The sequence below is a fragment of the Neoarius graeffei genome, chromosome 8 (assembly GCF_027579695.1).
Source record: "Neoarius graeffei isolate fNeoGra1 chromosome 8, fNeoGra1.pri, whole genome shotgun sequence".
Taxonomy (NCBI): Eukaryota; Metazoa; Chordata; class Actinopteri; order Siluriformes; family Ariidae; genus Neoarius; species Neoarius graeffei.
Window position 1 is genome coordinate 7,516,188 of NC_083576.1, and position 71,569 is coordinate 7,587,756.

Here is a 71,569-nt window from a genome sequence, read left to right on the forward strand (position 1 = left end):
GCCGGCCTTCCTGATGAACTTATTGAGTCTGTTAGTGTCCTTCACCTTCAAGCTGCTGCCCCAGCAGACGACAGCGTACAGGATGGCACTGGCCACCACAGACTCATAGAACATCCGCAGCATCGTTCAGCAGATGTTGAAGGACCTCAGCCATCTCAGAAAATAGAGACAGCTCTGGCCCTTTTTGTATACAGTGTCCACATTTTTGGACCAGTCCAGTTTATTATCCAAGTACACCCCCAGGTACTTATATTCCTCCACCACGTCCATACTGACCCCTTGGATGTTAACAGGGTTCACCGGAGCCCTGATTCTCTTCAGTTCGACCACCAGTTCTTTCGTCTTCATCATGTTGAGCTGTAGGTGGTTCTTCCTGCTCCACGTGACAAAGTTGTCCACCACCATCCTGTACTCGCTCTCATCACCATAGGTAATACATCCAACCACTGCAGAGTCATCAGAAAATTTCTGGAGGTGGCAGGTCTCCGTGCAGTAGTTGAAATCAGTGGTGTAGAGAGTGAAAAGGAAAGGAGAAAGGACAGTCCCTTGCGGAGCCCCGGTATTCCTGATCACTCTGTCCAACACACAGCACTGCAAGCACGTGTACTGTGGTATGCCAGTCAAATAATCTACAATCCAGGACACCAGTGGGGCATCCACCTGCATCGCTGTCATTTTCTCACCCAGCAGAGCCATTCGGATGGTATCAAAAGCACTGGAGAAATCAAAAAACATGATCCTCACAGTGCTGGCTGGCTTGTCCAGGTGGCTGTAGACTTTGTTGTGGAAGTATATGATTGCATTCTCTACTCCAAGATGGGGTTGGTAGGCGAACTGAAGGGGGGGAAGAAGTGGTTGGACCATAGGCCAGATCTGCTCCAGGATGAGTCTCTCAAGGGTCTTCATAATGTGTGACATCAATGACACGAGGCTGTAGTCTTTGAGGTCACTGGGAGGCGGCTTCTTCGGTAGAGGGATGAGGCATGATGTCTTCCAAAGCACAGGGACCCTCTGACTACGTTATATTTAATGGTTATTCCATGAAATCGAGTCATACATGAGCTGATAGTCAACGAGACACATAGGACTGAGTTAGCTATAATCCATGTATGATGCAATTGAGTAGAATACCTGTTTTATTCTATCCACATTCACTGGATTTTGATAAACAGAGCATTTTTGTTTAATTTTTTTGCAAATTCGAGGAATAAAATCTTTATACAAAAGGTGTGACAAAATCATTTCTCCTTTGAATGTAAACAAACTGGTGAAATGACAGGAGCAATTTGTGAAAAATGTGATAATTCTTGAAAAATAAAAAAGATACATTCTGACCATCAAAATACTTTCATTACATCAGTGTAAAGTTACAGCCCTTTGAAAATGCATGACCTTGAGTTTGACCTTTCAAGGTCAAAGATCATGGTGCCAAATGCCAGCCCATATGGCACTTCCAATATGTTGATAATGGTAAATATCTGTCTACCATCAACCGCTTTAAAGTTACAGCCCTCTGAAAATCCATCACCTTGAGTTTGACCTTTCAGGGTCACTCAAGGTCAAAGATCATGGTACCAAATGAAAGGTCATATGGGAGTTCCTATACACTCATAATAGTAAACATATGTCTATCAGCAACCATTTTTGAGTTATAATGGAAAATATGTTATTTTGACCAAAAGGTTGACCTTCCTGGTGACCTTGACCTTCACCTTGACCTGATTACACCCAAAGTTTAATCAGATAACCTATGGCCCTTTGCCCACCTACCCTGAAAATTTGAAGTCAATTGGTGCAACTGTCTAGATGCTAGATTGTTCTCTCTCTCTCTTTCTCTCTCTCGCTCTCTCTCTCTCTCTCTCTCTTTCGTGTATCGTCATCATATGTCCAGCTTTGTGTCGTGTAGCCATGCCCTCGTCTCAGGTCCCCCTCGGAAGAGGCCCTCCTCTGAAGGTAGTCTATGCAGGGGACAAGTGGTGATGATGTGGTTGGCAGTCTGCTCAGGCTCCCCGCACTCACATGCTGCACTGTCTGTGAGGCCCCACTTCTTCATAGAGGCTTTGAAGAAGCCAACCCAGGTGCGTACACAGCAAAATCCCCAGTGTTGAATTAACACCCAGAGTGTTTATATAGGTCCAACTGGACCCAAATTAACTCTGAAAGTGATAATTCGACACTGAGGAATTTGCTGTGTAGGCAATTCAGGAGAGTCCACTGGCGGCGAGGTAGGTCTTCTCCTTCAGCGCCATCTCCAAGATCCTGGATGTAGTGGTGTATACATGTCTGACCTGCTGACTCCCATTCCTGCTTCCATGCCACCGCCAGCCAGGCTTTAGTTGACAGGTCCTCCGGAAAGAAGTGAGCATCTCTTGGGCCACCAAGTTGTATGGGTGGTGGGACTTGAGTCTGCTTGGAGGTGTTGCCATGGTTGTGGTGTTATGGAGGAGGTGCCAATCATATTCCTGGGCTTTCCTTGCCAGGGCGAGGGTGGCAGCCTCTTGCCGTAGGCTGGCTGGCGCAATTCCTGCTAGGACTGGCAGGTAGGACACGGGGGTGGGTTTCAAGCAGCCAGTTATGATCCTCAGGGCATTGTTAATGGCCGCATCCACCATCTTGGTGTGTGGGCTTCTGCTCCAGGTTGCGGCACAGTACTCGGCAGCAGAAAAGAGATTGTATGATTAATTTCATTATAAAATGTCATTACTTCTGACTGTTACAATGCACTGACACTGAAGACTCCTTCATTTAATATTAAATAAAATCTAGAAAGTCTTGAGTATTCTCTTTAATTTTTGATAAATAAAATCTAATAAATCCCAGAAGAAAACAGTAAAGTCATGTCCTGCTCTGTGACCTGAAACAGATCAGTTATTAAAGGGACTGAAGGCTGAACAGTAAATCAAATAAACAAGACACTGAATAATAATAATAATAATAAGAAGAAGAAGAAGAAGAAGGAGAAGAAGAAGAAGAAAAGGAAGAATTCAATTGTATTACAACTATTTTTTACACATAGATTTGACTATCAGAGCTGGACACTGCCATCTAGTGGTTGAAATTGGTGTAGATTTGTGTAAACAGTTGTTTGGTCGCTGCTGGAGAAAGCTGTGAGTTTAAATGTAATTGAACTGAATCCAAATTTCAGATCTCTGGTCTGGTGAAGTGCATTATGGGATTGTCTTGTCTGAGAAGGAGATACGCCATGCTGCCTTCAAATCCCACCTTTTCTCAGGAGAGGACAAACACCACTCAGAAATTATGTTTATAAAAGACTCTGCCTTCTGATTGCAATACAGTGCTGGACTATTTATTTATTCATTTGTTTTTGTTTGACACATTTGTCTGTACATTAATATGTGCTCCTCAATTATTCATCAGAATTTGTATTTGTTGTTGACTGTTGTGTTGTTTATGTTGCTCTGGTCAGCGAACTTCATTGGTTTTGTTACAGGAGTTTCAACACCATGGACAGCGACACACTGCACTTCTCTCTGATCTCAAACTCTGGGGGAAAAAAAAAACTTAAAATCGTCATTAATTACCCTCATCAGTCTGGAATTTATTTATTTATTTATTAATCAATCCCATCCTGAATATTAAGCAACATTTATTCAGCCAGAAGAGTGCATTATCTGTTTATATTATATTAAAATATTTAATGTACACTCAAAAAAACCAACATGGGTGTTTGTTACATGAACCTAAGTCTAACATGTCACGGTTGACATTTAGGTCACTCAACAAAATTGTTTCTGGCTAAGTTAACGCATTTTAGTTGGGTGGAAATACTTTCCATAATTTTATTATGTTTACTGAGCAAGTTATTTGCAAGTTATTTTTTTGAGTGTATTTTATGTTCCACTGTCGTCACTGCCGACCCTGATCCAGGCTTGAGGTAAACTGTGTTTGGTTGTGTGGCCCGTTCCTTTTTGCACACTCACACATTCACACCTACAGGCAATTTAGAGGAGCCAGTTAACCTAACCTGCATGTCTTTGGACTGTGGAGGAAACCGGAGCACCCGGTGGAAACCCACACAGACACGGGGAAAACATGCAAACTCCACACAGAAAGGCCCTCATCAGCCACCGGGCTCAAACCCAGAACCTTCTAGCTGTGACAGCGCTAATCACGACACCACTGTTTTGTGATCCAGGTATTCTTTATCAGCCTTGCAGCGTAGGCTGACTGATGAAAAGCTGTGTGAGAGCTGTAGCCTGGGACAAGGTGGATACAATATGTGATGGATTATTCAGGAACGATGACTGATTGTGAAATTGGTTCCATATCTGTGGCAAAGTGTATGGAACTGTTACATCTCCTGAGCCTGTTAACTGTTGAATTGATTCAGGACATTTAAAACAATTATTTTCTGTAGAATTAGTCTCCAGTTTAATAATCATGTACTGTGTGATGTAATATGAATAACGATGTCGTTAAAATTTCAGTGTAAAAATCAAATTGAAATGTCCCCCATCTGTTTTTAACACTCTTCTGGTTCGACACAGAAAACTACAAAAAAAACCACAAAAGTAAGTGCTGAGGATGAAGGATGTTGGGAGAAACCTTTCCATCAGGTCCGTCATGTTGTGAGAGTGAGAGCAGTGATGAAGATTTTGAGGAAGAGATGAAGACCAGAGCAATAAAAGAGACAAAGGCAGTGAAAGTGAGTTGAGCAGTGAGGTGAACTGAAGTAGTGATGAAGATCATCTACAGCAGGAGATGAACAGTTTAGAAAAAATGTAGCAGTTGGAAAATATCACCAAGACAGAGACAAGAACTGTTTTAACTTTATAGAAAAGTGAAATGAGAAAATGAATTCATAGATTAAATTGAGCGGAAAAGTAAATGACATCATTATCACTGTTTAATGTATTTTATCAGCCTGATCACTCAAAGAAACCACTTTAGAAATGATCTTTAACTCTGAGGCTAAAAATTGAACGGCAAATAAATTTTAAATTAATAATTTACAACTTATTGAAAGAAACCCAGTGAGTGAAAGTCAGTATTAAAGAGCTGGAAGAGCTGAACACACTTCACCGTTGGTCAAAGCTGCTGTTGGATGACAGTTGAGGTCAATTGTGAGCTATTGTTAGTCTTCCTGTTTAAGCGCAGTGACGTGCCAACAGAGACTTGTGCAAAATGCTGTAACCACAATGAACAGGATGTAATAATGCACATGAAAGTGAACCTGAGTGCTGAACATTCAATCGCTCAACTGTCTCTGACACTGCTGTCTGGGTGACGCTGAAGTCTCCAGTGTGTCACTTCACTCAGAGTCGAGATCTAATGTTGAACAATCTGGATGATCTGGATTTTCTATTCAGTGATCAAAATCATTTATGAAGCTCAGAGTAAAAGTACGACATTTATTTTTATAAACAAGTGTTGGAGATGGATGTCGTGTAGAACACAGAGCAATGAGAACACTGAGAGATACAATATACACTCAGATGTGTGACATTTATTTTACAAATATTCATTTATACAACAACAACAGCAACAATTAAGTGTTCTGGGTCTTTTATGATAAATATTACAGTTCCACATACATCACATGAGAGTACACCAAATCATCCCGTCCTCCAGGTTTAACTTTCCTCTTCAGCATCTGTGAAGCTTCATAAGTCAAACTGTCACCAACAGATTCCTGAGAAAAAAAAAAGAAAGATTTAATTAACTTGGCTACTCTACTACTAGGATATCAGCTCATATACTGTGAGTAGAGAAAAACAAAATGGAGGAGCGTGTTGCTGAACCAACCGAGGATGAAATAAAATCTCTACTCGAAAACAAATCCCAAAAAAATATTTAAAAAATATATGGAATGAAAGTATTTCATGGTAAAAATATATCTTTTTTTAAGAATTATTATCACATTTTTCAAAAATTGCTCCTGTCATTTCACTGGCTTGTTTACATTCGTCATCTTTACACAATAAACTTGTTGATTTTTTTTTTAGACTTGTTCAAAAGCTCAAAGAAGTTTGAAAATTAAACAACTGAAATGTCCAAGGAAGAATTAAATAAATGTATGAAGCTGTTCTATACCTCGGCACGACAGCAAGACGGCACTTTCTACACAAAAACAACACTAAAGTCAATTCGTGCAGCCAGCGATAGGTTTTTAAGAAGTCAGACTAACCGGAAATGATTTTGTCGGACGTTATGTGTAAAGGTTGTTTTTTTAATCAAATTTATCAAATTTGGAAAAAATAAAAATAAAAATGCTCTGTTTCTCAAAATCCAGTGAATGTGGAGTTAATAAAACAGTTATTCCACTCAATCTCGTCATACATGGCTTATAGTCGACTCGGAGCAAGTAAAACTTCTGATTTGTGAAATGCTCTGATTTGTGATCGTTCATCTTCACTGATATTTGTGCTACTTGGAAGGCGATGATGTAATTGATTATATAATGTACATGTATTTTGGGTTACGACAGGACGAGCACTGAGCAGATTTTTTGTTTTCTGAGTGGAGAAATACTCCATCAATCAAAATGTAATTCCTGTCAACTAAATACAACCTAAAGCAAAAAGTCTTTACTTACCTGCACATGTACCTGTCCTGTTCCTGGAGAAACTTCTACAGAGGAACCAAATATAAAAAAAAAAAATAAAAAAATAAAAAAAAAGTCACTCATTAGGTTTTTATAAATTAGTGATTGAAATTTCATCTTGCACCAAATATTGACTTTCTTTCATTTATATTGGCTTACAAATTACTGTTGAGATATATATATATATATATATATATATATATATATATATATATATATATATATATATATATATATATAATATATTTATTATGTTGAAACATTTAAATTTCATTATTTTAAGCCATTTTTGGTCAAAAACATTTCTTTACATGCACCTAAGACTAACCCTAACCATGGATATATTACTGTATATGGCTAGATGACTGGGTCTGAGTATCTCTAAAACGGCAGATATTGTGGGGTGTTCCTCATATGCAATGATTTTTACCCACCAAAAGTGGTCCAAGGATCCAAAGGGCAACCAGTGAACCAGCGACAGGATCGTGTGTGTCAAAGGCAGATTGATTCACATGGGGCACAAAAGTTAGCTCATGTGGTCTAATGTCACAGGAGAACTACTGAAGCACAAACTGCTGAAAAAGTTCATACTGACACCTGTCTGTTTGAGCCAGCATGAACTTTTTCAGCAGTTTGTGCTCCAGTTGCTCTGCTGTGGAATTGGACCGCATGGGCTAACCTTCATGCCTCATGTGAATCAATGAGCCTTCGACACCCATGACCCAGTTGCCGATTCACCGGTTGTCCTTTGGATCCTTGGACCACTTTTGGTAGGTACTAGCCACTGCATACCAGGAACACCCCACAAGATGTGCAGTTTTGGAGATGCTCAGACCCAGTCATCTATCCATCACAATTTGTCAAAGTCGCTCAGATCCTTACGCTTGCCCATTTTCCCTGCTTCCAACACATCGACTTCAAGAACTGACTATTCTCATGCTGCCGAATATATCCCACCCACATTGTAATGAGATAATCAATGTTTATTTATATATAAAACATTGATTTTATGTTTATATCATATATGATTTCTAGAACGTAAGAGATATTTGTGGGAATGTTAGAAATCTACACAAAACATTCTGTAATATTGAAGTCGACAGAAAAATTTATTTGCAAAATTCTATGCACTTCTGTATGATTCAGGCTCACCTCTGGTTTGTTCACAGTTCCTCATTTTACAGATTATAAAAGCTTGAGCGAAGATCACAACCACACACACTGCCACCACCACTGCGAGGTAGATCACTTCAGGACAGAAAGAACACCGATCATATTAACAATTTCATAGATAGATAGATAGATAGATAGATAGATAGACAGATAGATAGATAGATAGATAGATAGATAGATAGATAGATAGATAGATAGATAGATAGATAGATAGATAGATAGATAGATAGATAGATGACAGAACTTTTATTACCAACCAAATTTTGGAGAGTTCTCCAACTGTACTTGAGTCCCGTTCCCAAAAATGATCTTCCCACACACGGCCACAGCGCAGTAGTAAGTTCCAGTATCATTGATGCTGAGGATGTTCTTGGAGAAGTCGTACACACAGGTGTGTGCAGAAGAGCCGCTCTCACACTGACGGCTGCTGTTGTGATGAGTGTAAATGATTTGAGGATGGGATTGTGGTGAAGCAGCTCTGAACCAGAGAACTTGGTGTTCTGCTGCTCTGCTCTCAGAGAGAACCGAGCACTGCAGAGTCACTGATGCTCCTGCAGGAACCGAGTCCAACACGCCGCTCTGGATCACTGACACTTTTACATCTCCATCACCTGTTCAGAGTGATAGAGACGGGGTGAGATCTCAGGTGTTTTTATCTACATTTACCAGTAAACTGTTTTTCAAACAAGTTCTCAAACTGAAAGGAAAAAAGTAGAAGAAGAATCATGGCACCAGAATCACTCGACTAAAAAACAAATCTCGATGTGATAAAGTCAGTCATAAGGAAGAAAAGTTTGCTTGTATTGTGCTTTTCACAGAGAAATGTCACAAAGTGCTTAACAAGAGCCATTTCACAGCATAAAAATGGAAAAGGAAAAACAGAGATGATGAAGTTACCACCAGAGCCATGTATTTAAAAGACTTACAAAACTTAAAATACACAATTAATCCATAAACCACATCCCCAGTGCATTCATATTCCCCAAACACCTGTCTAAAGTGATGTCTTTAGCGATCAGCCCTGTTGTTCCACTGTCTGTCCAACCAACATTTTTAAAACTTCATTCTCCGTCATGTTCATCCTGATCCATCTAATATTAATGTTGTGATCATTAAATCAAAGCAATAACATGCTGAAAAAACGTCTCTTTACCACAATCCTCCATCGTGCACATACTGTATCTGTGGCCACCAATGAAAGCCTTCACCTGGTGGATATGAGCTTCATGAGTTCTTTTTATCATTGTACTTTTGAGTCTTTAGTCCAAAATGGTTGTTTTTTTTGGACATAAAACAGAAATATAATTCACAAACTCACTGTTTTGGACCAAATTACTTCTGGTTCTCACACAGAGTCGTCAATTACAGTGAAGTTTTCAATGTTGTCCAGACTGTAAAAAATGATCTGTTGTTTTAACTTAAAGTTCGTACCCGGGCTGCCTTAAAATTTTGAGTTCATTGAAATTCATATCGTAAATTAACACAATGAGGCGAACAATTTAACTTCCGATATGAATTTCAATAAACTCAAAATTTTAAGGCAGCCCGGGTACTAACTTTTTTTTTTTAAGTTAAAACAGCAAATCATGTTTTACAGTGCAGTGTGGACCTCTTAAAACCTCTACACTGAAGAATGTTTATGTTTTTAGGGATAGAACTCAATCGATCGTGATATTTGGAGATCTGTAAAGCTGCCAATTGTTAAAAGTGTGATATGAATAAAATAATATCTTGTAATTGATTTTTTTTTTAAATCTGGCAATACATTTGGTTCAATTCACTGTGACAGGGATTTTTATTTATTAATTATTTTTTTAAACAAGCTGTTTTTTTAAAGTATTTATTTATTTATTTACAGTTTAATCACCAATAAATAATTTTAAAAATAAAGAAAAAAAAATCCCAGAATCTTTTAATTTCAATTCTCACTGCCAGAAATGTATTTATTAATGTCTATTTATTTGGGTTTTTTAAATTTATTTTAAACAAGGTAGTATTTATTTATTTATTTACAGTTTAATCACCAAATAATAATAATATTAATAATAATAATAATAATAATAATAATAATAATAATAATAATAATAATAATAATAATAATAAAATACCGTTTCCAGAATGTATTAATTTCAATTTACACTGCCGAGGATTTTTTTTAATTATAATTTTTTTTTTTTACAACTTGAGGGATATATATATATATTTTTTAACAGTTAAATCACCATGATTACCAGAGACGACCCCCCCCCCCCCCCCGCCCCCCACTGTAACCCTAGCTGTATAGGTGAGAGGCCGAGGGCTATCGAAATGGAGACCGGCACCGCACCCATACGCCTGAAAGAGCTGGTTAGTACTGGGACAGGAGACTGACTGGGAAAACCAGATTCTGGCGTCAGAGGGACTTTGACTTGATGACCACAGACCAAAACAAAAACACCACAAAATAGTAATTAAAATAAAGAATTAAAAAAAACCCTAACCCTTTCCAGAATGTATTAACTTGTTATTTATGATGGTAATTAAATATACAGTGTTCAGAAATTGAGTGTGTATTGTACAAACAGTTTTAATTTAGTTAATTACCTCTTACAGCCAAGACAGTTCCTGTGATGAACGAAGCTTTGTCCAAGTAAACTTTCCCGCAGTAGTAAAATCCTCCGTCTTCTTTTTTTACATGTGAGATTGTCAGAGAAACGCCGTTCTCAGTCTGCTCCATTTTAAATCCTGACGTCTTGAACATGGAGGAAATGTTGATATCTTCATAAGCTAATTTTCCTCCCACATTCTGAGGCATTTCTCCAAATATTTGTTTGTACCAGAACAAACTTTCACCCTTATTAGTGTCTGTAAATGAGCAGTTAAGAGTCACACGTTCTCCAGACTTCACTGAGAGAAATGATGGTTTGGAAAAATCCACAGATTGGGCTGGAGCTAGAAAATAATAAATAAATTAATAATAATAATAATAATAATAATAATAATAATAATAATAATAATAATAATAATAATAATTTTTTAAAACCTCTTTAAAACTTACTGATGATGTTCAGAGATAAGAGAAGAATCCACAGTGATGTCATCTTCAGAGGTGAAGTCACACTCAGCTCGAGCTGCTGAAAAGCTGCTGTGTTTTTGTTCTTGAGACTTTCATCTGATTGGCTGCTTCAAGTCACGAGTTAAATTTCCTTTTCAGGTACGTTTCTATTTTTGAACCACACTAGTTCATCAGAAGTCTGTGGTTTTTGTGTGAAGTTTCCTCTGCATGTCCAGTGAGATGGAACGAAACCAGGACAAAAACATCAATAAGAAGAACCAAACCAACCCCCATGCTGCAGTGTAAGAAAGTCACACTTCACTGTGAGATCACAGTTTTTCCTGTTCTGATGTTTGAACATTGTGAACATTAACTGAAACTCTTGATTTGGATCTGGATGATTTGATGCATCGTGCTGCTGTCGAGTGATCGGCTGATGAGAGAACTGCAGAAAACAGCAGGTGGATGTCTGGGTGTTCCTAATAAAGTGGCCAAGTGTATACATGAGTGTATTAACAAAGTGAGTGATAGATAATCCCTGTCTACAATGTCTGACAAAATCCAATTTTAAATATAATTTTAAATAATTTTTGTATCATGTAATCTATAGTTACTTCGCCTAAACCACAATCCAGCACATGACCTTTACATTAGATTAGATTAGATTAGATTAGATTAGATTAGATTAGATTAGATTAGATTAGATTAGATTAGATAAAACTTTATTGATCTCTTTGGGCGGGTTCCCTCAGGGAAATTAACATTCCAGCAGCATCATTACAGGATAAACAGAGAATAGAAAATAGAGAAAAAACTTCAAGATAAATTAAATTAATTATTTATATATAGAAATAGAAAAAGATTAAGATATGGGGAAGAGAGGAAGGGGAGGGGAAAAGGGGGGGCAGGAGAGATATGGCACTTTATGTTGCACATTATATTGCGGATTGTCCAGTATTGCTTATTGTTAGGCTAGGCTACTGCTCCTTCCCATCCTCTGTCCTCCTGTTACCCCTCCTCCCCCCCAGAGAGGAGTTGTACAGTCTGATGGCGTGAGGGACAAAGGAGTTTTTAAGTCTGTTAGTCCTGCACTTGGGAAGGAGCATTCTGTCACTGAACAGGCTCCTCTGGTTGCTGATGACGGTGTGCAGAGGGTGACTGGCATCGTCCATGATGTTCAATAGTTTGTCCATAGTCCTCTTCTCCGCCACCGTCACCAGAGAGTCCAGCTTTATGCCGACCACAGAGCCGGCCCGCCTGATCAGTTTGTCCAGTCTGGATGTGTCTTTCTTGGATGTGCTGCCCCCCCAGCACACCATGGTGTAAAACAGGACACTGGAAACCACACACTGATAGAACATCCACAGGAGTTTCCTGCAGATGTTAAAGGACCGCAGCCTCCTAAGGAAGTATAGCCTGCTCTGGTCCTTCCTGTATAAGTGATTGGTGTTGCAAGTCCAGTCCAGCTTGCTGTCCAGCCACAGCCCGAGGTACTTGTAGGAATCCACAGCCTTCACCTCGACTCCTTCAATCAGAACTGGTCGTGACCTTGGTCTGGACCTCCCAAAGTCAATGACCAGCTCCTTTGTCTTTGAGGTGTTGAGCTGTAGATGGTTCCTGTTGCACCACACAGCAAAGTCCCTCACCAGGCTCCTATACTCCTCCTCTCTGTCGTCATTGATGCACCCAGTGGCTGTGTCATCGGCGAACTTCTGAATGTGACATAGCTCTGAGTTGTAGCAGAAGTCCACGGTGTACAGAGTGAAGAGAAGAGGGGCCAGCACCGTGCCCTGGGGTGCTCCAGTGCTGCTAATCACAGTGTCAGATGTGATGTCCTTCAGCCTGACGTACTGCAGCCTATTGTTGAGGTAGCTGGAGATCCAGATGACCAGGCAGGGGTCCACTCGCATCCTGTTCAGTTTGTCCTGAAGCAAAAGGGGGTGGATGGTGTTGAAGGCACTCGAGAAGTCCAAGAAGAGGATCCTCACTGTGCCATTTCCCTTATCCAGATGCGAGTCGGCTCGGTGTAGCAGGTAGAGGATGGCGTCTTCCACACCAACACCTGCCCGGTACGCAAACTGGAGACAGTCCTGGGCATGTCGTACCTGGGGTCTGAGGAGGATGAGGAAGAGCCGCTCCAACGTCTTCATCAGATGTGAAGTGATTGCCACCGGTCGGAAGTCATACAGCTCACTGGGCCGATTCTTTTTGGGAACTGGAATGGTACATGATCTCTTCCAGAGGGTGGGCACTCTCCCCAGCTGCAGGCTAAGGCTGAAGATGTGTTGGAGTGGTTCACCCAGTTCAGCAGCACAGGTCTTCAGTAGTCGGGGACACGCCTTGTCCGGGCCTGCTGCTTTCCTGGGGTGAAGCTTCCTCAGTTGACCTCTGACCTGGTCTGCAGTAATGCATGGAGGAGTCTGTGTTGAGGTGGGGGAGGAAGGGGCTGCTGTGTTGACTGGGGGGAGGTGTGTTGAGGGAAGAAGGAGAGATGGCTGCAGTGAGGGGGAAGGTGGGGGGGACATGGGCTGGTTGAACCGGTTGAAGAAGTCATTCAAATTTTTCGCCCTCTCCACTGTCCCCTCAATGACTCGGGTCTTTGTATTGTGGCCTGTGATGGTTTTCACACCTTCCCAGACCTCCCTCATGCTGTTCTCCTTCAGCTTCTGCTCCACCTTTCTCCTGTAGCTGTCCTTAGCTTCTCTCACACAGCGCTCACATGTTCAAATCCCTGTTAAATAAAGCTGTACTTTAACATTTTCAGAGCTCGTCAGGACAGCAGTGTTTATGTGATGTAGTTTCTCAGTCACATGACAAGCTGCGTGATACAAATCTGGTGAAATAACTCCAGTTTACACTGCGAAGTGATAACAGGAACTTACTCATTTCATGGACATCCCATAACATTACACATAACTATAAAAGGATAAAAACATCACATAACACTGAGCCAATTCAGAATCTCATACTTTATTTCTCATCATATGAACATATTACTGATTTAAAAGACGTTCAGTGGTCTGAAAGGCTAAAATGCTCAAACGTAATGCTGTGCAGATTCACTGGATTTTGTTTATTGCATTTGTAGCTTGTAACTTGTTTCTTTAACATCTTGATTTGTAAATCTGGAAGTTGCTCTCGATAAAAGCACAGGGACGAAATAAATATAAATTAATTAGATTTCTTCTGACGTTATCAACAATGCTGATTGAACGACTCACACAAGATTTTCTTTCAAGCTGGTTATGATTCGGGCCTGAAAATAAACTTCAGTGAAGTTTCCATTCCACGTGTGAGTGCACAGAAACCACTGGAGCTGAATGGGGTGAGATGTGGTTGGGTCAAAACACTGCGTGGCTTATTGTGTCTGCTTTTTTTTTCTTCTTTATTAGAAAAAAAAATCACATAGTGTATTTGGGGCGTGCTCAGTCCAGACCAGTCATAGTATAAATAAAATCCTTGCTTCATGCACATTCATAATCTGATTATAAATGAGATCGAAAGGAAATTTAAAATGACTGGATTCTGGATTTCAGTTTTGGTCTTTAGCACCATGTGTGAGTATTTTATTTTTTCTCATTCTGTTTATTGTTTCTTTAGGATTACTTTTAAGGAGCAGACTATATCTCAAAAAAAAAATAAATAAATAAATAAATAAATAAATAAAAATCCTGGAGCTGATCAGTCGTCGGCAAATGATGTTAAATTTATTTGTTGCATTTTTCACAAATGTAATGGGTGTGTTTTTTCTAGATCCAGTCCAGTCTGGTAGACACCGGGTTACTGCACAATCCTCAGAGTCAGATGTTTATCAGCCTGATAAGAAACTCATCGTGGATATCGGAGACTCGGCGACTCTGCAGTGTTATATTTTTGAAGTCGAAGTTGAAGAAATGATCTTTTTTAAGCAACAAAACAGAAAACAGCCTCGAATAATCGTCAGATTCTTTAACGCTGCTCGAGAAACATTTTACAATGAATTCCAAAATCCTCGTTTCCAGATTAAAAAACATACAAACTGCTTCAATCTGACCATTTTAAACACCACGCTGTCTGATGAAGCCGTGTACTACTGTGCACTGACGAGACCCGACCCTGTGTTTGGAGAAGGAACTGATTTAAAATTTAAAGGTAGGATTTCTACTGAAATGAATAATGTGCTGGTTAAATGTAGAAACGTTTCGTTCTTCATTACTGTTAGTGTGTGAAGGAGTGAAATGTTCACTGTGTTTGGTAACTTTAACAACACGGCATTCAGGGTTTATTTTTAGTCCGTGGTTCATGATAAATGTTTACAGGTCAGAGTTTTACCACTGAATCAGAAACATCGAAACCAGCTCTGTGTGATCACAACACGAACATGAACACACAAGAGAAAACAGGTCAGATGTCTTATAATTTTATAATTCACAATAAACTGCGTTCATGGTTCATAACATTCTCAGAAGTGACCAGATCTCTCCACTCCTCAGTGCTCGGTTTGGGAACGGCTTTGGGTTTGTGTGCACTTCTGATTTTCTGTCTCATTTATTTCATCCTGAGGAGAAGAAAATGGGATAAAAGTAAGTGATTCTGTGATCAGATAATGATGACTTCAGTTCACTTCTGTCACTAATCGGCTTTTGTTCCATATTAATAGTGAAGGCTTCAACAGAAGGTTCAGCAGGAACGAGGGAGGTGAGTCTGTAGATTACAGGTGATATAGTATTTATATACTCTTTTGTAATTCTGGTTAAATGTCGATGTGTCCTTTAGTTCTGGAGAAATCTCACCTCCAATCACATTTCCTGACTCATTCATCCTCTTTATATGCTGCTACATTCATTCAGTGCTAATTATAATGGTTTAGATTTAAGATTCACTCACATTATACAAACCACTGACACGCTGTATCCCATCTGTTACTCTGGACTATTTATTTATTTATTTATTTATTTATCTTTCCCAGGACTCTCATGTCGACTCCTGGACTTACGCAGCTTTACAGTTTCCCAAGAAGGGAAGTGGAGTTTGTTTCTCAGACAAGTTGGTGTACTCTGAAGTGATGTATATGAAACTGTAAAATATTATACAACTGTGTCCTATTCTTCTTCTTCTTATTCCATCAAAATGATTATTAACAATCTATTACATAAAAAACACAAATCTGTACATGACTGTAATCACTTGAAAAATTTCAATAATAAATGTTATACTCTCCTGTTGTGTTTTGTACAGATGTTTTCTGTTGTCTGGTTTATTTTATTCTGTATTTGGGAGAAAGCACACAAGTCTGGAGATAGATAAATAAATAAATAAATGCATGGTGGTGTAGTGGTTAGCATCGTCACCTCACAGCAAGAAGGTCCGGGTTCGAGCCCCGTGGCTGGCGAGGGCCTTTCTGTGTGGAGTTTGCATGTTCTCCCCGTGTCCGCGTGGGTTTCCTCCGGGTGCTCCGGTTTCCCCCACAGTCCAAAGACATGCAGGTTAGGTTAACTGGTGACTCTAAATTGAGCGTAGGTGTGAATGTGAGTGTGAATGGTTGTCTGTGTCTATGTGTCAGCCCTGTGATGATCTGGCGACTTGTCCAGGGTGTACCCCGCCTTTCGCCTGTAGTCAGCTGGGATAGGCTACAGCTTGCCTGCGACCCTGTAGAACAGGATAAAGCAGCTACAGATAATGGATGGATGGATGGATGGATGGATGGATGGATGGAATAAATAAATAAATGAATAAATAAATAAAGCAGGTGGTCAGTGTTGTTGATCAGACCTTGAGGTTACATTTTTGCTTCATATCTCAGTAAAACACAACACTGACACGCCCATGTTCCAGGATGGTCACTATAGTGTGAATCGAGTCAAATCTGTCATGAGTTCATTCACTTTTACAGCATTTACATTTACTGATTTGGAATTTTGTTCAAACAAGTTAAATTAAGAAGGCGACTAAAATAAACAATAAGGCATTAGTGTAGGCGCACGAGAGTGTACGAGTAAACCACATTTTCCATTCTGTCAGAACATCTTTGTCAAGACCTCACTGTGCAACACCAAAACACAAATATGGAACAATGTGGGGTCGATGTAGGCAGATCAGAATATCATGTGCTCACTGATCATGTCTTTTTTTTTTTATTACACCCAATCACGTCATATTCTGGGGCGTGTTCAGTACAGAGCGCCTGGAGTATAAATATAAATCCAAACCCTGCTTCAAGTGCATTCATATTCTGTTCATAAATGAGATACAAACACTGTAGAAGTACGAAGAAATGAAAAATGACTTGTTTGTGGATTTTAATTTTGATCTTCAGCACCATGTGTAAGTAATATGAGTCAATTATTCACATCTAGTTTCATAGATTAAAAAAATTAAAAAATAAAGTTTACTGAGCTTATTACTCTCAACCAGTTTGTGAAGTTGTATGTTGAAGCTTTTATGTTGACTTTTTTCAAATCCATTCACTCCTGAATTTATGTGTTTTTTTGGTTTCTTCTTTTCTAGATCCAGTCCAACCTAGTAGACGCTGGGTTGCTGCAAAATCTCTCACAGAGTCAGGAGTTTATCAGCCTGATAAAGAGCTCAGTGTGGATATCGGAGACTCGGCGACTCTGCAGTGTTGCATTTCTGAAAATGTAGTTGGGATAATCGACTGGTTTAAGCAACCGAACAGAAAAAAACCTCAGATTATAGTCAGGGTGTATAAAAGTGCTGGAGAAAGATTTTACAATGAATCCCAAAAGTCACGTTTCCAAATAGAAAGATCTTCAAACTGCTTCTATCTGACCATTTTAAACACCATTCAGTCTGATGAAGCCATGTACTACTGTGCACTGACGGACTCCGACCTTGTGTTTGCAGATGGAACTTATTTAAAAATTAAAGGTAGGATTTCCACTAAACTTTCTTAAACTCCTGCTTTAATGTCGTGATATTTTTCCTTATTATCATTAACATGTTCAGCCTGGAAGACAAATAATCCTGAAGTAGTGAAATGTTCACTGTGTTTTCTTCTTCAACTACACTGAGTTACAGACTTTTAGTCAGTGAATGATGATAAATGTTTCCAGGTGAACATGTTACTATAGAATCAGAAACATCTAAACCAGCTCTGGGTGATAATTCAGTGGGCTGTGAACCAACACTGCATGGAAACAGCACTAACATGAACACACAAGAGAAAACAGGTCAGATGCCTGATAATTCACTCTTAATTAATCATCCTTAATTCATAATATAGTAAAATAACATTTTCAGAAGTGACCAGATCTCTCCACTCCTCAGTGCTCGGTTTGGGAACGGCTTTGGGTTTGTGTGCACTTCTGATTTTCTGTCTCATTTATTTCATCCTGAGGAGAAGAAAATGGGATAAAAGTAAGTGATTCTGTGATCAGATAAAAATTCCAGTGACTTTTATTCCTATCAAAGACACTAATGTGTGTTTCTGTATTAATAGTAAACGCTTCTGTCGAAAATTCTCCAAGAATGAATCAGGTACGTGTGCAATAAAAATAGCACTTGATTTTATTCTATTATATACTCTACACTTTAATCATGTTGTTTTTTAATGTAGATATCACGATGTCTCCTTTATTTACTCATTAGTCTACATGTGAAATGTTGCTCCATTCAGATATTTTTCCTGATAATGTTCTCGATGTCATTTATACAGTCAGTTTGATCAGATTTCACAACAATCCCCAGCTTTTATGTTTAATGTTGATGAACATTAACTGTGTAGTGAGTGTGTATCGTGCAGTTCCACAGATTGTCTGGTTTTTACTGTGAGCTGAAATTCTTATTTTGTTTTTGCTTTATTATTAATATTTTTAAAGGAATCTGAAGCTGAAACACTGAATTATGCAGCTGTGCATTTCTCTAAGAGGAACCCAAAGCTGAAACAAAGAAATCTGGTTCATCAGATGAGTGTGTGTACGCTGATGTGAATAAAACTGCACGCTGTAACTTAAATGATTCATAATAAATGGAGAAACACACGGCAGAAGCAGTGAAAATGTTTTAGCAGGTTAAATATCTCGATTGTGTGTCACTTTATTCCATATTTTTCATTGCAAGCTTTTAATCACTCAAAGATTATTAAACTATTGTTAAATATTTTTGCTCATTTCAGCTGGACAGATAATTGATCTGCAGAATGATGAACGGATTTCTAGAAGCAAAATGACTGTATTTGCTGAAAGTACAAAAAAAAGTTGATAATATTTTTATATTTGTTCACAATAGTTGCATAATAATACATATTAAATAAATTTGCCCATAATCATATTTTTATTCACTGTCGCTAAACGCTCTTTATCCCCTTCAGACCTGATTTTTTTTTTCTACTGAGCAAGAAAATGTTTCCACAGCTGATTTTTACTTTTGTTCAATGTAGAAATGAAGTATGAATATTTGTTTTTTGCCAAGTCATATTTTTATTTCTTTTTTTTAATGTCCATTACAATGCACACCAGGACTAAATCAACATAAAATCTCAAGAAACCTTCAGAACAAATTTGTATATTATTTATGTAACATTTTATATTATTTGTATTTATTTATTATTATTTTAGATTATTATTACATTATTTTGTATTATATTTTATATGAGGAATGCGTTGAAACAATTTCAGTTTGGTACAAAGCACAGATGAATGTTGCATTTGTCACAAAAGACTTATATATACATATACCGTAGATCCTCTTGTATCTGGTAGCTTCTTTCTTGTCATCATAATTCGGCATGTGGTCCACCATGTCGAACTGTACTTCAGGTCGGGGCCTTATATCCTGATCGTGTTTGGGTTGATGGACGTGAACTGGCTCAGGAGACGTGCTGGACCTTCCACGTTTCACCCCCACTGGTTTTTCCACTCTCACAAGACATTCATTTAGAAATGAAGTAGATCCAGGATGGTAGTGAAAGGCCTACAACGCTATTTAATCTCTTCCTTCCTGGTAACTGTTAGATCCTCATGCTCCTCTGACCCTACACTGTCTTCTACCTCAACCTCAGCTGCTACCTCAAATTCTTCTGGCATTCAATGACAGTGAAACCTCTCCATTGTCATTGTCCCTCTCTGAAACCAATAAAACATCATCTTTTACTCACTTTACTCCCTTACTCCTGGTCTCATCTGCCTCATTTCCTGAATCCAAGCAGTCAAGATCAGACAGTTCTCCATTTATCAGAAGTTCAAGAAAGTCTGTGACTTTATACTCTAAAGGTACATCATTATTAAAAAAAAATACTTTGATGATGATTAATATATTGTCAAACTACATTTTAGCTCTGAAATGCTTCCAGAAATTCACAGCCTGGTATACGAACACTAAATCATCAAGCTCCTGCTGTTGTCTTTCAGCACCTGAAGTCCATTGTGATGGACATTAAACTTAAATCCTGTGCTTTAGAGCTTTGAAATATATTCAAGTTAATTTTAAATACAATCACTTGATAAGATTAAGATTATATTTAGGGCAAATATATTACACTACCATAGACATAAATTAATACTGAAAGGTGAGAAAGGTGCTTGGCTCCTCCTCCTGTCCACATGGTGAGCCATGCTTGTCTTGTGTGATGGCTGAAACTTTCTGAGAGCAAGTTACAGGTCATAACCTCATTGTGATTGGATAATCAGCAACCAATCAGTGACCAAGCATAATTACCCCGCCCACGACAGAGTAAGTGTGGTGAGGTAATCAGAGCTGCTTGTTTGTGTGTCTGTCTTTTAACTATCTAGTGTCTAGACGGTTGCACCGATTCACTTCAAATTTTCAGGGTTGGCGGGCAATGGTCTGTAGATTACCTGATTACATTTTGGGGGTGATTGGATCAAGGTGAAGGTCAAGGTCACTGGAAAGGTCAACCTTTCTGTCAGAATAATATATTTTCCATGAGAACTCAAAAACTGTTGCCGATAGACAGAAGTTTACTATTATGAGCATATAGGAACTCACATATGGCCTTTCATTTGGCACTATGATCTTTGACCTTGAAAAGTCAAACTCAAGGTCTTGGGTTTTCAAAGGGCTTTAACTTGAAAATGGTTGATGGTTGAAAGATATTTACCATTATCAACTTCTAGGAAGTGCCATATGGGATTTCATTTGGCACCATGAGCTTTGACCTTGAGTGACATTGAAAGGTCAAACTCAAGGTCATGGGTTTTCATAGGACTATAACCTGACAGCTGATGATTGAGGAATATTGCTATTATCAACATACCGGTATAGGTATAAAATAAGTGCTGCCGGACGAGGTTTGCCTGGCAACGCTTGTTCAATTTGAAAAAAAAAATGCATTTTTATTGGTTTTAAACAAAGAATACGGTATGTCATGTCCATTCCAGTGGACGCAGGGTCTGAAGGGGTGTCATCTGTCTGTCTCTGAGTTTGGCTCAGGATAAAATAAATGTATTCACAATTTACTTAAAGACGTAACAAAAATCTTCAACATTATCAGAAAATTTCTGAGTTGAAACAAAAGTTATGTTCTATGACTGGCGTGTTTATAAAAATGATGTGTGTTTGCCTTCAACTGAAGTCAAGGACTGTGACTGAGTCCATTCCCTGGGGGCGGGGCTTGTTTATTCATGAACCTCTGTGCTGCTTGTGTTTCCGGGTTCGAGTGAAATTACACTGAAAATCAGGTGCTGTGAATGTGGTGCCCAGAAATACCAACGTAGTTTTTTTCTTGATCACTGAGTGTTGAGTAAAACCTCTTCAAACACATTTTACATGAAGAAAAGTGAAGTGAAGCATCAAACAAGCAAGATGGATCCTTCCAGAAAGTGATTCATAATCATTTATTGTCGCACCCAGGATTTTAATTTGTTTTGTTCTTGTTGCTTTCTTACAAAATGTCTAAAGGTATAAAATGAGCATTGTAAATGGTGCTGGTTTTCCAACACATCATGTAAAGAGGCCGAGTGGTGAATCTGCTTTTGAGTCCTGAGAGCTGAACATTTATGACGTTTCCATCCTGAGGAAAGAAGCTGTTCGAGAGTCTGTTGCTGTGGCTCAAACGCTGCAGTATCTCTTACCACAAGCTCGTAGGCAGAAGAGTCTGTGGTTGGGATGGATAGAAACTCTGATTATTCTCCATCCTCTTGCTTTCCAATACTGGAGAATATTACAATTCCTGATAAAGGGGTAAACGCTGATTACAGCTCTGACTTTTTCAGCTTTCTGAGACGGTGCAGGTGGAGCTGGGCTTTCTTGACCAGGGAGTGTGTGTTGTGTTGGTGGTTGATGGAAGATGGTGTTGAGTTTTTATTTTACACATCATCATCAGTCACAGCAGTTAGCCACAAGTGCAGGAAATGAAATTTGTCACAAACACGTGTTCACTTGTGACCTAAAAAAGCACTTGTAGTGAGTTTTATAACAGTGTGCGTAATTCTGGCATTAACACTACAGGACACGCTCTTTGAAAATGTCCCAGTGTAGATATAAAATACACTTCAAGGACAAGTCTGTAGACTTTTTGTCACTGAACATCATCATACACAAAGTGAACTCCAAGTACAGATTGATTTTTGACTGTGCGGAATTTCACGCAGAAAGAATCACACACCTGGATTTTTATTTCATAGACATTGTTTTAGTCCTCAGATCGAATCTCACAGTCCGAATCAGTGCACAAGAGAAAACTCACCACACCTGGAATAAATTTCTCTTCTGAAAATTAAACCTTAAAACAGAACTCTTTAATACATTAAATAAAATAAATTAGAAATATAATCTAGGTACCAGAAGACACTTCAGAATAAATACAATCAGGTTTTTCTCTCTTTCTTGTCACTCTTTTCGTTTTGTTCTTTTTGAAATGTAAAGCCGCGTAATTCAGCTCCACTGCATCACGACCCTGTGAGAACGAACAGACAAACAGAGATCTCAATCATCACAGTGACACCGAGAAATCGAGGAGTTTGTTCCTGAGAGAATGGAGACATTATTTAACCCTCATCCTACCAACTGGGGTCCGATTGGACCCCAGAGGGTATTTTTCATATGCCACACAATTATTATTCACAATTAAAAAATATATATATATATATTTTATGACTTTGTCAGACTCTGTCAGGTTGTTCCAAAACAACATTTTATTTCAGGTCTCTAATTGTTATGCAGCAATAATAAACAATATTTCTTTGGGGTCCGATCGAACCCCAGTCAGAAATGTGAATTTGTCAACATTTTTGATGCATATATCATACTGATTTTGTTTTTTGTTTTTTACAGTGAATAATGGCAAACAATAGAAGACTGGCAAGATACACTGCTGCTCAAGCCCTAAGAGCTATCCTAGAGGTAGATGATGGGTCTGATTTAGAGGTTTCAGACCTATCAGATGCAGAAGAGGATTATATTTCAGAACAGTCAGAATATAGTGACGCTGAATCCGTAGACCCAGGGAATGGAGAACAAGTTAATGCTAACCAGCTTCCTCAACCCAACCCAAACGACTCCAGTCAGTAAACCTTGTACAGAACATAGATTCTGTGTTCAGAAATGTTTATTTTCATATAACATTCTTGCATATGCTTATATTTTTTCACATTTAGACTCTGTCTGACACAAATACAACTCCATTTGAATTTCAGGTAATTCAGTTACAAAAAATCGGCAAAATATCTCAAACTGTGCCTATTTTTTAGGGTAGTATGTGCCGATTATAGCTTAGTTAGAGTAGATAAACTGTTAATAATGAGCATTTTTTAAATTGAAATCCTGTTTGTTTTTAATAAATAAAATAAGTTCTAACTAAAAATGTTGTTTGTCATCAATACTTATTGAAAAAAATTCACATATTGTAATTGGGGTCCAAACGGACCCAGTCGGTAAGATTTGTATGTAAAATATGTCGGTAGGATGAGGGTTAAGATTATTTACCTGATTGGGTGTTTCCTCGACCACACAATCTCGTTGAGATCTCACTGTTGAAAGAAAGGAAAAAAAAAATATATATATATATATATATATATATATATATATATATATATATATATATATATATTGTACACAGTGCTGTACAAAAGTCTTGGCACCCTATTGTTTCTTTCATACTACCTTTGCTATAGATTTCTATTTTATGACTTCTACATTATTGATTCAAAACATTACAAAAACATTTTAGAGTTCCAAAAGTTCACTTTTTTAAATAATGAATAAACTTTTGTCTCTGAGCAGCATATTCCATAAGAGAGCACTTTCTTTTCAGATTAAAAAAAAAAAAAACATAATGAAGACTTCTGGGTTTTGTGGCAAAATTAAGAATCGAGTGTGACAAAGCGTCCAGAAGAACTGTGTCTGGTTCTGTAAAATGCTCAGTAAAACCTACAGCTCATTTCCGCATAAAACTGCACTCATTTGACCTGAGACTACTATTTATTTATTTTAAAGCAAAGGAAATTTCATCTTGCTCCAAATATTGACTTTGTGTCATTTATTCTGGCTTACTAATTACTGTATATATTATTGTTTTTTTTTGAATGTTGAAACATTTCATTTCATTATTTTTAAGCCATTTTTGGTTGACAGCATCTCTTTACATCATGTCCCTAAGACTAACCCTAACCATGGATATATTATATGGCTCGATGACTGGGTCTGAGCATCTCCAAAACGGCACATTTTGTGGGGTGTTCCTCATATGCAATGATTTTTACCCACCAAAAGTGGTTCAAGGATCCAAACGACAACCAGTGAACCAGCGACAGGATCGTGTGTGTCAAAGGCAGATTGATTCACATGGGGCACAAAAGTTAGCTCATATGGTCTAATCCCACAGGAGAACTACTGAAGCACAAACTGCTGAAAACGTTCATCCTGACACCTGTCTGTTTGAGCCAGCATGAACTTTTTCAGCAGTTTGTGCTCCAGTTGCTCTGCTGTGGAATTGGATCACATGCGCTAACCTTCATGCCTCATGTGAATCAATGAGCCTTCGACACCCATAACCCTGTTGCCGGTTCACCGGTTGTCCTTTGGATCCTTGGAACACTTTTGGTAGGTACTAACCACTGCATACCAGGAACGCCCCACAAGATGTGCAGTTTTGGAGATGCTCAGACCCAGTCATCTATCCATCACAATTTGTCAAAGTCGCTCAGATCCTTACGCTTGCCCATTTTTCCTGCTTCCAACACATCGACTTCAAGAACTGACGATTCTCATGCTGCCGAATATATCCCACCCCTTAACAAGTGCCATTGTAATGAGATAATCAATGTTTATTTATAAATATAAAAAACATTGATCATATGTTTATATAATATATGATTTCTAGGATGTAAAATATATTTGTTGGAATGTTAGAAATCTACACAAAACATTATGTAATATTGAAGTCGAGAGAAAAATTAATTAGCAAAATTCTCTGCACTTCTGTATGATTCAGGCTCACCTCTGGTTTGTTGACAGTTCTTCATTTTACAGATTATAAAAGCTTGAGCGAAGATCACAACCACACACACTGCCACCACCACTGCGAGGTAGATCACTTCAGGACAGAAAGAACACTGATCATATTAACAATTTCACAGATAGATAGATAGATAGATGGATGGATGGATGACAGAACTTTTATTACTAACCACATTTTGGAGAGTTCTCCAACTGTACTCGAGTCCCGTTCCCAAAAATGATCTTCCCACACATGGCCACAGCGCAGTAGTAAGTTCCAGTATCATTGATGCTGAGGATGTTCTTGGAGAAGTCGTACACACAGGTGTGTGTAGAAGAGCCGCTCTCACACTGACGGCTGCTGCTGTGATGAGTGTAAATGATTTGAGGATGGGATTGTGGTGAAGCAGCTCTGAACCAGAGCACTTGGTGTTCTGCTGCTCTGCTCTCAGAAAGAACCGAGCACTGCAGAGTCACTGACGCTCCTGCAGGAACCGAGTCCAACACGCCGCTCTGGATCACTGACACTTTTACATCTCCATCACCTGTTCAGAGTGATAGAGACGGGGTGAGATCTCAGGTGTTTTCATCTACATTTACCTGGAAACTGTTTTTCAAACAAGTTCTCAAACTGAAAGGACAAAAGTAGAAGAAGAATCATGGCACCAGAATCGTTCGACTAAAAAACAATCTCGATGTGATAAAGTCAGTGAGTCAGGAAGAAAAGTTTGCTTGTATTGTGCTTTTCACAGAGAAAAATCACAAAGTGCTTAACAAGAGCCATTTCACAGCATAAAAATGGAAAAAGAAAAACAGAGATGATGAAGTTACCACCAGAGCCATGTATTTAAAAGACTTACAAAACTAAAAATACACAATTAATCCATAAACCACATCCCCAGTGCATTCATATTCCCCAAACACCTGTCTAAAGTGATGTCTTTAGCGATCAGCCCTGTTGTTCCACTGTCTGTCCAACCAACATTTTTAAAACTTCATTCTCCGTCATGTTCATCCTGATCCATCTTATATTAGTCAAAGTTGTGATCGTTAAATCAAAGCAACGACATGCTGACAAAACGGCTCTTTACCAAAATCCTCCATCGTGCACATACTGTATCTGTGGCCACCAATGAAACCCTTCACCTGGTGGATATGAGCTTCATGAGTTCTTTTCTCATTGTACTTTTGAGTCTTTAGTCCAAAATGGTTGGGTTTTTTTGGACATAAAACAGATATATAATTCACAAACTCACTGTTTTGGACCAAATTATTTCTGGTTCTCACACAGAGTCGTCAATTACAGTGAAGTTTTCAATGTTGTCCAGACTGTAAAAAATGATCTGTTGTTTTAACTTAAAGTTCGTACCCGGGCTGCCTTAAAATTTTGAGTTCATTGAAATTCATATCGTAAATTAACACAATGAGGCGAACAATTTAACTTCCGATATGAATTTCACTGAACTCAAAATTTTAAGGCAGCCCGGGTACTAACTTTTTTTTTTTAAGTTAAAACAGCAAATCATTTTTACAGTGCAGTGTGGACCTCTTAAAACCTCTACAGTGAAGAATGTTTATGTTTTTAGGGATAGAACTCAATCAATCATGATATTTGGAGATCTGTAAAGCTGCCAATTGTTAAAAGTGTGATATGAATAAAATTATATCTTGTAAATGATTTTGTTTTTTAATCTGGCAATACATTTGGTTCAATTCACTGTGACAGAGAGTTTTATTTATTTATTTTTTAAACAAGCTGTTTTTTTTTAAAGTATTGATTTATTTATTTACACTTCAATCACCAATAAATAATTTTAAAAATAAAGAAAAAAATCCCAGAATCTATTAATTTCAATTCTCACTGCCAGAAATTTATTTATTTATGTCTATTTATTTGGGTTTTTTAAATTTATTTTAAACAAGGTAGTATTTATTTATTTATTTATTTACAGTTCAATCACCAAATAATAATAATAATAATAATAATAATAATAATAATAATAATAATAAAATACCATTTCCAGAATGTATTAATTTCAATTTACACTGCCGAGGATTTTTTTTTTAATTATTTTTTTTTTTTACAAATTGAGGGATATATATATATATTTTTACAGTTAAATCACCATGATTACCAGAGACGACCAGCCCCCACACTGTATCCCTAGCTCTTTAGGTGAGAGGCCGAGGGCTATCAAAAGAGAGTTCAGCGCCGCACCCATACGCCTAAAGAGCTGGTTAGTACTGGGACAGGAGACTGACTGGGAAAACCAGATTCTGGCGTCAGAGGGACTTTGACTTGATGACCACAGACCAAAACAAAAACACCACAAAATAGTAATTAAAATAAAGAATTTTAAAAAACCCTAACCCTTTCCAGAATGTATTAACTTGTTATTTATGATGGTAATTAAATATACAGTGTTCAGAAATTGAGTGTGTATTGTACAAACAGTTTTAATTTAGTTAATTACCTCTTACAGCCAAGACAGTTCCTGTGATGAACGTAGCTTCGTGAAAGGAAAATTTCCCGCAGTAGTAAAATCCTTCGTCTTCTTTTTTTACATGTGAGATTGTCAGAGAAACGCCGTTCTCAGTCTGCTCCATTTTAAATCCTGACGTATTGAACATGGGGGAAATGTTGATATCTTGATAAGTTATTTTTCCTCCCACTTTTTGAGGCATTTCTCCAAATATTTGTTTGTACCAGAACAAACTTTCACTCAGATCAATGTCTCTAAATGAGCAGTTAAGAGTCACACATTCTCCAGACTTCACTGAGAGAAATGATGGTTTGGAAAAATCCACAGATTGGGCTGGAACTAGAAAATAATAAATTAATAATAATAATAATAATAATAATAATAATTTTATTAAAACCTCTTTAAAACTTACTGATGATGTTCAGAGATAAGAGAAGAATCCACAGTGATGTCATCTTCAGAGGTGAAGTCACACTCAGCTCGAGCTGCTGAAAAGCTGCCGTGTTTTTGTTCTTGAGACTTTCATCTGATTGGCTGCTTCAAGTCACGAGTTAAATTTCCTTTTCAGGTACGTTTCTATTTTTGAACCACACTGTAGTTCATCAGAAGTCTGTGGTTTTTGTGTGAAGTTTCCTCTGCATGTCCAGTGAGATGGAACTAAACCAGGACAAAAACATCAATAAGAAGAACCAAACCAACCCCCATGCTGCAGTGTAAGAAAGTCACACTTCACTGTGAGATCACAATTTTTCCTGTTCTGATGTTTGAACATTGTGAACATTAACTGAAGCTCTTGATTTGGATCTGGATGATTTGATGCATCGTGCTGCTGTCGAGTGATCGGCTGATGAGAGAACTGCAGAAAACAGCAGGTGGATGTCTGGGTGTTCCTAATAAAGTGACCAAGTGTATACATGAGTGTATTAACGAAGTGAGTGATAGATAATCCCTGTCTACAATGTCTGACAAAATCCAATTTTAAATATAATTTTAAATAATTTTTGTATTATGTAATCTATAGTTACTTCACCTCAACCACAATCCAGCACATGACCTTCACATTAGATTAGATTAGATTAGATTAGATTAGATTAGATTAGATTAGATTAGATTAGATTAGATTAGATTAGATAAAACTTTATTGATCCCTTTGGGCGGGTTCCCTCAGGGAAATTAAAATTCCAGCAGCATCATTACAGATAAACAGAGAAAAGAAAATAGAGAAAAAAAACTTCAAGATAAATTAAATTAAGGATTTACATATAGAAATAGAAAAAGAATAAGATATGGGGAAGAGAGGAAGGGGGAGGGGAAAAAAGGGGGCAGGGCAGCAGGAGAGATATTGCACTTTATGTTGCACATTATATTGCAGATTGTCCAGTATTGCTTATTGTCAGGCTAGGCTACTGCTCCTTCCCGTCCTCTGTCCTCCTGTTACCCCTCCTCCCCCCCAGAGAGGAGTTGTACAGTCTGATGGCGTGAGGGACAAAGGAGTTTTTAAGTCTGTTCGTCCTGCACTTGGGAAGGAGCATTCTGTCACTGAACAGGCTCCTCTGGTTGCTGATGACGGTGTGCAGAGGGTGACTGACATCGTCGATGATGTTCAATAGTTTGTCCATAGTCCTCTTCTCCACCACCGTCACCAGAGAGTCCAGCTTCATGCCAACCACAGAGCCAGCCCGCCTGATCAGTTTGTCCAGTCTGGATGTGTCCTTCTTGGATGTGCTGCCCCCCCAGCACACCACGGAGTAAAACAGGCACTGGAGACCACACACTGATAGAACATCCACAGGAGTTTCCTGCAGATGTTAAAGGACCTCAGCCTCCTAAGTATGGCCTGCTCTGTTCCTTCCTGTATAAGTGATTGGTGTTGCAAGTCTAGTCCAGCTTGCTGTCCAGCCACAGCCCGAGGTACTTGTAGGAATCCACAGCCTTCACCTCGACTCCTTCAATCAGAACTGTTTGTGACCTTGGTCTGGACCTCCCAACGTCAATGACCAGCTCCTTGGTCTTTGTGGTGTTGAGCTGCAGATGGTTCCTGTTGCACCACACAGCAAAGTCCCTCACCAGGCTCCTATACTCCTCCTCTCTGTCGTCATTGATGCACCCAACAATGGCTGTGTCATTAGCGAACTTCTGAATGTGACACAGCTCTGAGTTGTAGCAGAAGTCCGTGGTGTACAGAGTGAAGAGAAGAGGGGCCAGCACCATGCCCTGGGGTGCTCCAGTGCTGCTAATCACAGTGTCAGACGTGATGTCCTTCAGCCTGACGTACTGCGGCCTGTTGGTGAGGTAGCTGGAGATCCAGGTGACCAGGCAGGGGTCCACTTGCATCCTGTTCAGTCTGTCCTGAAGCAAAAGGGGGTGGATGGTGCTGAAGGCACTCGAGAAGTCCAAGAAGAGGATCCTCACTGTGTCATTTCCCTTATCCAGATGCGAGTCGGCTCGGTGTAGCAGGTAGAGGATGGCGTCTGGTACACCTGCCCGGTACGCAAACTGCAGACAGTCCTGGGCATTTCGTACCTGGGATCTGAGGAGGCTGAGGAAGAGCCGCTCCAATGTCTTCATCAGATGTTAAGTGAGTGCCACCGGTCAGAAGTCATTCAGCTCGCTGGGCCGATTCTTTTTGGGAACTGGAACAATACATAATGTCTTCCAGAGGGTGGGCACTCTCCCCAGCTGCAGACTAAGGTTGAAGATGTATGGGAGTGATTCACCCAGTTCAGGAGCGCCGGTCTTCAGTAGTCGGGGACACGCCTTGTCCGGGCCTGCTTTTCTGCTTTCCTGGGGTGAAGCTTCCTCAGTTGACCTCTGACCTGGTCTGCAGTAATGCATGGAGGAGTCTGTGTTGAGGTGGGGGAGGAGGGGGCTGCTGTATTGACTTGGGGGAGGTGTGAGGGAAGAAGGAGAGATGGCTGCACTGAGGGGGAGGGTGGGGGTGACGTGGGCTGGTTGAACCGGTTGAAGAAGTCATTCAACCCGTTCTCCCTCTCCACTGTCCCCTCAATGACTCGGGTCTTTGTATTGTGGCCTGTGATGGTTTTCACACCTTCCCAGACCTCCCTCATGCTGTTCTCCTTCAGCTTCTGCTCCACCTTTCTCCTGTAGCTGTCCTTAGCTTCCCTCACGCGGCGCTCACATGTTCAAGTCCCTGTTAAATAAAGCTGTACTTTAACATTTTCAGAGCTCGTCAGGACAGCAGTGTTTATGTGATGTCATTTCTCAGTCACATGACAAGCTGCGTGATACAAAGCTGGTGAAATAACTCCAGTTTACGCTGCAAAGTGATAACAGGAACTTACTCATTTCATGGACATCCCATAACATTACACATAACTATAAAAGGATAAAAAAAATCACATAACACTGAGCCAATTCAGAATCTCATACTTTATTTCTAATAATATGGACATGTTACTGATTTAAAAGACGTTCAGTGGTCTGAAAGGCTAAAATCCTCAATCGTAATGCTGTGTAGATTCACTGGATTTTGTTTATTGCATTTGTAGCTTGTAACTTGTTTCTTTAACATCTTGATTTGTAAATCTGGAAGTTGCTCTCGATAAAAGCACATGGAAGAAATAAATATAAATTAATTAGATTTTCTTCTGACGTTATCAACAATGCTGATTGAACGACTCACGCAAGATTTCAAGCTGGTTATGATTCGAGCCTGAAAATAAACTTCAGTGAAGTTTCCATTCCACGTGTGAGTGCACAGAAACCACTGGAGCTGAATGGGGTGAGATGTGGTTGGGTCAAAACACTGCGTGGCTTATTGTGTCTGGTTTTTTTTTTCCCTTTTATTCGAACAAATCAAAAGGTGTATTTGGGGCGTGCTCAGTCCAGACCAGTGATAGTATCAATAAAATCCTTGCTTCATGCACATTCATAATCTGATTATAAATGAGATCGAAAGGAAATTTAAAATGACTGGATTCTGGATTTTAGTTTTGGTCTTTAGCACCATGTGTGAGTATTTTATTTTTTCTCATTCTGTTTATTGGTTCTTTAGGATTACTTTTAAGGAGCAGACTATATCTCAAAAAAAATAAAAATAAAATAAAAATCCTGGAGCTGATTAGTCTTTGGCAAATGATGTTAAATTTATTTGTTGCATTTTTCACAAAATTAATGAATGTGTTTTTTCTAGATCCAGTCCAGTCTGGTAGACGCCGTGTTCCTGCACAATCCCCAAAGCCAGATGTTTATCAGCCTGATAAGAAACTCATCGTGGATATCAGAGCGTCTGCGACTCTGCAGTGTTATATTTTTGAAGTCGAAGTTGAAGAAATTTTTTTTAAACAAGAAAACAGAAAACAGCCTCGAATAATCGTCAGATTCTTTAACACTGCTCAAGAAACGTTTTACAATGAATTCCAAAATCCTCATTTCCAGATTAAAAAAACATACAAACTGCTTCAATCTGACCATTTTAAACACCGCGCTGTCTGATGAAGCCGTGTACTACTGTGCACCAGGGCTTTACATTAACTTTTCTGCTCACCGGCCCATGTGGCTAGTGGTTTTCCCGAGTCACTAGCCATTCAGCATTTTCACTAGCCACAATTTTGTTGCCAGGAAATCACATTTTTTTCTTCACCATGATACGTTAAAGTTCAGAAGATCTAGATTTAATTATGAATGGCAGTGTATAATGTATCTCTACAGTAGCACTCAAGTATTCAGTGCTGTTAAGGTCGCTCCCTATATGAAAACATGCAACCAATTCAGAGAAAAATATAAACAGAGTATTCTGTTTATTCAAACCAAATTCAAGCCCCTTACAATATGAAATATCGTATAATATGAAAAATAACATTCAGTACAACTGAACGGATTCTAATATTAAAAGTCCAATTCAAAACATTTATCACTGAAAAACATTTGATGTTTTGATATGCAAGTATTATGTGTATTATCAAGTATTATTATGTATATTATGTATTATCTATTAATTGTGTGTGTGTGTGTGTGTGTGTGTGTGTGTGTGTGTGTGTGTGTGTGTGTGAGAACATGTGTAGAGAGAGACATTAATGTCCTCATTACATTCATCATCAGATGAGCCTGAATGGTCCATGAAAAATGGTCTTCGTGACCTGAGGCTTCCAGCAGGCCATAAGTTGATAGCTGGGGCGAGATCAACTTCTTTCCAATCGCATGAACGTGTCTAAACAGCAGCTCCATCCTCTCCAGCTCAGCCGACTTCATGACAGCCAGGGACTGAAAGCAATGCTGTCCTATAGTGAACCAGCCGTCTTCGCCTGGTTTGATGTTATAGTACCGATGTGTGCATTTGACTTTTCGTGGTCCTTTATTGTTTCGAGTTTAAAATTACTGGTGCCTGTCTTTGCCATACTTTCTACAGTCTTTGCAGTACATGGTATTTTTGGTTTTGCTATGAACTAGCCAATCTCGCCCAAACTTCCATTTGTCATTGAACTGTCTTATCTTCCTATTAGCGTCTTGTTCATCTCCATGGCCGCAGCCAGCTATGAGGCCCCCATGGTCCGGACCTCGGTAATTTTTAAGAGCTGAAAATACATTTGTACGCTAAATATTCATCTCATCTCATTATCTGTAGCCGCTTATCCTGTTCTACAGGGTCGCAGGCAAGCTGGAGCCTATCCCAGCTGACTATGGGCGAAAGGCAGGGTACACCCTGGACAAGTCGCCAGGTCATCACAGGGCTGACACATAGACACCGACAACCATTCACACTCACATTCACACCTACGCTCAATTTAGAGTCACCAGTTAACCTAACCTGCATGTCTTTGGACTGTGGGGGAAACCGGAGCACCCGGAGGAAACCCACGCGGACACAGAGAGAACATGCAAACTCTGCACAGAAAGGCCCTCGCCGGTCACGGGGCTTGAACCCGGACCTTCTTGCTGTGAGGCGACAGCACTAACCAGTACACCACCGTGCCACCCACAGCCTGGTAGACGAACACTAAATCATCAAGCTCCTGCTGTTGTCTTTCAGCACCTGAAGTCCATTGTGATGGACATTAAACTTAAATCCTGTGCTTTAGAGCTTTGAAATATATTCAAGTTAACTTACATACAATCACTTGATAAGATTAAGATTATATTTAGGGCAAATATATTACACTACCATAGACATAAATTAATATTGAAAGGTGAGAAAGGTGCTTGGCTCCTCCTCCTGTCCACATGGTGAGCCATGCTTTTCTTGTGTTATGCCTGAAACTTTCTGAGAGCAAGTTACAGGTCATAACTTCATTGTGATTGGATAATCAGCAACCAATCAGTGACCAAGCATTATTGCCCCGCCCACGACAGAGTAAGCGTGGTGAGGCATTCGTGACCTTAGGGCATCTGCTAACCAGCTAGCAAATGTCCTCACAGTAATTTTCAACCTCTCCCTTTCTCAGTGCATTGTCCCCACCTGCTTTAAACAATCTGTTATAGTTCCTGTGCCTAAGAAACCCCAGCCCAGCTGCCTGAACGACTATCGCCCCATAGCCCTAACATCTGTGGTGATGAAATGTTTCGAAAGGCTAGTCAAACCCCTCATCACCTCCTGCCTGCCTGCTACCCTGGAACTGCTACAGTTTGCCTATTGTTCCAGCAGATCCACAGATGACAGCATTTCTCACCTCCTTCACATCACCTTGGCTCATCTGGACACCAAGAGGGGATCCTATACTAGACTGCTGTTCATTGACTACAGCTCAGCGTTTAACACCATAATCCCCTCCAGGCTGGTCCAAAAACTGTGTGATCTCAGCCTGCACCCCTCATTGTGCCGGTGGATCCACAGCTTCCTTACAGGCAGACCACAGGTGGTACGTCTAGGCCGCCACACTTCATCTCCCCTCACCCTCAAAACTGGTTCCCTCCACGGATGCGTTCTGAGCCCTTTGCTGTACTCCCTGTACACTCATGACTGTATGGCCACTTCAGACTCCAACACCATCATTAAGTTTGCTGATGATACAATTGTGGTGGGCCTCATCTCCAATAATGATGAGTCTGCCTCCTGGACCGAGATTAAATATCTCGCAGACTGGAGTGAGGAGAACAACCTCACACTCAACACCAGCAAAGCGAAGGAGCTGATAGTGGACTTCAGTAGGAACCAGCAGAGGGACCTCCAACCCATCTGCATCAATGGGGCCCAGGTAGAGAGAGAGTGGACTATTTCAAATACCTGGGTGTCCACATCTCTCAGGACCTCTCTTGGTCCTGTCATACCAACACTCTGGTTAAGAAAGACCACCAGCGTGTCTACTTTTGAGGAGACTGAAGGACTTCAAACTCCCACTCAAGGTACTAAGAAACTTTTACTCCTGCAACAGTGAGAGTGCCCTGAGTGGGAGCATCACTAACTTGATGTGAAGCACCACCAGGAGAGATCAGCTGGCTCTCAGGAGGGTGGTTTGCTCTGCTGAGAGAACCATCAGGACCACCCTCCCTTACCTGCAGGACATTTATTCCAACTGCTGCAGGGACAAAGCCAGGAAGATCTCCAGTGACCCCAGCCACCCAAATAATAGACTGTTCTCCCTGCTGCTTTAAGGGAGACATTACCGACAGATGAAGGCCAACAGTGAGAGAATGAGGAGGAGCTTCTTCCCTCAGGCCATCAGACTGTTTAACTGTTCATAATGATAACAAGGTACACTACGGTGGGGTTTACATTAGACCGTATCAGCGGATCATCAGATTAACGTTTTTAAAACGATTAGCGTGCACACAGCAACACCAATACATGATTCGCGTGCACACAGCAACACCAATACACGGATACGCTCGGCTCTGCAGGCATCCTGCGCTCCAAATCACTCTGCCCTGAACAGTGAATGCCCTCTGGAGGGTGCGCACTCCAACCCTGCGCAGCTCACAGAGCGCACGAGTATAGCGCACGAGCAGTGATTCGGGACTGAGCCGCTGTGTGTGTGATCCCAGCGCATATCACTTACCACTTGCAAGTGGAAGGATGGCAAGCCTAAAGACAATTATAACTACACAATGGGCAGTATTTGCATCAGTATTTGCAGTATTTTCATACTTTTATACTCTTTAATGAAAGGTGATACAAGGCGGAAGTCCACGCCGTTTTTCAGCAGTCGCGCCACATGACCAACGCCAGCGAATCAGGAAGGTGGATGTCACAGTGACGTTGTCCAATGACGACGCCAGCTAGAGCTCAGCACAGCGTATCCGCGGATTCTCAATGTTTACACAGCACCGGACCAGACACGATCTGGATTGAATACGTGGACCCTGGCGGATTCCCGTTTCCCGGCGTTTCCAGGCATTTTAATGTAAACGGACAGTGCATCCGCGAAGAAAACGAGACAGATACGGTCTAATGTAAACTTGGCCTACTATGCACTACTGCACTTTGGACTTTAACCTTCATCCTACCAAGTGGGGTCGATCTGGACCCCGCACCTATATGTTTGTTTGCCATTTTAAAAATATGTGACATACTGCCTCACCGTTTTATGAATTTGTCGGAATTTATGTCTTAATTAAAACACTAAAGCACCGGAAGATCAGCTTTTTGCATTGTGAAGGTATAATTAATTTGTTACTGGGGTCCAACCGGACCCCAGAGTAAAGTTTATCTGTCTTTCATTTTATAATTGAATAGCACACTGAAAGTTAACTTCTTTTATTTCTTTTATGTTCCATAATGAAACTACCAAGGCATTCCTTCTTGGGGTCCGTGTGGACCCCACTGCTGCAATAAGCACAGGCTGCAAAACAAAAGCCCTAAATTATTTTACAATTACTTTTTTTGTTTTAAATTCTGTAAAAAAAGACCTAAGTTGTAATCCAGAATGTTTTACAGCTGCATGAGCTGCAAAAATCATGTATATAATGCCAATTTTTTTTGTGGCGCTATAATTTGCTACATGTATGCTAGTTATTGCAATATTATTGCGATGTTATTGCATTTATAATACATCATTGATATTCAGCCATAGTGGATTTTGTTCTTCAATAAAGTTATGTCTGTTTGCTGCATTGAATTGGTTCTTACTGCATTGATTTCAAGGTATTCCCTCCTGGGGTCCATACGGACCCCGCCTGGTAGTTTGTGTATGTAAAATTGGCTGGTAGGATGAAAGTTAAGTGTGTTCTTTATGCCTTGGGCCCTTTAGTGTATTGCTGTTATTAATACAAGATGTTCCGAACAAAACTTATCTGGTGATTTTGTCTTTATAAGCTTTAATTTTAAAGAAAAGTATTGGGGTCCAAACGGACTCCACATGGTAAGATTAAGGTGTAAAATAGCATGGTAGGATGAGGGTTAAGGACTCGTAACCACACAATCATCACATCTCTGCCATGCTTCCACTCATTAATATAGCTTGAGTTTTGGGTTTTTCCCCCCTTCCCCTTTATTTCTATTGTTTTTAATTTATCTTATCGATATACTTTTATACTCGCAACAACCTAAGGTACATAAGAATTTCACTGTGATTACTTGTAATTATATGTGACAAATAAAACTTGAAACTTGAGGTATTGTAGAGTCTGTTGGAGAGTCTGTTGTTGTGGCTCAAATGCTGCAGTATCTCTTACCACAAGCTCGTAGGCAGAAGAGTCTGTGGTTGGGATGGATAGAAACTCTGATTATTCTCCATCCTCTTGCTTTCCAATACTGGAGAATATTACAATTCCTGATAAAGGGGTAAACGCTGATTACAGCTCTGACTTTTTCAGCTTTCTGAGACGGTGCAGATGGGGCTGGGCTTTCTTGACCAGGGAGTGTGTGTTGTGTTGGTGGTTGATGGAAGATGGTGTTCAGTTTTTATTTTACACATCATCATCAGTCACAGCAGTTAGCCACAAGTGCAGGAAATGAAATTTGTCACTAACACGTGTTCAATTGTGACCTAAAAAAGCACTTGTAGTGAGTTTTATAACAGTGTGCGTAATTCTGGCATTAACACTACAGGACATGCTCTTTGAAAATGTCCCAGTGTAGATATAAAATACACTTCAAGGACAAGTCTGTAGATTTTTTGTCACTGAACATCATCATACACAAAGTGAACTCCAAGAACAGATTGATTTTTGGCTGTGCAGAATTTCACACAGAAAGAATCACACACCTGGATTTTTATTTCATAGACATTAGGTTTTAGTCCTCAGATCGAATCTCACAGTCCGAATCAGTGCACAAGAGAAAACTCACCACACGTGGAATAAATTTCACTTCTGAAAAGTAAACCTTAAAACAGAAATCATTAATACATTAAATGTAATAAATTAGAAATATAATCTAGGTACCAGAAGCAACATCAGAATAAATACAATCAGGTTTTTCTCTCTTTCTTGTCACTCTTTTAGTTTTGTTCTTTTCAAAATGTAAAGCCGCGTAATTCAGCTCCACTGCATCACGACCCTGTGAGAACGAACAGACAAACAGAGATCTCAATCATCACAGTGACACCGAGAAATCGAGGAGTTTCTTCCTGAGAGAATGGAGACATTATTTAAGATTATTTACCTGATTGGGTGTTTCCTCGGCCACACAATCTTGTTGAGATCTCACTGTCGAAAGAAAGAAATATATACAGTACTGTGCAAAAGTCTTGGCACCCTATTGTTTCTTTCTTATAAACTCTGTTATAGATTTCTTTTTTTTTGACATTATCAAGTCAAAACATTACAAAAACATTTTAGAGTTCCAAACGTTTGTTTTGTTCAAGCACAAAATTAAAGATTACAGGGAAAAAAAAACTTTCTCTCTGAGCAGCATATTCCATAAGAGAGCACTTTCTTTTCAGATTAAAAAAGAAAGCATAATGAAGGCTGCTGGGTTTTAGTGCCAAATAAAGAAGTGAGTGTGACAGTAAAGTGTCCAGAAGAACTGTGTCTGGTTCTGTAAGATGTTCAGTAAAACCTACAGCTCATTTCCGCATAAAACTGCACTCATTTGACCTGACACTACTTTTTATTTATTTTAAAGCAAAGGAAATTTCATCTTGCTCCAAATATTGACTTTCTTTCATTTATATTGGCTTACAAATTACTGTTGATAATATATATTTTTTTTATGTTGGAACATTTAATTTCATTATTTTAAGCCATTTTTGGTCAAAAACATTTCTTTACATGCACCTAAGATTAACCCTAACCATGGATATATTATATGGCTAGATGACTGGGTCTGAGTATCTTTAAAACAGCACATTTTGTGGGGTGTTCCTCATATGCAATGATTTTTACCCACCAAAAGTGGTCCAAGGATCCAAAGGGCAACCAGTGAACCAGCGACAGGATCGTGTGTGTCAAAGGCACATTGATTCACATGGGGCACAAAAGTTAGCTCATATGGTCTAATCCCACAGGAGAACTACTGAAGCACAAACTGCTGAAAACGTTCATACTGACACCTGTCTGTTTGAGCCAGCATGAACTTTTTCAGCAGTTTGTGCTCCAGTTGCTCTGCTGTGGAATTGGACCATGTGAGCTACCCTTCATGCTCAATGAGACTTCGACACCCATGACCCTGTTGCCAGTTCACCGGTTGTCCTTTGGATCCTTGGACCACTTTTGGTAGGTACTAACCACTGCATACCAGGAACGCCCCACAAGATGTGCAGTTTTGGAGATGCTCAGACCCAGTCATCTATCCATCACAATTTGTCAAAGTCGCTCAGATCCTTAAGCTTGCCCATTTTTCCTGCTTCCAACACATCGACTTCAAGAACTGACTATTCTCATGCTGCCGAATATATCCCACCCACATTGTAATGAGATAATCAATGTTTATTTATATATACAAAACATTGATTATATGTTTAGATAATATATGATTTCTAGGACGTAAAATATATTTGTTGGAATGTTAGAAATCTACACAAAACATTCTGTAATATTGAAGTCGAGAGAAAAATTAATTAGCAAAATTCTCTGCACTTCTGTATGATTCAGGCTCACCTCTGGTTTGTTCACAGTTCCTCATTTTACAGATTATAAAAGCTTGAGCGAAGATCACAACCACACACACTGCCACCACCACTGCGAGGTAGATCACTTCAGGACAGAAAGAACACTGATCATATTAACAATTTCATAGATAGATAGATAGATAGATAGATAGATGGATGGATGGATGACAGAACTTTTATTACCAACCAAATTTTGGAGAGTTCTCCAACTGTACTCGAGTCCCGTTCCCAAAAATGATCTTCCCACACACGGCCACAGCGCAGTAGTAAGTTCCAGTATCATTGATGCTGAGGATGTTCTTGGAGAAGTCGTACACACAGGTGTGTGTAGAAGAGCCGCTCTCACACTGACGGCTGCTGTTGTGATGAGTGTAAATGATTTGAGGATGGGATTGTGGTGAAGCAGCTCTGAACCAGAGCACTTGGTGTTCTGCTGCTCTGCTCTCAGAGAGAACCGAGCACTGCAGAGTCACTGACGCTCCTGCAGGAACTGAGTCCAACACACCGCTCTGGATCACTGACACTTTTACATCTCCATCACCTGTTCAGAGTGATAGAGACAGGGTGAGATCTCAGGTGTTTTTATCTACATTTACCAATAAACTGTTTTTCAAACAAGTTCTCAAACTGAAAGGACAAAAGTAGAAGAAGAATCATGGCACCAGAATCACTCGACTAAAAAACAATCTCGATGTGATAAAGTAAGTGAGTCAGGAAGAAAAGTTTGCTTGTTTTGCGCTTTTCACAGAGAAATGTCACAAAGTGCTTAACAAGAGCCATTTCACAGCATAAAAATGGAAAAAGAAAAACAGAGATGATGAAGTTACCACCAGAGCCATGTATTTAAAAGACTTACAAAACTAAAAATACACAATTAATCCATAAACCACATCCCCAGTGCATTCATATTCCCCAAACACCTGTCTAAAGTGATGTCTTTAGCGATCAGACCTGTTGTTCCACTGTCTGTCCAACCAACATTTTTAAAACTTCATTCTCCGTCATGTTCATCCTGATCCATCTAATATTAAAGTTGGGATCATTAAATCAAAGCAACGACATGCTGAAAAAACGTCTCTTTACCAAAATCCTCCATCGTGCACATACTGTATCTGTGGCCACCAATGAAACCCTTCACCTGGTGGATATGAGCTTCATGAGTTCTTTTCTCATTGTACTTTTGAGTCATTAGTCCAAAATGGTTGGTTTTTTTTGTGCATAAAACAGAGATATAATTCACAAACTCACTGTTTTGGACCAAATTACTTCTGGTTCTCACACAGAGTCGTCAATTACAGTGAAGTTTTCAATGTTGTCCAGACTGTAAAAAATGATCTGTTGTTTTAACTTAAAGTTCGTACCCGGGCTGCCTTAAAATTTTGAGTTCATTGAAATTCATATTGTAAATTAACACAATGAGGCGAACAATTTAACTTCCGATATGAATTTCAATTAACTCAAAATTTTAAGGCAGCCCGGGTACTAACTTTTTTTTTTTTTAAGTTAAAACAGCAAATCATGTTTTACAGCGCAGTGTGGACCTCTTAAAACCTGTACAGTGAAGAATGTTTAAGTTTTTAGGGATAGAACTCAATCGATCGTGATATTTGGAGATCTGTAAAGCTGCCAATTGTTAAAAGTGTGATATGAATAAAACAATATCTTGTGATTGAATTATTATTTTTTTTTAATTTGGCAATACATATGGTTCAGTTCACTGTGACAGGGATTTTTATTTATTATTTTTTTTTAAAGATGTTTTTTTTAAATTCGTTATTTATTTATGTATTTATTTCCAGTTTAATCACCAATAAATAATTTTTAAAAATTAAAAAAAATCCCAGAATTTATTAATTCCAATTCTCACTTCCAGAAATGTATTTATTTATCAATCTATTTGTCTATTTATGTGTTTATTAATTTATTTTAAAGAAGGTGCTATTTATTCATTTATTTGCAGATGAATCACCACATAATAATAATAATAATAATAATAATAATAATAATAATAATAATAATAATAATATACCCTTTCCAGAATGTGTTCATTTTAATTCACACTGCCGAGGATTTTCTTTTAATTTATTTTTACAAATTGAGGGATTTTTTATTCATTTATTTATTTTAACAGGTAAATCAGTTAAATTGCCATTATTACTATCGAAATGGAGACCGGCACCGCACCCATACATCTTAAAGAGCTGGTTAGTACTGGGACAGGAAACTGACTGGGAAAACCAGATTCTGGCGTCAGAGGGACTTTGACTTGATGACCACAGACCAAAACAAAAACACCACAAAATAGTAATTAAATTAAAGAATTTTAAAAAACCCTAACCCTTTCCAGAATGTATTAACTTGTTATTTATGATGGTAATTAAATATACAGTGTTCAGTTACTGAGTGTGTATTGTACAGTTTAAATTTAGTTAATTACCTCTTACAGCCAAGACAGTTCCTGTGATGAACGTAGCTTCGTGAAAGGAAAATTTCCCGCAGTAGTAAAATCCTCCGTCTTCTTTTTTTACATGTGAGATTGTCAGAGAAACGCTGTTCTCAGTCTGCTCCATTTTAAATCCTGACGTATTGAACATGGGGGAAATGTTGATATCTTGATAAGTAAATTTTCCTCCCACTTTTTGAGGCATTTCTCCAAATATTTGTTTGTACCAGAACAAACTTCCACCCAGATTAGTGTCTGTAAATGAGCAGTTAAGAGTCACACGTTCTCCAGACTTCACTGAGAGAAATGATGGTTTGGAAAAATCCACAGATTGGGCTGGAGCTAGAAAATAATAAATAAATAAACAAATAAGCAAACATATTAATAATAATAATAATAATAATAATAATAATAATAATAATAATCTCATCTCATTATCTCTAGCCGCTTTATCCTGTTCTACAGGGTCGCAGGCAAGCTGGAGCCTATCCCAGCTGACTACGGGCGAAAGGCGGGGTACACCCTGGACAAGTCGCCAGGTCATCACAGGGCTGACACATAGACACAGACAACCATTCACACTCACATTCACACCTACGCTCAATTTAGAGTCACCAGTTAACCTAACCTGCATGTCTTTGGACTGTGGGGGAAACCGGAGCACCCGGAGGAAACCCACGCGGACACGGGGAGAACATGCAAACTCCACACAGAAAGGCCCTCGCCGGCCACGGGGCTCGAACCCGGACCTTCTTGCTGTGAGGCGACAGCGCTAACCACTACACCACCGTGCCGCCATAATAACAATAATAATAATAATAATTTTATTAAAACCTCTTTAAAACTCACTGATGATGTTCAGAGATAAGAGAAGAATCCACAGTGATGTCATCTTCAGAGGTGAAGTCACACTCAGCTCGAGCTGCTGAAAAGCTGCCGTGTTTTTGTTCTTGAGACTTTCATCTGATTGGCTGCTTCAAGTCACGAGTTAAATTTCCTTTTCAGGTACGTTTCTATTTTTGAACCACACTAGTTCATCAGAAGTCTGTGGTTTTTGTGTGAAGTTTCCTCTGCATGTTCAGTGAGATGTAACTAAACCAGGACAAAAACATCAATAAGAAGAACCAAACCAACACCCATGCTGCAGTGTAAGAAAGTCACACTTCACTGTGAGATCACAATTTTTCCTGTTCTGATGTTTGAACATTGTGAACATTAACTGAAGCTCTTGATTTGGATCTGGATGATTTGATGCATCGTGCTGCTGTCGAGTGATCGGCTGATGAGAGAACTGCAGAAAACAGCAGGTGGATGTCTGGGTGTTCCTAATAAAGTGACCAAGTGTATACATGAGTGTATTAACGAAGTGAGTGATAGATAATCCCTGTCTACAATGTCTGACAAAATCCAATTTTAAATATAATTTTAAAGAATTTTTGTATTATATAATCTATAGTCACTTCACCTCAACGACAATCCAGCACACGACCTTCACATTAGATTAGATAAAACTTTATTGATCCCTTTGGGCGGGTTCCCTCAGGGAAATTAAGATTCCAGCAGCATCTTTACAGATAAACAGAGAATAGAAAATAGAGAAAAAACTTCAAGATAAATTAAATTAATTATTTACATATACAAATAGAAAAAGAATAAGATCTGGGGAAGAGAGGAAGGGGGAGGGGAAAAGGGGGGGCAGGAGAGATATGGCACTTTATGTTGCACATTATATTGCAGATTGTCCAGTATTGCTTATTGTTAGGCTAGCCTACTGCTCCTTCCCGTCCTCTGTCCTCCTGTTACCCCTCCTCCCCCCCAGAGAGGAGTTGTACAGTCTGATGGCGTCAGGGACAAAGGAGTTTTTAAGTCTGTTCGTCCTGCAGTTGGGAAGGAGCATTCTGTCACTGAACAGGCTCCTCTGGTTGCTGATGACGGTGTGCAGAGGGTGACTGGCATCGTCCATGATGTTCAATAGTTTGTCCATAGTCCTCTTCTCCACCACTGTCACCAGAGAGTCCAGCTTCATGCCGACCACAGAGCCGGCCCGCCTGATCAGTTTGTCCAGCCTGGATGTGTCCTTCTTGGATGTGCTGCCCCCCCCAGCACACCACGGTGTAAAACAGGACACTGGAGACCACGGACTGATAGAACATCCACAGGAGTTTCCTGCAGATGTTAAAGGACCGCAGCCTCCTAAGGAAGTATAGCCTGCTCTGTTCCTTCCTGTATAAGTGATTGGTGTTGCAAGTCCAGTCCAGCTTGCTGTCCAGCCACAGCCCAAGGTACTTGTAGGAATCCACAGCCTTCACCTCGACTCCTTCAATCAGATCTGGTCGTGACCTTGGACTGGACCTCCCAAAGTCAATGACCAGCTTCTTTGTCTTTGAGGTGTTGAGCTGCAGATGGTTCCTGTTGCACCACACAGCAAAGTCCCTCACCAGGCTCCTATACTCCTCCTCTCTGTCATCACTGATGCACCCAATGATGGCTATGTCATCGGCGAACTTCTGTATGTGACACAGCTCCGAGTTGTAGCAGAAGTCTGCGGTGTACAGAGTGAAGAGAAGAGGTGCCAGCACCATGCCCTGGGGTGCTCCAGTGCCGCTAATCACAGTGTCAGACGTGATGTCCTTCAGCTTGATGTTCTTCGGCCTGTCGGTGATGTAGCTGGAGATCCAGGTGACCAGCCAGGGGTCCACTCACATCCTGTTCAGTTTGTCCTGAAGCAAAAGGGGGTGGATGGTGTTGAAGGCACTCGAGAAGTCCAAGAAGAGGATCCTCACTGTGCCATTTCCCTTATCCAGATGCGAGTGTGCTCGGTGTAGCAGGTAGAGGATGGCGTCTTCCACACCAACACCTGCCCGGTACGCAAACTGGAGACAGTCCTGGGCATGTCATACCTGGGGTCTGAGGAGGCTGAGGAAGAGCTGCTCCAACGACTTCATCAGATGTGAAGTGAGTGCCACCGGTCGGAAGTCATTCAGCTCACTGGGCCAATTCTTTTTGGGACCTGGAATGATACATGATGTCTTCCAGAGGGTGGTCACTCTCCCCAGCTGCAGGCTAAGGTTGAAGATGAGTTGGAGTGGTTCACCCAGTTCAGCAGCACAGGTCTACAGTAGTCGGGGACACAACTTGTCCGGGCCTGCTGCTTTCCTGGGGTGAAGCTTTGTCAGTTGACCCGTGACCTGGTCTGAAGTAATGCATGGGGGAGTCTGTGTTGAGCTGGGGGAGGAGGGGGAGGAGGGGGCTGCTGCAATGACTGGGGGGAGGTGTGTTGAGGGAAGAAGGAGAGATGGCTGCAGTGAGGGGGAGGGTGGGGGGAACGTGGGCTGGTTGAACCGGTTAAAGAAGTCATTCAACCCATTCGCCCTCTCCACTGTCCCCTCACCGACTCTGGTCTTTGTATTGTGGCCCGTGATGGTTTTCACACCTTCCCAGGTAACAATTTTATGTAGTAACCATGTACTTACAACGTAGTGGTTTGGTAGATGTTACGTAGTGTTTTTACTGTAAAATTCTGGACTACCAGCAACGTTTTTACTACGTCGTGAAGTTACGTAGAGAAACTACGTACCCACCACCTTATGGGCACCTTCCCACTACCCTATGGGGACCTTCCCACTACCCTATGGGGACCTTCCCACGATACTATGGATACTTTCACACTCATATGGTCACGTTCTCACCACCTTACATTTTCACATCCTTTCTACTACCTTACAAAACCCGAGTAATATTATGCAGAAAACATGGAAGAAGCAACAATATTTTGCATAGTTGTTGCATTTATTTCCACAAAAAAAATAGCTGCATCAGCCAGGTTAGATTAGAAATGTGAACAATATATATAAAACTAGTACAGTTGACAAACATAACAGGTCATGTGTTGTAGTTTCACAGGATGAAATAGAAGATTCATACATGCATTACCTGAATCAAATGTAATCATGAATATGCAAAGGAACTTAAAGGTATTATTCTTCACTTTTATGATGGCCGCTGGTCAGATATTACATTACACTAAAATGGCAGAAAAACCTACAGAGACTGACTGCAATATTTACACACATGCCAACCATTATTTTTGTTCTGGCTCTAGAAAATATTTAATGGTGAACCAGTATTCAATAATCGAAATTCTAGCAGTGAAAGAGCTAACAGCTGTCTCTGGTTTCTGAATCAGATGAATGGTGGGTTGGTACAGTAGTTGTCTCCTTAGTTATTGCAGCCACAGCGGTGCGAGCCTGCAAATAGAATTATAATCAATGATAAATTGGGAAATCCTTGGTTACCATTATATGGTCATATTAAGTGATGTATGTACACATAAAATATTTGCAAGAGGCAAGTACCTCCAGATAATTCTGCACAATTTCATCTACTTGCATCAGAACCTTTCTCTGATATTCTATAAAAACACATAAAAAGGAAATGGTTAGTGTCATGGGCCACATAAAAAAATTATTCATTTATGAATTAAAGACATACATTTAAAAAATGGTTGGATTTTATGATAAAATACCACGTAAGTAATATTATTAGTACTGGATGTCACTACACAGATATTCAGACTGACAGATCACAAATGTAAGTCATTTATTCAAGTAGTGTTTCTATCTTTTCATAAAATGATCTCCACCACGCGCGCATCATCCCCCACAAACAGCATGGCGCTGCGCATGCTTTCTGCGGTTGAGATTCACACACTAACATTCATTAAAATAAACATTTAACGATAACATTTGCATATAATATATCGTCAGACTTAATCACCTTACATTCACATAGTGACAACAATAGCAAGGGTAACATTCTTACCTTGAAAGATTCTGCCGATCAAAGCTCTCCAATTATAACCAAACACCTTACCTTCGCACCAATAAAAACAAACTGGGAGGCCGGAAGTTGCTCCAACGGGTTTTGAAAGACTGATGCGATCCAGACCCGCAAAGCATGATGGGATAGAGGTGAGCCAGCATATGCCCTTTTCCCACCAAGTTAACAGGGTGGAGGGGGTCAGGGAGAGGGGCGGGGATTGGATTGGATTGATAATTTCTACGAAAAGCGTCGGCGAGCGGCCCGAAGGCGCGCTGGGAAATGAAACTGTACATGTTCATTCAGTGAATTTGAGCATATTTTGAATAATTTTGTTTGCTTCAAGCTTTCTGTTGTGTTTACTCTTTTATACCCCTCCCCTTCCCCTGGTCGCTGAAGGGGGGTTAAACCCCTCCCCCGGATCCGCCCCTGGGGGTCACAAACATAAACATTCTCAATCACACATCACAGGAATAGAAACAGGCTCAAATCACCAGTCACGGAAATAATTTGTTGGCAATCACGGATCATGAGAAAGTCCTCCCCTTCAGTTAAAGTTTTGCTTGCACCAAACATGATTTTGGATTTAAAAAAAATACCACTAATAGTTATATTAGAGGGCTACAATGCAGATAAACTGAAAAGACATGCCTAACTGCAAAATCATGAATCTACGAACTTTTATTTCATTGAAATGACCTCATTCAGCGCTATTTTGAAGTTAAAATACGATCAATTCATCAAAAGACCAAGATCACATTGTTAATGTTCTTCATAGAGACATGCAACAAAATGTACGAAAGCAAATTATTAATACATCGATCATCAAATAGAAAATACACACAACATGTTGACTACGTAGTAGGACATACGTCACTGGATGGTCACCAGATAACATATTACCACTATGTTGTCATTACGTATTGGCACAACGTTGTATTAGGATGTGCCTACTACGTAACGACGACGTATTTCCCTGACATTACCAAACCACTACCAAACCACTATTTTGTATATACGTTGTGTGTTTGCTGGGTTCCCAGACCTCCCTCATGATGTTCTCCTTCAGCTTCTGCTCCACCTTTCTGCTGTAGCTGTCCTTACCTTCATGTCTGTGAAGATTCTCAGTCATCCAGGTCATAGTAAACTGTGGGTGGTAAAAAGAGCAACTGGACTTGCTTGAAGATTCTTGAAGACGTTTCACCTCTCATCCGAAAGGCTTCTTCAGTTCTGTCTGACTAATAGGGAGTATCAGGTATTTAATCAGGTGTATAAATACCCGATACTCCCTATTAGTCAGACAGAACTGAAGAAGCCTTTCGGATGAGAGGTGAAACGTCTTCAAGAATCTTCAAGCAAGTCCAGTTGCTCTTTTTACCACCCACAGTGTCCTTAGCTTCCCTCACGCAGCACTCACATGTTCAAATCCCTGTTAAATAAAGCTGTACTTTAACATTTTCAGAGCTCGTCAGGACAGCAGTGTTTATGTGATGTCGTTTCTCAGTCACATGACAAGCTGTGTGATACAAAGCTGGTGAAATAACTCCAGTTTACGCTGCGAAGTGATAACAGGAACTTACTCATTTCATGGACATCCCATAACATTACACAAAACTATAAAAGGATAAAAAAAAATCACATAACGCTGAGCCAATTCAGAATCTCCTTCTTTATTTCTAATCATATGAACATATTACTGATTTAAAAGACGTTCAGTGGTCTGAAAGGCTAAAATGCTCAATCGTAACACTTTGTAGATTCACTGGATTTTGTTTATTACATTTGTAGCTTGTAACTTGTTTCTTTGACATCTTGATGTATGTCTGTGTGTCTGGCTCCAGCCAGCATGGAGAGGACCCTCGCCAAGATCAACCCACGTAAGTCAGCTGGTCCAGACAACGTATCTGGTCATGTTCTGAAGGACTGTGCCATGGAGCTCAAGGATGTCCTCGCTAACATCTCCCTGAACCAAGCTGTTGTCCCCACGTGTTTCAAAGCTACAACCATAATACCAGTGCCAATCCCATCCAGCTATAATGACTATCGGCCTGTAGCACTGACTTCTATTGTCATGAAATGCATTGAGCGACTGGTCATGCAGAATATCAAGTCCATCCTCCCTCCCTCTCATGACCCATTCCAGTTTGCATATAGGTCAAACAGTTTCATAGAGGATGCTATCTCCACTGCTCTACACCCAGCCCTCACTCACCTGGACTCAAAGAACACCTATGTGTGAATGCTGTTCTTGAATTACAGTTCAGCATTCAACACAATCATTCCCCAGCAGCTAATACAAAAACTCAGACATTGGGTACTCCACACCTCTCTTTGTAACTGGGTGCTGGACTTTCTTACAGGGAGGCCACAGAACGTTTGGGTCGGCAGTAACACCTCCAGGAACGTCATGCTGAGCACTGGGGCCCCACCAGGGTGTGTGTTCAGCCCGCTGCTCTTCACCCTGCTGACCCATGACTGTGTACCAATCTACAGCACCAACCACATCATCGAGTTTGCGGATGACACGACTGTGGTGGGCCTTATCACTAACAACAATGAAGCCAACTACAAGAATGAGGTGAGCCAACTGGTCCAGTAGAGTAAAGACAACAATCTCTTCCTGAATGTGGGGAAGACCAAAGAGATAGTGGTCGACTTCAGAAGAGGTCACTCACAGCATCCCACTCTGACCACTGACGGTGATGCAGTGGAGAGGGTGAGCAGCACCAAATTCTTAGGGATGTACATCACTGAGGACGTCTCCTGGTCCAACAACACCGCATTGCTGGCCAAGAAGGCTCAAACTCACATTTCAATTCTCCTATATGTCCTGTATATACAGTGAATTGACAATAAAATACTTTGAATCTTGAATCTTGACCTTGAGGTTACATTTGTGCTTCATATCTCAGAAGAACACAACACTGACACACCCATGTTCCAGGATGGTCACTATTGGGTCAAATGTGTCATGAGTTCATTCACTTTTACAGCATTTACATTTAATGATTTGGAATTTTGTTCATACAGGTTAAATTAAGAAGGCGACTAAAATAAACAATAAGGCATTGGTGTAGGTGCACGAGAGTGTACGAGTAAACCACATTTTCCATTCTGTCAGAACATCTTTGTCAAGACCTCACTGTGCAACACCAAAACACAAATATGGAACAATGTGGGGTCGATGTAGGCAGATCAGAATATCATGTGCTCTCTGATCATGTATTTTTTTTATGACACCCAATCACGTCATATTCTGGGGCGTGTTCAGCACAGAGCGCCTGGAGTATAAATATAAATCCAAACCCTGCTTCAAGTGCATTCATATTCTGCTCATAAATGAGATACAAACACTGTAGAAGTACGAAGAAATGAAAAATGATTTGTTTCTGGATTCTAATTTTGATCTTCAGCACCATGTGTAAGTAATATGAGTCAATTATTCACATCTAGTTTCAAAAATAAAATAAGTCTATTGAGCTTATTACTCTCAACCAGTTTGTGAAGCTGTATGTTGAAGCTTTTATGTTGATGTTTTTGAAATGCATTCACTATCTAATTAATGTGTTTTTTGTTTCTTCTTTTCTAGATCCAGTCCAACCTGGTAGACGCTGGGTTGCTGCACAATCCCTCACAGAGTCAGGAGTTTATCAGCCTGATAAAGAGCTCAGTGTGGATATCGGAGACTCGGCGACTCTGCAGTGTTGTATTTCTGAAAATGTAGTTGGGGTGATCGACTGGTTTAAGCAACCAAACAGAAAAAAACCTCAGATTATAGTCAAACTCTTTAAAGATGTTGGTGAAACATTTTCCATTGAATTCCAAAATCCTGGTTTTCAGACAGAAAAACATTTAAACTGCTTCAATTTGACCATTTTAAACATCATTCAGTCTGATGAAGCCATGTACTACTGTGCACTGACGATACCCAGCCTTGTGTTTGCAGATGGAACTTATTTAAAAATTAAAGGTAGGATTTCCACTAAACTTTCTTAAACTCCTGGTTTAATGTTGTGATATTTTTCCTTATTATCATTAACATGTTCAACCTGGAAGACAAATAATCCTGAAGTAGTGAAATGTTCACTGTGTTTTCTTCTTCAACTACACTGAGTTACAGACTTTTAGTCAGTGAATGATGATAAATGTTTCCAGGTGAACATGTTACTATTGAATCAGAAACATCTAAACCAGCTCTGGGTGATAATTCAGTGGGCTGTGAACCAACACTGCATGGAAACAGCACTAACATGAACACACAAGAGAAAACAGGTCAGATGCCTGATAATTCACTATTAATTAATCATCCTTAATTCATAATATAGTGAAATAACATTCTCAGAAGTGACCAGATCTCTCCACTCCTCAGTGCTCGGTTTGGGAACGGCTTTGGGTTTGTGTGCACTTCTGATTTTCTGTCTCATTTATTTCATACTGAGGAGAAGAAAATGGGATAAAAGTAAGTGTTTCTGTGATCAGATAAAAATTCCAGTGACTTTTATTCCTATCAAAGACACTAATGTGTGTTTCTGTATTAATAGTAAACGCTTCTGGAGAAAATTCTCCAGGAATGAATCAGGTACGTGTGCAATAAAAATAGCACTGGATTTTATTCTATTATATACTCTACACTTTAATCATTTTTTTTTTAAATGTAGATATCACTATGTCTCCTTTATTTACTCATTAGTCTACATGTGAAATGTTGCTCCATTCAGATATTTTTCCTGATAATGTTCTCGATGTCATTTATACAGTCAGTTTGATCAGATTTCACAACAATCCCCAGCTTTTATGTTTAATGTTGATGAACATTAACTGTGTAGTGAGTGTGTATCGTGCAGTTCCACAGATTGTCTGGTTTTTACTGTGAGCTGAAATCCTTATTTTGTTTTTGCTTTATTATTAATATTTTTAAAGGAATCTGAAGCTGAAACACTGAATTATGCAGCTGTGCATTTCTCTAAGAGGAAACCCAAAGCTGAAACAAAGAAATCTGGTTCATCAGATGAGTGTGTGTACGCTGATGTGAAGAAAACTGCACGCTGTAACATAAATGATTCATAATAAATGGAGAAACACACGGCAGAAGCAGTGAAAATGTTTTAGCAGGTTAAATATCTTGACTGTGTGTCAATTTATTCCATATTTTTCATTACAAGCTTTTAATTACTCAAAGATTATTAAACTATTGTTAAATATTTTTGCTCGTTTCAGCTGGACAGATAATTGATCTGCAGAATGATGAACGGATTTCTAGAAGCAAAATGACTGTATTTGGTGAAAGTACAAAAAGGGAAAAAAACAGAAAGCCGAGAATATTTTTATATTTGTTCACAATAGTTGCATAATAATACATATTAAATAAATTTGCCTGTAATCATGATATTTTTATTCACTGTCGCTAAACGCTCTCTATCCCCTTCAGACCTGATTTTTTTTTCTACTGAGCAAAAAAAAATGTTTCCACAGCTGATTTTTACTTTTCTTCAATGTAGAAAATGAAGTCCGAATATTTATTTTTTGCCAACTCATATCTTTATTCTTTTTTGTTTCTTGTCCATTGCAACAGAAACCAGGACTAAATGAACATAAAATCTCAAGAAACCTTCAGAACAACTTGCCATATTATTTAAGGAACATTATATATTATTTTTATTTATTTATTATTATTTTATATTATTATTATATTATTTTGTATTATATTTTATATGAGGAATGTGTTGAAACAATTTCAGTTTGGTACAAAGCACAGATGAATGTTGCATTTGTCACAAAAGACTTATATATACATATACCGTAGATCCTCTTGCATCTGGTAGCTTCTTTCTTGTCATCATAATTCGGCATGTGGTCCACCATGTCGAACTGTACTTCAGGTCGGGGCCTTATATCCTGATCATGTTTGGGTTGATGGATGTGAACTGGCTCAGGAGACGTGCTGGACCTTCCACGTTTCACCCCCACTGGTTTTTCCACTCTCACAAGACATTCATTTAGAAATGAAGGAGATCCAGGATGGTAGTGAAAGGCCTACAATGCTATTTAATCTCTTCCTTCCTGGTAACTGTTAGATCCTCATGCTCCTCTGTCCCTACACTGTCTTCTACCTCAACCTCAGCTGCTACCTCAAATTCTTCTGGCATTCAATGACAGTGAAACCTCTCCATTATCATTGTCCCTCTCTGAAACCAATAAAACATCATCTTTTACTCACTTTACTCCCTTACTCCTGGCCTCATCTGCCTCATTTCCTGAATCCAAGCAGTCAAGATCGGACAGTTCTCCATTTATCAGAAGTCCACGAAAGTCTGTGATTTTATATTCTAAAAGTACATCATTATTAAAAAAAATACTTTGATGATGATTAATATATTGTCAAACTACATTTTAGCTCTGAAATGCTTCCAGAAATTCACAGCCTGGTATACGAACACTAAATCATCAAGCTCCTGCTGTTGTCTTTCAGCACCTGAAGTCCATTGTGATGGACATTAAACTTAAATTCTGTGCTTTAGAGCTTTGAACTATATTCAAGTTAACTTTAAATACAATCACTTGATAAGATTAAGATTATATTTAGGGCAAATATATTACACTACCATAGACATAAATTAATACTGAAAGGTGAGAAAGGTGCTTGACTCCTCCTCCTGTCCACATGGTGAGCCATGCTTGTCTTGTGTGATGGCTGAAACTTTCTGAGAGCAAGTTACAGGTCATAACTTCATTGTGATTGGATAATCAGTGACCAAGCATTATTACCACGCCCATGATGGAGTAGGCAGGGCGAGGTAATGTAATCAGAGTGGTTTGTTTGTGTGTCTGTCTAACAATATAGCGCCTAGATGGTTGCACTGATTGACTTCAGATTTCTAGGGGAGGTGGGCAATGATTTGGAGATTTCCTGATTAAATTTTGGGGGTGATCGGATCAAGGTGAAGGTCAAGGTCACTGGAATCGGGCTGTGGCTGGACAGCAAGCTGGACTAGACTTGCAACACCAATCACTTATACAGGAAGGGACAGAGCAGGCTATAGTTCCTTAGGAGGCTGCGGTCCTTTAACATCTGCAGGAAACTCCTGTGGATGTTCTATCAGTCCGTGGTCTCCAGTGTCCTGTTTTACACCGTGGTGTGCTGGGGGGGGCAGCACGTCCAAGAAGGACACATCCAGGCTGGACAAACTGATCAGGCGGGCCGGCTCTGTGGTCGGCATGAAGCTGGACTCTCTGGTGACGGTGGTGGAGAAGAGGACTATGGACAAACTATTGAACATCATGGACGATGCCAGTCACCCTCTGCACACTGTCATCAGCAACCAGAGGAGCCTGTTCAGTGACAGAATGCTCCTTCCCAACTGCTGGACTAACAGACTTAAAATCTCCTTTGTCCCTCATGTTTTCAGACTGTACAACTCCTCTCTGGGGGGGAGGAGGGGTAACAGGAGGACAGAGGATGGGAAGGAGCAGTAGCCTAGCCTGACAATAAGCAATACTGGACAATCTGCAATATAATGTGCAATATAATGTGCAATATCTCTCCTGCTGCCCCCCTTTCCCCCTCCCCTCTCTCACCTTCCTCTCTTCCCCATATCTTATTCTTTTTATATTTGTATATGTAAATATTTAATTTATTTTAATTTATCTAGAAGTTTTCTCCATTTATTTTCTGTTTATCTGTAATGATGCTGCTGGAATCTTAATTTCCCTGAGGGAACCCTCCCAAAGGCATCAATAAAGTTTTATCTAATCTAATCTAATCTAATCTAATCTAATCTAATCTAATCTAATCTAATCTAATCTAATCTAATCTAACATAATCTAATCTAATCTAATCTAATCTAATCTAATCTAATCTAATCTAATCTAATCTAATCTTTCGGTCAAAATAACGCTCCATTATAACTCAAAAATGCTTGCTGATAGATAGACGTTTACTCTTATGAACATATTGGAACTCCCCCATATGGCCTTTCATTTGGCACCATGATCTTTGACCTAGAGTGACCTTGAAAGGTCAAACTTAAGCTCACGGATTTTCAGAGGGCTGTAACTTGAAAACGGTTGATGGTAGACAGATATTAACACATCAATTTATAGGAAGTGACATATGGGCTTTCATTTGCCACCATGACCTTTGACCTTCAATGACTTTGAAATGTCAAACTGAAAGTCACAGATTTTCAGAGAGCTATAACTTGAAAACTGTTAATGGCAGGCAGAAATTTAGCCTTATCACTGTGTAGGAAGTGCCATATGGGCTTTCATTTGGCATTGTGACCTTTGACCTTGAGTGGCCTTTAAAGGTCAAACTCAAGGTCACAGATTTTCAGAGTGCTATAACTTGAAAACGGTTGATGGTCGACAGAAATTTAGCATTATCATCATGTAGGAAGTGCCATATGGGCTTTCATTTGGCACCATAATCTTTGACCTTGAGTGACCTTGAAAGATCAAACTGAAGGTCATGGGTTTTCATTGGACTACTGTATACCTTGACAGCTGAAGATTGAGAAGTCTTACCATTATCAACATACAGGTATAAAATAAGTGCTGCCAGGTGAGGTTTGTTTTGCCTGGAAACACTTGTTAAAAAAAAGGGGGTTATAGTGCAGGGTCTGAAGGGGTTAAACTGTCCTATTATTAACATTCAGTAAATTGTCATAGTTACCTCAATTTTTTGTTTGATTGCTTGTTTTTTTGTTTGTTTAATCGGACGCTTCCATGTTGCACTTTGTGTGGATTTTGTAATGTTATCTGTATGACTGTGAGTTTTGCTCAAGACAAAATAAATTTATTCACAATTTAACTAAAGACATAACAAAAATCTTCAACATTATCAGATAATTTCTGAGTTTAAGCAAAAGTTATGTTCTATTACTGGCGCAGAGGACTACCTCAGAATTCTTCAGCATAAACCATGAGAAACTTGAACATGACTTGGGACGTGGGAGTTACAGGACAGTGAACCCAAACACACATCAGAGCTGGTTGTGGAGGATAAAGCAGGCTAACATTAAGCTTAAAACAAGTCCTGACTCCAACCCTATTGAAAATATATGGACCATGCTTAGAAATTGAATCCATGCCAAGAAAAAAAAAAAATAATAATAATAATCTCATCTCATTATCTCTAGCCACTTTATCCTGTTCTACAGGGTCGCAGGCAAGCTGGAGCCTATCCCAGCTGACTATGGGTGAAAGGCGGGGTACACCCTGGACAAGTCGCCAGGTCATCACAGGGCTGACACATAGACACAGACAACCATTCACACTCACATTCACACCTACGGTCAATTTAGAGTCACCAGTTAACCTAACCTGCATGTCTTTGGACTGTGGGGGAAACCGGAGCACCCAGAGGAAACCCATGCGGACACGGGGAGAACATGCAAACTCCACACAGAAAGGCCCTCGCCAGCCACGGGGCTCGAACCTGGACCTTCTTGCTGTGAGGCGACAGTGCTAACCACTACACCACCATGCCACCATAATAATAATAATAATAATAATAATAATAATTGGGCGGCACGGTGGTGTAGTGGTTAGCGCTGTCGCCTCACAGCAAGAAGGTCCTGGGTTCGAACCCTGGGGCCGGCAAGGGCCTTTCTGTGTGGAGTTTGCATGTTCTCCCCATGTCCGCGTGGGTTTCCTCCGGGTGCTCCGGTTTCCCCCACAGTCCAAAGACATGCAGGTTATGTTAACTGGTGACTCTAAATTGACCGTAGGTGTGAATGTGAATGGTTGTCTGTGTCTATGTGTCAGCCCTGTGATGACCTGGCGACTTGTCCAGGGTGTACCCCGCCCCGTAGTCAGCTGGGATAGGCTCCAGCTTGCCTGCGACCCTGTAGAAGGATAAAGCGGCTAGAGATAATGAGATGAGAGATGATAATAATAATTGAACTGTACCAATTCTACCATGAAGAGTCATGAAATATCCAACCAGAATTCTGCCAGAAGCTTGTTCATGGTAAACAAAAATGTTTGGTCAAGGTGAATCTTGCAAAAAGACATTTTACCCAAATATTAGGTGTGCTCTATGTATAATTTTGACCCTGGTTTCTCTTTTTTTCATTTTTTTTAAATTAAAGATGTATGCTGTACATTCGGCCACAGTAAAAGAACAGTTCAAAGAAATTACTGAAAACGCAAATATCACCATGACATTCATCTCCAAGATGACATTCATGTCACTGTATGTAAACTTCTGACCACAACTGTATGTCATGATATCTCTGTGCAGCACCGAAACATACACAGTATCTGGAACAATGTGGTGGAGATGTAGGTCATAATACAGTATACTTGCTGATCACACCATATTCTGGGGCGTGTTCAGTACACAGCGTATAAACTCAAGCCCTGCTTCAAGTGCATTCATATTCTGATGAGAAATGAGACGCAAACAGTGTAGAATTTATAAGGAATGAAAAAATGACTTGTTTTGGGAATTTAATTCTGATCTTCAGCACCATGTGTAAGTAATACGAGTCAATTATTCCCATCATTTTCTTGTTTTTTTAAAAATTGTGACACAAACAATAATTAAGATAAAAAAAAAAGAAACCTGGAGTGTGCATAGGTTTTCACCCCCCAAAGTCAATACTTTGTCGAGACACCTTTTGCTACAATTACAGCTGCAAGTTTCTTGGGGTATGTTTCGATTAGCTTAGCACATCTAGCCACTCGGATTGTTGTCCATTCCTCAAGGCAAAACTGCTCCAACTCCTTCAAGTTAGATGGGTTGTGTTGGTTCTCAATTGGATTGAGGTCTGGGCTTTGACTTGGTTGTTCCAAGACATTTAATACGTTTGCAAGACATTGATATCAGGACTTACTGATATCATTCCTTTCACATCGTTCAAGTTTAATTTCATTTTATCTTTAATAATTCTTCGTATGTAAAAATACCATAATTGCATTCATTACCTCATGAAATTAATTTATTTAATTCTTTATTTCTAGATCCAGTCCAGCCTGGTAGATGCTGGGTTACTGGACAATCCCTCACCGAGCCACCAGTTTATCAGCCTGATAAAGAGCTCAGTGTGAATATCGGAGACTCAGCGACTCTACGGTGTTGTGTTTCTGAAAACATTGTTGGGATCATCATCTGGTTTAAGCAACCAAAGGGAAAACAACCTCAGACGATGGTCATGCTGTATAAAAGTGCCGAAGACAAGTTTTACACAAAATCCCAAAACACTCCTTTCCAAATCGAAACGTATGGAAACTGTTTCAATACGACGATTTTAAAAACCACCCGGTCTGATGAAGCCATGTACTACTGTGCACGCAGATCCCCAGACACGGTGTTTGGAGATGGGACTTATTTAAAAATTAAAGGTAGGATTTCTGTTCAATTTGATTTTGTAACTGGTTTTGTACCATGCAGCAGTGTTGTGCTTTTTATCACAATGAGCATGTTCAAGCTGAAAAAGTGAACTGTGATGAATGTTTATAGGGAGCAGGTTAACACTAACTGTGTTTTCTTGAACAAAACAGAGTTCCACATATTTAGTCAGTGAATCATAAAAATGTTCATGATGCTATTTCATCAGAAACATCTAAACCAGCTCTGTGTGATAATTCAGTGGGCTGTGAACCAACACTGTATGGAAACAGCACCAACATGAACACACAAGAGAAAACAGGTAATGCCATCATTTATAATATAGTGTGATTAAATAAAATGGTAACATTCTCAGAAGTGACCAGATCTCTCCACTCCTCAGTGCTCGGTTTGGGAACGGCTTTGGGTTTGTGTGCACTTCTGATTTTCTGTCTCATTTATTTCATACTGAGGAGAAGAAAATGGGATAAAAGTAAGTGATTCTGTGATCAGATAATAATGACTTCAGTTCACTTCTGTCACTAATCGGCTTTTGTTCCATATTAATAGTGAAGGCTTCAACAGAAGGTTCAGCAGGAACGAGACAGGTACAGCACATGTGCAAAAAAAAAATATCGTGTCTGTTTTATAATTCTGTAATTTTGTTTATGAAGTCTGTATTTTCTAGAGAGATGACAATCTCTACTTTAGCCATGTACACTACCGTTCAAAAGTTTGGGGTCACCCAGACAATTTTGTGTTTTCCATGAAAAGTCACACTTTTATTTACCACCATAAGTTGTAAAATGAATAGAAAATATCGTCAAGACATTTTTCTGGCCATTTTGAGCATTTAATCGACCCCACAAATGTGATGCTCCAGAAACTCAATCTGCTCAAAGGAAGGTCAGTTTTATAGCTTCTCTAAAGAGCTAAACTGTTTTCAGCTGTGCTAACATGATTGTACAAGGGTTTTCTAATCATCCATTAGCCTTCTGAGGCAATGAGCAAACACATTGTACCATTAGAACACTGGAGTGAGAGTTGCTGGAAATGGGCCTCTATACACCTATGGAGATATTGCACCAAAAACCAGACATTTGCAGCTAGAATAGTCATTTACCACATTAGCAATGTATAGAGTGGATTTCTGATTAGTTTAAAGTGATTGTAAGAGACCCTACGTGTGGGTGGAGCACAGAGGACGGCAGGACAGAGATCAGGTTTTATAAATGGGCTTTATTGCCACACTTTTCAGTCTAACAATAATATGCACAGACACACAACTGGCGTCTGGTTCAGGGTTGAGCTTCCTCTGCTCTCGCTCTCCCTCCTGATATAGGGCGCAGTCACTGGGAAGACACACAAACAGGTTAATTGCTCTCAGGTGACATGATTCTGCCACTTACCTTCCCTGACTCCGCCCTCCTGTCACAGACCGGCGCTTGACCACGCCCCCGCTGCCACATACCCCCACCGCCCGACTCAGGCCGGGCGGCCGTCCGTCCTGCAGCCGACCCCCCCCCCCCCCTTGACGGGAGAGGAAGTCCGCCACGACCATCTGCGCCCCCGGCCTGTGGACCACCTTGAAATTAAAGGGTTGGAGCGCCAGATACCAACGGGTGATCCGCGCGTTGGCATCTTTCATGCGGTGGAGCCACTGGAGGGGCGCGTGGTCCGAACAGAGGGTGAAAGGGCGCCCCAGCAGGTAGTACCGGAGGGCAAGAACCGCCCACTTGATGGCCAGACACTCTTTCTCTATGGTGCTGTAGCGCCCCTCACGCACCGACAGCTTCCTGCTGATATACAGGACAGGGCGGTCCTCCCCCTCCACCTCCTGGGACAAAACTGCCCCCAGCCCTCTGTCCGACGCATCGGTCTGCAACATAAAAGGGAGAGAAAAGTCAGGGGAGTGTAGAAGTGGCCCCCCACACAGTGCAGCCTTTACCTCTGAGAAAGCCCGCTGGCACTGCTCCGTCCACTGGACCGGATCTGGTGCCCCCTTTTTAGTGAGATCAGTCAGCGGGCTGGTGACGTCCGAATAATTAGGTATCAACCTGCGATAATAGCCAGCCAGCCCCAGGAACTGTCTCACCCCCTTTTTGGTCTTGGGCCTCGGGCAGGCCGCAATTGCTGCCGTCTTATTAATTTGGGGACGCACCTGCCCGTTGCCCAAGTGGAAGCCCAGATACCGTACTTCCACCCGCCCAATCGCACACTTCTTTGGGTTGGCTGTGAGCCCCGCTCGCCTCAGCGACCTAAGGACGGCCCTCAGATGTTCGAGGTGCCGCTGCCAGTCATTGCTATAGATGATTATGTCATCTAAATATGCTGCCGCATATGTGGCGTGAGGGCGGAGGACTCTGTCCATCAGCCGCTGAAACGTTGCGGGGGCCCCAAACAGCCCAAACGGAAGGGTGACGAATTGGTGTAAACCAAACGGTGTGGAAAAGGCCGTTTTTTCTCGGGATAGTGGAGTCAAGGGGATCTGCCAATATCCCTTCGTTAAATCCAGTGTCGAATAAAAGCGAGCAGTGCCGAGTCGATCGAGCAACTCATCAATACGAGGCATTGGGTACGCGTCGAATTTAGACACCGCGTTGACTTTTCTATAGTCCACACAGAACCGGACCGACCCGTCGGCCTTGGGTACCAAGACCACCGGGCTGCTCCAGTCACTGTAGGACTCCTCGACGATGCCCATTTCGAGCATGGTCTGAAGTTCTTCCCGAACCACCTTTTTTTTGTGTTCAGGTAGCCTGTAAGGGCGGCTACGCACTACCACCCCCGGGGGCGTCTCTATGTGGTGCTCTATGAGGTTAGTGCGACCGGGCAGGGGCGAGAACACATCCGAAAACTCGGTCTGCAACTGGGCGACCTCCGTGAGTTGGGTCGGGGAGAGGTGGTCTCCACAGGGGACCGGAGAGGTACGTGATGCCAATGTCTCTTTTTGAACCTCCGGCCCCAGCTCCGCCTTCTCTGGAACTACCGACACCAATGCCACGGGGACCTCCTCGTTCCAGAGTTTAAGCAGGTTGAGGTGGTAAATCTGTAGCGCCCCACCCCTGTCCGTTCGCCTCACCTCATAGTCGACGTCCCCGACTCGCCGTGTGACCTCAAAGGGTCCTTGCCACTTGGCGATCAATTTGGAGCTCGACGTGGGCAACAGTACGAGTACCTTATCTCCCGGAGTGAACTCTCTAAGGCGCGTACCCTTGTTGTACAGGCGGGCTTGCCGTTCCTGGGCCTGCCGCAAATTCTCCTGAGTTAGGTGGGTGAGCGTGTGGAGTTTTGCGCGCAGGTCCATAACGTACTGAATTTCGTTCTTACTTTGTGAAGGTCCCTCCTCCCAATTTTCCCGCAGCACGTCCAGGATGCCGCGCGGCTTACGCCCATATAATAATTCAAACGGGGAGAACCCCGTGGAGGCTTGGGGGACCTCTCGCACTGAGAACAGCAAGGGTTCGAGCCACTTATCCCAGTTACGTGCGTCCTCACTTACGAATTTTTTAATAATATTTTTGAGGGTGCGGTTGAATCGTTCCACTAAACCGTCCGTTTGTGGGTGATACACGCTGGTGCGGATCGGCTTAATCCCCAATAACCCATACAGTTCGCGCAGTGTTCGTGACATAAACGTAGTGCCTTGATCAGTCAGAATCTCTTTCGGGATTCCAACTCGGGAGATGACGCGGAAGAGTGCCTCTGCAATACTGCGTGCTGAGATATTGCGCAGAGGCACTGCTTCCGGGTATCGCGTTGCATAGTCCACCAGAACTAATATAAAGCGGTACCCTCGTGCTGACCGATCTAATGGCCCGACGAGATCCATCCCAATTCTCTCAAACGGGGTCTCGATTAACGGTAGAGGGCGCAAAGGCGCTTTTGGAATGGCCGCTGGGTTTACTAACTGGCATTCGCGGCATGCCGTACACCACCTACGGACATCGCCGCGAATCCCCGGCCAATAGAAACGGGCCATTATTCGGGCTAGTGTTTTATCCTGCCCTAAGTGTCCAGCCATGGGATTAAAGTGAGCCGCCTGGAATACCAATTCCCGGCGGCTCTTCGGAATTAAAAGCTGCGTGACGCGCTCTTTAGTTTGAGTGTCCTGCGTCACTCGGTATAATCTATCCTTCATAATCGCGAAGTAGGGGAAGGACGGGGTGGCGTTCGGCTGGAGCGTTTGACAATCGATTACTCTCACTTGGTCAAACGCATGCCGCAGAGTCTCGTCTCGCGACTGCTCTAATGGGAAATCCGCGAGGGATTCCCCAATAGAGAGAGGAGGAGCCGGCGGCTCCTCACTCTGACGCGGAGATGACGTAGACAGCTCTGTGACAGCTGCTCCCGCCAAAGCGACACCGGGACCTCCCCCTGTCAAATGGCAGGACCCACTCTCGACTAGGCGTGTCATTAAACCCCGAAATCCCGGCCAATCAGTCCCCAAAATTAGAGAGTGGGTAAGGCGAGGATTAACCGCCGCCTTTACTATGAATTTTTCCCCTCTGAAAATAATGTGGACCGACACCAAAGGGTAGCTGTGAACATCCCCGTGCACACATAACACCTTCACCCCTTGTGCTCCCCCCAATGCCTCGTTTTGAACCAGGCTTTGGCGAATTGAGGTCTGATTACAACCAGAATCCACCAACGCCTGATATGTAGCCCCTTGGATACTCACCGGTATGCGATACGCTCCGGCCCGATCGAGGGCGGCCTCTGGCGCGTCGGGGATCCGAACCACCGCGCCCACTTCCATTGCCGTGCACTGCTGTTGAAGGTGGCCCGGTTCCCCGCAGCGCCAGCAAACCGGCCCGGGCTTTCCCTCTGCACCGGTGATCTGGGGTTCACTCACCTGAGGTGGGGGAGAGACAGACACAGAAGGGAGAAACGGGAGGGCACCGCGGGTGCGGCGGGCCGGCTGGGGGGGTGCCGGCCCCCGCCTCCGCGGAGGGGGAATGGGGCGAGGACAGGACACAGGAGGAGGGGGAGAGAGAGAGAGAGAGAAGAGGAGAGAAGAGAAGATGCCATCTGCTGTCCTGCCGCCGGGACAGCCGCCAGATGATCCTCCGCCAGCTCGACTGCCTGATCCAGCGACGCCGGGCGGTGGCACTGGACCCACTCCGCGGTTCCGGCTGGTAAGCGGACGATAAACTGTTCCAGTACCACCTGGTCGACGATTCCCTCGGCGTCGCGATCGTTGGCCCTCAGCCACCGCCAGCAGGCGTCCCGGAGCTGCTGGCCGAACGCGAACGGCCGGCCGACTTCCTCCAGTCGCAGCGCGCGGAAGCGCTGGCGCTGTTGCTCCGGTGTGCGCCCCACGCGCTGGAGGACGGCCCGGCGGAGGTCCGCGTAGGCCAGCCGGCGGTCGGCGGGGAGCTGTAGCGCGGCCAGCTGTGCCTCTCCCGTGAGCAGGGGGAGGAGGCGCGCCGCGCGCTGCTCCATCGGCCACCCCGAGGCTTCGGCGGCCTGTTCAAACAACGTGATGAACGCCTCGGGGTCGTCCTGCGGGCCCATCTTGGTGACAATGAGGGGAGACGGGCCTGCGGCCGGAGCGCTGGTGGACCCCGCCGACGCGAGGAGATGCCGGAACGCCTCGCGATCTTCCTGCTGGGCCAGCACCAGGGCTTCGAAGCGCTGCTCCTGCTCCTTTCGGAGCGTGACGAGTGCCTGGTGCTGGCTTTGCTGAGCCGTGGCGAGGGCGTGGACCAGATCGGCGAACGGGGAGGATTCCATGGGGCTGCTGGTTTGGTGCTCCACTGTCCCGGGTTCCGGCACCACTGTAAGAGACCCTACGTGTGGGTGGAGCACAGAGGACGGCAGGACAGAGATCAGGTTTTATAAATGGGCTTTATTGCCACACTTTTCAGTCTAACAATAATATGCACAGACACACAACCGGCGTCTGGTTCAGGGTTGAGCTTCCTCTGCTCTCGCTCTCCCTCCTGATATAGGGCGCAGTCACTGGGAAGACACACAAACAGGTTAATTGCTCTCAGGTGACATGATTCTGCCACTTACCTTCCCTGACTCCGCCCTCCTGTCACAGACCGGCGCTTGACCACGCCCCCGCTGCCACAGTGATCTTCATTGAAAAGAACAGTGCTTTTCTTTAAAAAATAAGGACATTTCAAAGTGAACCCAAACTTTTGAACGGTAGTGTATGAATCTCTGAACTGATCGCTCTTCACTCCTAATGTATTTTATTAACATGCTGAGACAGTCGAATACTGTTCACTATGTTCATTACAGCTTTATACAAAGCCTCTCTTTTTTTTCCAGCATTCTGACACTGAAACACTGAATTACACACCTTTGCATTTTACCAAGAGGAAAGCCAAAGCTGAGAAAAGGAAAACTGGCTTCTCGGAGAAGTGTGTGTACTCTGATGTGAAATAAAATTACATAAAATGTTTTATGCAACAAAAATGATCCCATGTTTTTACTTCGGCACATGTGTTTAAAGAAGTGTGTACGTACATTTTAACGTTCATGAACAATTAACACTCGTGATAAAACAAGAACAAGACTTTTGTCATGTCAACTCCAGTTCACATCACAACTTGTAGGCTACAAACATGGCTCACCCTCACTCACTGGACTTCTGATCATGTTCCCAATCACACCTACACCTGGACAAACAGACCGCGGACATACAGCAACGCTCAGAGTATCACTGTCTGATTTACCAACCTCTTTGATTGTTTGCCTTTGCTTGTTTACTGGTTTTGCACTTCCTGGATTCTGCTTTGTCTCTGTGGTTCACTGATCACCTGAATCTCTGACCTTGATCTTATTTCAATTGTGAGACTGTTTGCTTGAATTTAATAAAAATCACCTGTAATTCCAACCGTCTCCACCATCTGACATGACATTGCAAAATTTCTGTCTTTAAGGATTTCTTCATCGTCTGCTCTCCACTCTCGGATTGTCATGTGACTCTAAATGCACGCTTTATTAAAAGTGAGTGCACTTGTTTGGTGATGTATTACTGACAAAATAGTTTAGATAAATAAGATGTGCATGAAGATGGTTTTAATTTTTTTTTTTACACATCATCATCAGTCACAGCAGTTAGCCACAAGTGCAGGAAATGAAATTTGTCACTAACACGTGTTCACTTGTTATCAAAAAAGCACTTGTAGTGAGTTTTATAACTGTGTGCTTAATTCTGGCATTAACACTACAGGACATGCTCTTTTAAAATGTCCCAGTGTAGATATAAAATACACTTCAAGGACAAGTCTGTAGATTTTTTGTCACTGAACATCATCATACACAAAGTGAACTCCAAGAACAGATTGATTTTTGACTGTGCGGAATTTCACGCAGAAAGAATCACACACCTGGATTTTTAATTTTTGGACATTAGGTTTTAGTCCTCAGATCGAATCTCACAGTCCGAATCAGTGCACAAGAGAAAACTCACCACACGTGGAATAAATTTCACTTCTGAAAAGTAAACCTTAAAACAGAACTCTTTAATACATTAAATAAAATAAATTAGAAATAGAATCTAGGTACCAGAAGACACTTCAGAATAAATACAATCAGGTTTTTCTGTCTTTCTTGTCACTCTTTTCGTTTTGTTCTTTTTGAAATGTAAAGCCGCGTAATTCAGCTCCACTGCATCACGACCCTGTGAGAACGAACAGACAAACAGAGATCTCAATCATCACAGTGACCCCGAGAAATCGAGGAGTTTGTTCCTGAGAGAATGGATACATTATTTAAGATTATTTACCTGATTGGGTGTTTCCTCGACCACACAATCTCGTTGAGATCTCACTGTCAAAAGAAAGGGGAATATATATATATATATACACACACACACAGTGGGGCAAAAAAGTATTTAGTCAGCCACCAATTGTGCAAGTTCTCCCACTTAAAAAGATGAGAGAGGCCTGTAATTTTCATCATAGGTACACTTCAACTATGAGAGACAGAATGGGGGGAAAGAATCCAGGAAATCACATTGTAGGATTTTTAAAGAATTAATTGGTAAATTCCTCGGTAAAATAAGTATTTGGTCACCTACAAACAAGCAAGATTTCTGGCTCTCACAGACCTGTAACAACTTCTTTAAGAGGCTCCTCTGTCCTCCACTCGTTACCTGTATTAATGGCACCTGTTTGAACTCGTTCTCAGTATAAAAGACACCTGTCCACAACCTCAAACAGTCACACTCCAAACTCCACCATGGCCAAGACCAAAGAGCTGTCAAAGGACACCAGAAACAAAATTGTAGACCTGCACCAGGCTGGGAAGACTGAATCTGCAATAGGTAAGCAGCTTGGTGTGAAGAAATCAACTGTGGGAGCAATTATTAGAAAATGGAAGACATACAAGACCACTGATAATCTCCGTCGATCTGGGGCTCCATGTAAGATCTCACCCTGTGGGGTCAAAATGATCACAAGAACGGTGAGCAAAAATCCCAAAACCACACGGGGGGACCTAGTGAATGACCTGCAGAGAGATGAGACCAAAGTAACAAAGGCTACCATCAGTAACACACTATGCCGCCAGGGACTCAAATCCTGCAGTGCCAGACGTGTCCCCCTGCTTAAGCCAGTACATGTCCAGGCCCATCTGAAGTTTGCTAGAGAGCATTTGGATGATCCAGAAGAGGATTGGGAGAATGTCATATGGTCAGATGAAACCAAAATAGAACTTTTTGGTAAAAACTCAACTTGTCGTGCTTGGAGGAGAAAAAATGCTGAGTTGCATCCAAAGAACATCATACCTACTGTGAAGCATGGGGGTGGAAACATCATGCTTTGGGGCTGTTTTTCTGCAAAGGGGCCAGGACAACTGATCCATGTAAAGGAAAGAATGAATGGGGCCATGTATCGTGAGATTTTGAGTGAGAACCTCCTTCCATCAGCAAGGGCATTGAAGATGAAACGTGGCTGGGTCTTTCAGCATGACAATGATCCCAAACACACCGCCCGGGCAACGAAGGAGTGGCTTCGTAAGAAGCATTTCAAGGTCCTGGAGTGGCCTAGCCAGTCTCCAGATCTCAACCCCATAGAAAATCTTTGGAGGGAGTTGAAAGTCCGTGTTGCCCAGCGACAGCCCCAAAACATCACTGCTCTAGAGGAGATCTGCATGGAGGAATGGGCCAAAATACCAGCAACAGTGTGTGAAAACCTTGTGAAGACTTACAGAAAACGTTTGACCTCTGTCATTGCCAACAAAGGGTATATAACAAAGTATTGAGATGAACTTTTGTTATTGACCAAATGCTTCTTTTCCACCATAATTTGCAAATAAATTCTTTAAAAATCAGACAATGTAATTTTCTGGATTTTTTTTCTCATTTTGTCTCTCATAGTTGAAGTGTACCTATGATGAAAATTACAGGCCTCTCTCATCTTTTTAAGTGGGAGAACTTGCACAATTGGTGACTGACTAAATACTTTTTTGCCCCACTGTATATATATATAAAACACTGATTACATGTATATATAATATATGTTTTCTAGAACGTAAGGGATATTTGTTGGAATGTTAGAAATCTACACAAAGCATTCGGAAATACTGAAGTAGACAGAAAAATTAATTAGCAAAATTCTATGCACCTCTGTATGATTCAGGCTCACCTCTGATTTGTTCACAGTTCCTCATTTTACAGATTATAAAAGCTTGAGCGAAGATCACAACCACACACACTGCCACCACCACTGCGAGGTAGATCACTTCAGGACAGAAAGAACACCGATCATATTAACAACTTCATAGATAGATAGATGGATAGATGGATGGATGACAGAACTTTTATTACCAACCAAATTTTGGAGAGTTCTCCAACTGTACTCGAGTCCCGTTCCCAAAAATGATCTTCCCACACATGGCCACAGCACAGTAGTAAGTTCCAGTATCATTGATGCTGAGGATGTTCTTGGAGAAGTCGTACACACAGGTGTGTGTAGAAGAGCCGCTCTCACACTGACGGCTGCTGTTGTGATGAGTGTAAATGATTTGAGGATGGGATTGTGGTGAATCAGCTCTGAACCAGAGCACTTGGTGTTCTGCTGCTCTGCTCTCAGAGAGAACCGAGCACTGCAGAGTCACTGACGCTCCTGCAGGAACCGAGTCCAACACGCCGCTCTGGATCACTGACACTTTTACATCTCCATCACCTGATCAGAGTGACAGAGACGGGGTGAGATCTCAGGCATTTTTCTGTACATTTACCAGTAAACTGTATTTCAAACAAGTTCTCAAACTGAAAGGACAAGAGTAGAAGAATCACGGCTACAGAATCGCTCGACTAAAAAGAAACAAAAAACAGTCTCGATGTGATAAAGTAAGTCAGTAAGGAATGAAAGTTTGCTTATATCATGCTTTTCACAGAGAAACATCACAAAGTGATTAACAAGAGCTATTTTACAGTACAGCATAAAAACGAAAAGAATAGATGATGAAGTTACCACCAGAGCCATGCATTTCAAAGACTTATAAAACTAACAAGCAGACAGAGTCATCTATATCCCCCACCCTGCCAGCAGATTTGTTGGAAGTTTCTATCCATTGGCTTTATCCAGCCGAGAAACCACTCCATTGTATGATAAAACTCTTTATCATGCAAACAGTAATGCTTACAGTTTCAAATTAGTGTTAATTCAGTCATAGCCGGAGTTCATAAATTCATTCCAGTGCAAGGAAATTGGTTCATTTCTGTTAAGCAGTGAAGGTGTTTTACTTGTATAACTACCATGTTCATTTCAGTCCACATGGAAGTACTGTATTGGATATAATATGAGCCCTGCTCCAATCAGCTACCACTCAACAAAAACCTGTAGAACTGCAACAAGTGCAGATACCAATCTACACATTTTCCTTTTTTTTTTCTTCTTCTTCTTTAGTATTTAAAAAAAAACATGGATTTATCACATTCAATACAATATGTGACAACCAGGGGTGAAGACTGAAAGATCTTCAGGTCTATGTCTAATGCCCCAGAGCATTATAATTAATTCCCTAATTATAATCAGTACCTTTCACGGTATCCATAAAGGTTGTATTCTTAATTAATTGAGGAAGTCATCTACCCTACTGCAGCTGTGCTTTTGTAAATGTTCATGAAATATAAAAGGTCTGAAATGTCACTTTACAAACACATCAAAACAAGTAAATGTGTGAAAAGGTAATATTGCTCAAAAATTCCTTTTCATTCATATTCAGAATGTATTTTCATAGAAACATGAAAAATTCTTCAATTTTCTCGTATCAAAAGGCACATCTACATCATTTATTAAACTATATACCAAGTTTTAAGATATTATTTGTCACATTTTTTTTCAAGTTCTGCTGCAGGAAACCAACCCTACCTCTTTACACTGACCTCAGCAGCCCATGGCATAAACCCACCGGACCTTTGGTCCAAGTGAGCTAAAAATGAAAATTTGTTACATTTCTTAGAATCAAAAGGCACATATGTATATACATTACTCAATCAACACATATTCCAACTTTCAAGAACAAACCACTCATAGTTTTCTAGTTCTGCTACGGAAACAAAACCTACCCTGAAGACTAAAATGAAATTTTCTAAAATTCCTTAGAATGAAAAGGTAAATCTACATCACCTTGTTAACATGTATACCAAGTTTCAAATCCGTATCATGAATAGTTTTGGATAGATGCTCTGGAAATGAACATTGCACTTGGAAACTAAGTCAAAATCTATTTTTATGTATATATTTGAAAAATACTTTTTTTCTTCAAAAATCCAAAATAGCAAAAGACACCAGTTCACATGTTGCTTGATATGTCTACAAAGTTTCATGAAGATATCTTCAGTAGTTTTCAAAATATGGCCCAGAAATGAAAACGTGACTGGACGGATGGACGGAACCCATTTCTATATCCCCCACCCAAACTTTGTTTGGGCGAGGGATAAAAACACAATTAATCCATAATCCACATCCCTAGTGCACTCATATTCCCCAAACACCTGTCTAAAGAGATGTCTTTCGCGATCAGCCTGTTGTTCCACTGTCTGTCCAACCAACATTTTTAAAACTCCATCTAATATTAGTCAAAGTTGGGATCGTTAAATCAAAGCAATAAAATGCTGAAAAAACGGCTTTTTACCAAAATCCTCCATCGTGCACATACTGTATCTGTGGCCACCAATGAATGAAACCCTTCACCTGGTGGATATGAGCTTTATGAGTTCTTTTCTCATTGTACTTTTGAGTCTTTAGTCCAAAATGGTTGGGTTTTTTGGACATAAAACAGAGATATAATTCACAAACTCACTGTTTTGGACCAAATTACTTCTGGTTCTCACACAGAGTCGTCAATTACAGTGAAGTTTTCAATGTTGTCCAGACTGTAAAAAATGATCTGTTGTTTTAACTTAAAGCTCGTACCCGGGCTGCCTTAAAATTTTGAGCTCACTGAAATTCATTTCGTAAATTAACACAATGAGACAAACAATTTAACTTCCGATATGAATTTCAATGAACTCAAAATTTTAAGGCAGCCCGGGTACTAACTTTTTTTTTTTAAGTTAAAACAGCAAACCATTTTTTTTACAGTGCAGTGTGGACCTCTTAAAACCTCTATAGTGAAGAATGTTTATGTTTTTAGGGATAGAACTCAATTGATCGTGATATTTGGATATCTGTAAAGCTGCCAATTGTTAAAAGTGTGATATGAATAAAATAATATCATATAATTGAATTGATTTTTTTTGTTTAAATCTGGCCATAAATTTGGTTCAATTCACTGTGACAGGGCCTTTTATTAATTAATTAATTTTTAAAAAGCTGTTTTTGAAATTAATTTATTAATTTGCAGTTTAATCACCACTAAATAATTTTTAAAAAGAAAAAAATAAATAAACATTTCCAGAATGTATTAATTTCAATTCTCACTGCCAGGGATTTTCATTCATTCATTCATTCATTCATTTTAAATAATGTGGTATTTATTTATTTATTTATTTATTTATTTATTTACAGTTTAATCACAATTTAATACTACTACTACTACTACTACTACTACTACTTCTAATAATAATAATAATAATAATAATAATATACCCTTTCCAGAATGTATTAATTTCAATTCACACTGCTGGGGATTTTATTTTATTTTTTTTACAGTTAAATCACCATGATTACCAGAGACGACCCCCCCCCCCCCCCCCCCCCCCCCGCCCCCCACTGTAACCCTAGCTGTATAGGTGAGAGGCCGAGGGCTATCGAAACAGAGTTCGGCGCCGCACCCATACGCCTTAAAGAGCTGGTTAGTACTGGGACAGGAGACTGACTGGGAAAACCAGATTCTGGTGTCAGAGGGACTTTGACTTGATGACCACAGACCAAAACAAAAACACCACAAAATAGTAATTAAATTAAAGA

General features: G+C 40.7%; 6 protein-coding genes across 8 annotated transcripts in view; 2 read left to right on the forward strand and 4 right to left on the reverse strand.

Annotated features, from left to right (window-relative positions):
- Positions 1–5,447: 5,447 nt before the first annotated feature.
- On the reverse strand, positions 5,448–10,826 carry LOC132889999 (uncharacterized). The gene is made up of 6 exons (XM_060926799.1): positions 10,776–10,826; positions 10,322–10,669; positions 7,996–8,349; positions 7,718–7,813; positions 6,557–6,591; positions 5,448–5,653 (listed from the first exon to the last, which is right to left on the reverse strand). Exons 1-6 carry the CDS (start codon positions 10,816–10,818, stop codon positions 5,540–5,542), a joined length of 990 nt encoding a protein of 329 aa, XP_060782782.1. The 5' UTR covers positions 10,819–10,826; the 3' UTR covers positions 5,448–5,539.
- A 3,444-nt stretch (positions 10,827–14,270) lies between these two features.
- LOC132890000 (signal-regulatory protein beta-1-like) lies at positions 14,271–15,848 on the forward strand. Of its 3 annotated transcripts, none has more exons than XM_060926800.1 (6): positions 14,271–14,329; positions 14,526–14,903; positions 15,071–15,154; positions 15,218–15,334; positions 15,412–15,449; positions 15,721–15,848. In XM_060926800.1, exons 1-6 carry the CDS (start codon positions 14,287–14,289, stop codon positions 15,832–15,834), a joined length of 774 nt encoding a protein of 257 aa, XP_060782783.1. In that variant the 5' UTR covers positions 14,271–14,286; the 3' UTR covers positions 15,835–15,848. The 3 variants fall into 3 exon arrangements, with proteins under 3 accessions (XP_060782783.1, XP_060782785.1, XP_060782786.1); XM_060926802.1 differs by having other exon boundaries at positions 15,245–15,334; XM_060926803.1 differs by lacking the exon at positions 15,218–15,334.
- A 9,227-nt stretch (positions 15,849–25,075) lies between these two features.
- Positions 25,076–28,104, reverse strand: LOC132890335 (uncharacterized). The gene is made up of 5 exons (XM_060927145.1): positions 28,062–28,104; positions 27,641–27,988; positions 25,358–25,711; positions 25,168–25,263; positions 25,076–25,083 (listed from the first exon to the last, which is right to left on the reverse strand). Exons 1-5 carry the CDS (start codon positions 28,102–28,104, stop codon positions 25,076–25,078), a joined length of 849 nt encoding a protein of 282 aa, XP_060783128.1.
- Positions 28,105–39,773: 11,669 nt separating this feature from the next.
- On the reverse strand, positions 39,774–42,929 carry LOC132890336 (uncharacterized). The gene is made up of 3 exons (XM_060927146.1): positions 42,887–42,929; positions 42,032–42,379; positions 39,774–40,135 (listed from the first exon to the last, which is right to left on the reverse strand). Exons 1-3 carry the CDS (start codon positions 42,927–42,929, stop codon positions 39,774–39,776), a joined length of 753 nt encoding a protein of 250 aa, XP_060783129.1.
- A 5,772-nt stretch (positions 42,930–48,701) lies between these two features.
- LOC132890337 (uncharacterized) lies at positions 48,702–51,962 on the forward strand. Its single transcript, XM_060927147.1, has 6 exons — positions 48,702–48,732; positions 50,445–50,825; positions 51,011–51,127; positions 51,225–51,320; positions 51,397–51,440; positions 51,776–51,962. Exons 1-6 carry the CDS (start codon positions 48,702–48,704, stop codon positions 51,920–51,922), a joined length of 816 nt encoding a protein of 271 aa, XP_060783130.1. The 3' UTR covers positions 51,923–51,962.
- Positions 51,963–67,973: 16,011 nt separating this feature from the next.
- Positions 67,974–71,569, reverse strand: part of LOC132890338 (uncharacterized) — a 4,211-nt gene continuing 615 nt past the window's right edge. The window contains exon 3 of the mRNA XM_060927149.1: positions 67,974–68,335. Coding sequence (XP_060783132.1) covers positions 67,974–68,335 — 362 coding nt within the window. The remainder of the gene's footprint in view (positions 68,336–71,569) is intronic.

Coding starts and splice junctions, on each gene's coding strand:
- LOC132889999 (XM_060926799.1), bottom strand. CDS start 10,818: ATGACATCACTGTGGATTCTTCTCTTATCTCTGAACATCATCA. Junction 10,670..10,775: donor CTTATCTCTGAACATCATCA/GTAAGTTTTAAA, acceptor ATTATTTTCTAG/CTCCAGCCCAATCTGTGGAT. Junction 8,350..10,321: donor AACTGTCTTGGCTGTAAGAG/GTAATTAACTAA, acceptor CACTCTGAACAG/GTGATGGAGATGTAAAAGTG.
- LOC132890000 (XM_060926800.1), top strand. CDS start 14,287: ATGACTGGATTCTGGATTTCAGTTTTGGTCTTTAGCACCATGT. Junction 15,155..15,217: donor GAACACACAAGAGAAAACAG/GTCAGATGTCTT, acceptor TAACATTCTCAG/AAGTGACCAGATCTCTCCAC. Junction 15,450..15,720: donor GTTCAGCAGGAACGAGGGAG/GTGAGTCTGTAG, acceptor TATCTTTCCCAG/GACTCTCATGTCGACTCCTG.
- LOC132890335 (XM_060927145.1), bottom strand. CDS start 28,104: ATGACATCACTGTGGATTCTTCTCTTATCTCTGAACATCATCA. Junction 27,989..28,061: donor CTTATCTCTGAACATCATCA/GTAAGTTTTAAA, acceptor ATTATTTTCTAG/TTCCAGCCCAATCTGTGGAT. Junction 25,712..27,640: donor AACTGTCTTGGCTGTAAGAG/GTAATTAACTAA, acceptor CACTCTGAACAG/GTGATGGAGATGTAAAAGTG.
- LOC132890336 (XM_060927146.1), bottom strand. CDS start 42,929: ATGACATCACTGTGGATTCTTCTCTTATCTCTGAACATCATCA. Junction 42,380..42,886: donor CTTATCTCTGAACATCATCA/GTGAGTTTTAAA, acceptor ATTATTTTCTAG/CTCCAGCCCAATCTGTGGAT. Junction 40,136..42,031: donor AACTGTCTTGGCTGTAAGAG/GTAATTAACTAA, acceptor CACTCTGAACAG/GTGATGGAGATGTAAAAGTG.
- LOC132890337 (XM_060927147.1), top strand. CDS start 48,702: ATGGAGAGGACCCTCGCCAAGATCAACCCAC. Junction 50,826..51,010: donor AACTTATTTAAAAATTAAAG/GTAGGATTTCCA, acceptor AAATGTTTCCAG/GTGAACATGTTACTATTGAA. Junction 51,128..51,224: donor GAACACACAAGAGAAAACAG/GTCAGATGCCTG, acceptor TCCACTCCTCAG/TGCTCGGTTTGGGAACGGCT.